Source organism: Lathyrus oleraceus, chromosome 4 (genome assembly GCF_024323335.1).
Source record: "Lathyrus oleraceus cultivar Zhongwan6 chromosome 4, CAAS_Psat_ZW6_1.0, whole genome shotgun sequence".
Lineage (NCBI taxonomy): Eukaryota > Viridiplantae > Streptophyta > Magnoliopsida > Fabales > Fabaceae > Lathyrus > Lathyrus oleraceus.
This window is the reverse complement of record NC_066582.1, coordinates 150877439-150949527: the sequence shown is the minus strand read 5'-3', so window position 1 is coordinate 150949527 and position 72089 is coordinate 150877439. Positions and strand designations below refer to the sequence as shown.

The following is a 72089-nucleotide window of genomic DNA, read 5'->3' as shown; positions in this document are numbered from 1 at the left end:
TTGTCTCACTCAGGTGAATAGGTCGTTAGAAGCGGTTATTTCGATTGGTATAAATAGGAAGTCTTAGTGTTGGGATAAGGGGTGTTCAAAATCGTACAAGTTCATCAAATTACCTAAAGTATTTGTGTGTAGAGAAAGTATAAATTGAGAAAATGTATGTTTGTTGTGGCACCATATTTATATTCAAAGGAATTTAATCAATCTTTTCTTTTCTTTTCAGAAATTTATCTTCTTAGCCATTTATTTTCTAGTACTTTCCTTGCTTTCCTTACGTTATTTTTCCTTCATATTCTTTAACAAGTCATTTAAGTATGAACCTTGTCGAAGTGTTTATCACTCATCAGGCTTCGCCCTAAAAACAATTAGCATATGTCCTAGGATCAATCTGATCGATCCTATAAGTAACCAAAATACTTTTAATTTGGAAGATCAGCGATTGTTTACCAATTTTCACGGTAAACACATGTGTCAACAACTATTTATAAGGTTTTTTCTACTTTTTTTAGGGTGACGAATTCTTGGAGAGAAAGTGACAACCATGAGCTTTTATGGGTGATTTTGGAGAGTATTGGAGCCATTGGAGAGCTTATTTCCAATGATTTTGATTAATACTTCTTATCAACTCATGGTAATTTATAATTTCACTAAGAGTAGCTAACTTATTTTAGATTAAGTCTTTTGAGATGAACCTAACTGTATTCGTTTGGATCATATGAATGTTTAAGATTATTTGAATGCTTCTATGTTATTATCATTATTTAATTTTTCTTGTTCTAAATGCCTTTTATGTGTTGACGAGCGCACAAATTGATATTAGATGAGTATGGGTTACTGACGCTAAGTCTACCGATCTGAATTAGGGCAATTATTCAACTTAGAAATTAACTAGGAATAAGTAAGTATAAGTTGTGGATTTTGAATTAAGGAACATAGAACGACTTGTTGGAACGATTAGTCTTCAAGCTTCTAAACAAACTTTACAAGATTTTTTCATGAATTGAGCTCACGAACCTTAAAACCTTGGTTTTATCACGAGAAAACCAATAACCTTATAGATTTTAATATTGGGTTAATCTCGAACCTCATCCAAGCTCTTAATACTTGGTTAAGCTTTAACCTAACATTGGTTTTACCACGGGCTAACCAACAACTTGATGAAAGCTTGTATACAGGCTAAACTTTCAAACCTAAATGAAGACTGAATCACACAATCCCCAAACAAAAGCTTTTTACGGGTTTAGCTTCTAACCCACAAATGATCCCTAAATTGGTAATATTCAACCAAGGTGAAAATAAAAATTCCCTTGGTGAATTTTACAATTCCACCCTTCTAGAATTACAACTTATCCTAACTGACAAAAGAACTTCTCAAAGAAGCGTTTCAGCTAAAATATTATTGAGAGAAAGTAAAAGAAAAGTTTAGAGAGAGCGTGAGTGAGAGTGAGAAGTATTATAACATAATTCTAGATGATTTGAAATAGGGGAAGGGACCTATATTTATAGGCTAAACTTTTGCTCAAAAAGCAAATTGACTTCAATGCTTTTTAAGACTTCCTAATCTATTAGCACTTAATGGCAATCAATTACATGCCCTAAATTTAATTGATTATAAGTTTAAAATAGGAAATAAAAGATATCTAGTCGTTGCACATCATTAAGGTGTTGTCCTAAAGACTTAGAGCTTAATTTTGAATTGAGCCAATCGATTAGATCAAGGTGTCAACTGATTAAAAAAGGCAAAACTTTGCCCAGAGCTATTTTGATAGCTCTAGTTCATTTGACACAACTTCAAGACATTTTTGGAGAAATTTTATTGAGATAAATAGTTTGAAAAGATATTTTAGTGTGTGTGATTTAGCCATACACTTTTACGAGAATGCCCTTATGCTTTACAAAGTATTAACTCAAACTAATTAAGGTAGAACTTTGTTACACTTAAAATATTAGTCATATACTTACTTTTGTAGACATTTGCTTGATTTCACTTGAGATGAGGTTTGAGTTTGAATTCCATTTTGTCATACCCCAAAATTTGCACGTTATTTTTATGATACTTTCAACAGGTTCCAATGAGGTCTATTCATTTTTCAAAGCATGAATCTCAAAGGAACAAAGATCCAGCGCACAGGTTACCAAATCCAGAAGATGACCTGAACTGTCATGCTCGCTAGGCGAGCAAACACTTCGCTAGGCGAAGCCCACGCTTCATCCTTCGCTCCAGCGAGCCTTGTTGATTTTTCTACTGGAATGCTCGCTAGCTGCTCGTCTAGCGAGTAAGTACTAGCTATGCTTTTATCCAAGTCTGGGAGTATTCGCTGGAACACTCGCTGAGTGTTCGCCTAGCGAAGCTTGCGGATATACAAAAATTCTGGGCCTGAATTGCCTTCAGTCTGAGCCCACCAAGACACAAAAAATCAGCTATAAATTCCAAGACTTCATTTGAAAAAAGGGACAGGGCAGAAGGACGGAGGAGAAAACCCTGGGGATCAGAAAAACAACGGGGAAAACCCTAGAAGCTAATTCAGAGAACTCATCGGTATAAAGGTTACCTCCGCCAACCCTATCAGGCATAAACCCTAAGATTGCTCTGCAAACCCAACGGTGTAACTCAACTTCGTTCGATCCTTCCAATCAGGTTTGCCCTATTCCCACTACTCTATGCTCCCAATTTGAAATTTCTAAATATATGAGGCATTATGGTTGAATTTGGAAAGGCGAATATCGTTAGGTTTTGCATGTGGGTTTAGATGTGAATAAATGTGTAAAACAATACTTTGAATATTCGATCATGTAATTTCCGTAATGGATGCCATAGGGTTTGGGGTTTCTGAAATCGCACCAGTATCAAAGAAGAACCCAGAACCCGCAGCCGTTCGCTAGCACCTCGCTAAGCGAACCTGTAGCGAGGGTTCGCCAGGCCCTCGCTAGGCGAGGCAGTAACGAACATGACAGTAGTTGATTTTTTTTCTGTTTGCATTTTGATCTGTTTTGTATTTATTTGACATGTTTTCTATTGCGTTTACACGCTATTTGCCTGACACTATTATTGCTATGATTCTTTTGTTCGGTGCAACTCTTGATTGCACCCCATCCCGTTATTCTAACATGTTCGCTGAGTTTTTGTAAGGGATCCCATGATTCTTGAAGAGATAGCTCGGCATTCCACTTTATTTGTAGGATATCATCGTGGAGATTTATTCTGATTAATTGACTAATTACATTGCCTTCGAATATGTGATCTTATCCCTCTCTTTGTTGCCTTACGATATTACGGTCATGTCCTGTGAATGTGGGGATACCCTTAGCAAAGACCCTTTCGATTAAATCATCATCATCCCTAAACAGATAAGTCATAGTCCCTTCGATCAAAAGGTCAATGTCCCTACGAGATAAACTCTGTCCCTCGAATGTTGCCTTCGAATATATGACTTTGTCCCTCGATGACCCTTCGTTGTAGCCTACGATTAAATGATGATCGTCCCTTCGAATGCTAAGGTATCCTTACAAATGTTGCCTTCAATGACCAATCGACGACCCCACGATGTCCCTTTACATCCAAAGGATAAGAATACTTACTCCTCAATAGTAAGGACAGTTTTACCCTCCTAAGGACAGGAAATACCTATAAAGACTTTGGTTAGGTATAACTCTTAAATGCTTGCTCACAGCTTAAAATACTTTTCACACCTCACACTTTTCAAAACATCTTTTAGAAGATCACCACTTGGTATACATTCGCACCAGAATCATCGCCGAGTTATATTTTTCTAAACATCTTTCAAAATCAAACGAGATAAACACTTTGTATACATTCGTACAAGAATCATTACAAAGTTAAATTCTCCTTTTAAAATATTTTCTAAACACACCACATTTCTCAAACACTTTCTCAAACAAGGAAAACATAAGTGAGTTAAGCAATTAAGAGCCCATGGATAACCATGGATACAAAGGGTGCTAACACCTTCCCTTTGTATAATGTACCTCCCGAACTCAAAATCTAATCAAGGTCTTTCCTGTTCTTTTCCGCCTTTCCTTATTGGATAAAAGAAAAATCGGTGGCGACTCTTGCTATCCGCAACATTGCTTTTCAAAGCAAAAACACAAAGTCAGTTCACTGTATCACAGAACTGGCGACTCTGCTGGGGACTCTTAAAAAGAGAGGTTACCTTAAAGATAAGATCACTTATGTTTTCGAATGGTTTCCTTGCCTGATTTACTTTTAAGGGATTGTTTGGGCATTCTATGCTTGAGTGAAAGATCCCACACCCGGATCTAGTGTATCTTAGGTAAGTAGCGAGAGATCATCGCGACTGTCCGGCGTATATTGGAATGGTTAAAATGATGGCTACGGTTAATGTGACACTTTGGATGTCCTGATGTTCCTCATGTTTACTTAAGGAAAATTTTGGCGTCTGCGTGGTGTCATTAAAGCATTAACCAGACCTTTAGAACCCTAATTGACCCATCCTAGCCATTAGAAAGTAGTGAGATAACTGACTTCGGTTCCGACTGGGGTTGGTTGATACTCGATACTACACTCTTTGAGATTGGACTTTAGGGAAATTTTGGTCAACCGCTTGGTGTTTCACTTAAGTGGACTTAAGGAAAGGTCAATGATTTGAGATCCTTCTAGAACCCGGTTACTATTCTAGGACAGGTTGAACCAACCAAACTTCAGTGGGGAGGGTACTTACCTATGGAACTCATGCAAGCCTTAAAACCTAGGAATAATTGCGGTGTGACGTGTTTGTGTTTGTTACTCACTTAACATCATAACATCATAACATCATAACATCATAACATCATAACATCATAATATCATGACATCATAACATCATAACATCATAACGTCACGACATCATGGCATTGTACTAACCGTTTCGAGTACTTAAGGATTTAACTTTGCTCTGTTTTGTAGCGCTATGGCTTCCAGGAAGACCATTCAGATTAATTTTGTAGCGACCTCTCCTCAACTCAAGGATTTAGTGTCAGAACTTTCTGATCATGCTCGGTTCATCCAGAAACATGGCCATCTCCTCAAATTGGTTACCACCGGGTTCAAGGAAGATATGATGAGAGTTTTATTCCAGTTCTTCGATCCTAAACATCATTGCTTCACCTTCCCAGATTATCAGTTGGTACCCACATTAGAAGAATTTTCCAAGTTGCTCGGGATACCTATCCTTGATCAAACACCTTTCAGTGGTTTAGAAAGGATTCCGAGGTCTGGAGAGGTTGTCGCGGCTTTACACATGACAAAGTCCAACGTTGAAACTAATTGGGTAACGAGAAGTGGAGTTAAGGGTTTACTTGCCAAATTTCTGATAAATAAGGCCCGAGAATTCCTAAAAGCTATGAATGTCCATGCTTTCGAAGATGTTCTAGCATTACTAATCTATGGTTTGGTGTTATTTCCTAATCCGGATCAATTCATAGACATGAATGTTGTTAAGATATTTCTCACTCATAACCCTGTGCCCACCTTGCTTGGAGACATTTTGCATTCCCTTCACACTCGTACTATGAAAAGGCAAGGGACTCTCATGTGTTGTGTACCTTTATTATCTAGGTGGTTTATTTCGCACCTTCCTCAATCAGTCTTGAAGAATGAGCAAATTTTGAAATGGTCTCAAAGGATAATGTCGCTCTCCCATTCAGACATCCATTGGTGTCCCCAACCCAAAGAAAATGTTAGCATCATTGACCGTTGTGGAGAATTCTCTAACGTACCACTCCTGGGAATAAGAGGAGGTATTACTTATAATCCTGCTTTAGCCCTACGTCAGTTTGGTTATGCTCGAAGAGATGGTCCACATGAAATAATTATCCAAGACACTGTGTTTGACTATGACAACGATTCTCAAGGACTCCGTCAAAGGTTTGTATGGGCTTGGGGCATGGTGAAGAGAAGTACTTTAGGACAGAAAAAGTCTATTCCTATGGAACCTTATCTCAGATGGGTACGCGCCAGAGCTCGTGAGCTTATCATGCCATATCTCGCAATCGAACCTCTGATTGTTGAACCAAAAGTTGAAGGAGGTACCCCTCAGATCATTCCTTATCCAGATATGCCTACCAATGTTGAAGAATTGAAGAAATCTTGGACCCAGTTGAGGGAGGAAAGGGATACTTTTGAAGCTCAGTTCTGTGCTGAAAGGAAGAAAGTATTAGAGCTCACCAGCCAGCTTAAGGAGGAATGTAGTCTCAATGCATATCTCCGCCCAAAAAGAAGCCGCCCCTGGGAGACTTGAGCTTTCATTTTTTTTTCTTCCCTTGTAATGAACATTGATTAAAGAAATTATTAATAAAAGTTCCCCTTTTTGGTGGTTTAAGCAAAGTTAAATTCCAAAAGTCCTTGAAAACATTTCATACATTGCATAGCATAACATAACATTGCATAACATGTACTCTAAAGGATCAATGTTCTCACGGTCTTCCTCTCAATCAGGAAAATGGCCCTCGAACAAACTGTCAAGGATCTCCAGGCTCAGAATGCTCAATTCCAGGAGATGATCTTGAACTTATCCAAAGGGCAGGAGGAGCTGAAGACTCTATTGCTCGAGAAGAAGAAGGACAAGAAGCCTGTGAGTTGCATTAACCCGGGAAGAAGGTTTAAAGGACAGGCTCCAAGAGTCAAGATTGGAATTCTAAAGGATAAAGAAGATGAGACAGAGAATGATTCGGAAGATGAGGATGCTGACCCCTTCAACCCTGAGGACAACTATGAAAATTATGAAAATGAACAGTACTCTCCAAAAGATGATAAGTATAAGTTGCTGGAAGAACGTATGCTAGCTATGGAGGGTCAGAAGGCGCCCAGTCTGGATTTCGAAAGCTTAGATCTGGTCTCTGATGTGGTCATTCCTCGCAAATTCAAGGTCCCCGCTTTCACGAAGTATGGTGGTGCGTCTTGTCCTCAGATGCATCTGAGAGCTTATGTGAGAAAGATCCAGCCGTATACCACTGATAGGAAGCTATGGATCCATTTCTTCCAAGAGAGTCTGTCTGGCACACAGTTAGAGTGGTATTATCAGCTCGAGAGCTCTAACATCCGCACCTGGACTGATTTAGCGACAGCTTTCTACAAGCACTACCAGTATAATTCTGAATTAGCGCCTACCCGGCTACAGCTGCAGAATATGACTATGGGCTCTAAAGAAAGCTTCAAAGAATATGCTCAAAAATAGAGAGACTTGGCTGGCAGAGTCAAACCCCCTATGACTGATCGAGAATTAGTGGACATGTTCATGGGTACACTGACTGCCCCATTCTACAGCCATCTATTGGGAAGTTCCTCATCAGGTTTCACTGAACTTATATTGACGGGTGAACATGTTGAAAGCGGCATTCGAAGTGGAAAGATACAGGCGGCTACCTCTGCAAGCACCAAAAAGTCCTATCAGGGGAAGAATGAATCAAATGTTGTCTACGGTCAAAGGGGTCATAACAAGAAAAATCGTGACCATACTGTTGGAGCAGTTACGATTGCAGCGCCGCCATCTCAAAACTTCCAACACATACAAGACAGGCCAAGAAGGCAGTTTACCAAGATCAATATGACTTTAGCACAAGCACTGCAGGGTATGCTAAAAGCAAATTTAATTACCCTCAGAGATCCTCCTGCAAATCCCAACACTACTTCTCCTCGTTATTATCCCAACGCCAGGTGTGCATATCACTCTGATAGCCTCGGGCATGATACAAACGATTGTTGGTTGTTGAAGAATAAGATTCAGGATATGATCGACGCTGGAGAGATTGATTTTGATCCTCCGGAGACTCCTAATGTCATCACTGCCCCTCTGCCTAATCATGACAAGACTGTTAATGCTGTAGAAGATGCTGATAGCGATTGCGACTTGGATAACTGGATTTTCCCAATGATTGGTGGCGGACTCAATAATTGGAAGGCTGAAGACACTATCCCGATTTCCTTTAGTCAGGAGTAATTGTTATTGCTATTTTAGTGTTTCAAATTTTGTAATGTTTTTTTAAAGCATTGTGTCTATACCCGGGGCACAATAGCTAATTTTTCAAGGGTTTTGTCATTTTCATAAGCATATTCATATTCAATAAATCAATGGATCTTTTTGCATTCAAATATTGCGCTCTTTTATCTTTCCTGTCATCTTTCAAATAAGCTATGTTTTCTTACACACACTCACATAACCGATTGCAGATCCATATCCACTCTGGATCTTGTTGATAATAATTATGTTACTGTTAATTATGGCTTTGAAAATCCGATCTACCAAGCCGAAGATGGAAGTGAGGAAGATTGCGAAGTACCTGGAGAGCTGGCCAGACTATTACTGCAAGAAGAAAAGACTATACAGTCGTATGAGGAATCAATCGAAATTGTAAATCTGGGTACTGAAGTAGACAAGAAAGAAGTCAGAGGTTTCTTGGGACGCTTGAATTACATTGCCCGATTTATCTCCCATTTGACTGCTACTTGCAAACCCATCTTCAAATTACTGAGAAAAAATCAAGAGATAATATGGAATGATGAATGACAAGAAGCTTTTGACAAAATCAAGAAGTGTCTCCAAGAACCTCCAATTCTGATGCCACCGGTTGAAGGAAGACCTCTAATCATGTATTTGACCGTGTTAGAAAATTCAATGGGGTGTGTGTTAGGGCAACATGACGAGTCTGGTCGAAAAGAGCATGCAATATACCACCTTAGCAAAAGTTTACCGACTGTGAAACAAAATACTCACTGCTTGAGAAAACTTGTTGTGCTTTGGCTTGGGCTGCTCGCCGACTAAGATAGTATATGTTGAATCATACCACTTTATTGATTTCTAAGATGGATCCTATCAAATATATATTTGAGAAACCTGCTCTCTCCCTGAAAGAGTCATCACTGATAATGGTACTAATTTGAACAACAAGATAATTACTGAACTCTGCACGCAATTCAAAATAAAACACCATAACTTTTCTCCGTACCGGCCAAAGATGAATGGCGCCGTAGAAGCTGCTAATAAGAATATTAAGAAGATTATACAAAAGATGACAGTAACATACAAAGATTGGGATGAGATGTTACCATTTGCTCTTCATGGTTATCGCACTTCGACAGGGGCAACTCCTTTCTCTTTAGTCTACGGAATGGAAGCCGTTTTACCAGTGGAAGTTCAGATTCCCTCTCTAAGAATTATGAAAGATGCAGGCTTAGATGAAGATGAATGGATTCAGACTCGACTCGATCAGATAAATTTGATTGATGAAAAGAGACTTGCGGCTGTTTGTCATGGGCAGATATATCAGAAGCGCATGAGCCAGGCATTTAATAAAAAAGTCAAGAGACAGGTGTATCAAATTGGCGACTTGGTGATAAAGCGTATCATTCTACCACAAGGTGACCCCAGAGGCAAATGGGCTCCCACATACGAAGGGCCATTTGTAGTTAAGAAGGTATTCTCTGGTGGAGCCATGATGCTTGTTACAATGGATGGCGAAGATTTCCCGCATCCCGTGAACGCGGACATAGTTAAAAAATACTACGCATAAAAGAGACCCGCTAGGTCGACGTATCTAGGCAAAAGTAAGGGCATCCCGGCGAACTAAAAGGGTTCGGGCAAAAATTAGGGATAAATATATAAAAATGTACACCCGGCAAGTCGAAAACCTGAAAAGGCGGCTTGGGCAAAAAGGGGTATCCTGGTGGACTGAAAACCTGAAAAGGCGGTCTAGGCAAAAATTAAGGATTAAAGCGTATGACTATGTCCCGTTCTCGATCAGCTTCACCAAAGTCAAAGGGACTGAGCAAGCCAATCACTTCTATCCGACAGCAAGGGATGAGATGCTTGAAGGCATAATAGCAGTAGCAGAATTTAAATCAATAGGATTTTTTCGCATAACTGTTTTTTTCTTTGCTTTCTTGACAATTTCCTCTTACTAGGATTTCTGTCTCCTTGTATTAAAATTGCCTGTTTATAGGCCCTTTTTCAAAATCAATACAATTTTATTTCCAAAAAGATACTTTTGTTTTACTTTCTCCGTTTTGTTTGCATAAACGTCCATTGATTTAATTCGAATTAATATATGCATTTGAATATGATTGATGTTTACCGAAAATACATGCATAAAATAGAAATAGCAATTACTAAAAGACTTTAGGAGCGAGGATAAGGTCTAACCATGCTTTCCAACAAGTCCAGTTGCAAATCCTGTTCCCTAGCAAAACCAGTTATTCCCAGAAGAAATTGGCACTACTAGACAGACTGGTCATCTCTTTTATCCCCAGTCAGGTTCTGTTGAATATTTCTACCATCAGACAGAAATCAAATATCCCCAGCTAAGAAAGGGTCATCAATACAAATATCTCCAACCAGAATATCGGGATTTATTTTCCCATGGCAAAAAATTTCAGACGCATAATTCATTCATACATCATTTCATAGCATATGCACGCATGCAATGTTCGCATTTATTTTTAAGAGCATAAAACATCTCATGCATCATGACATGGCATGAGGCTAACTCTTTTTTCAGGTTAATTATCCTCCTGATACAGTCAAATAAAGATTCATTCAGACGGATATCTTTATCAATTACAGATACATCTTTCAGATATAATCCATATGAATATTCATTCTGACAAGTATCCTGATATCCTCATAATGATGGCATCTTTAAGCCCATCCCAGACATTTATTGCAAATACAACATATACAAATATTATCAGATATAGCCTAACGTACGGCTCATTCTGATTCAGCCTAACGTATGGTTCCTCCAACTGTTCCAATACGGTCTAGCGTACGACCCATTTGGATATTCATCCCCTCAGATACTACCTAGCGTACGGTACATTCTGAAATGTAGTCTAGTGTATGACTACCCCTCTTTTTTCAGAAACAGCCTAACGGACGGCTTATTCTACTACTCAGATACGATCTAGCGTACGATCCATTCTGATCCTTGCTTCTCCAGATACAGCCTAGCGGACGACTCATTCTGCTACTCAGATACGATCTAACGTACGATCCATTCTGATCTTTATTTCTCCAGATACAGCCTAGTGGACGGCTCATTCTGCTACTCAGATACAATCTAGCGTACGATCCATTCTGATCTTTTTTCAGATACAGCCTAACGGAAGGCTCATTCTGCTACTCAGATACGATCTAGCGTACGATCTATTCTGATCTTTATTTCTCCAGATACAGCCTAACGGACGGCTCATTCTGCGACTCAGATACGGTCTAGCGTATGATCCATTCTGATCTTTCATCCCCAGTGAGGATACAGCCTAACAGACGGCTCATTCTGCTACTCAGATGCTACCTAGCGTACGGTACATTCTGAAATGTAGTCTAGCGTACGACTACTTTTTATCGTCGGATACAGCCTAACGGACGGCTCATTCTGCTACTCAGATACGATCTAGCGTACGATCTATTCTGATCTTTATTTCTCCAGATACAGCCTAACAGACAGCTCATTTTGCTACTCGGATACGGTCTAGCGTATGACCCATTCTGATCCTTATCTCATCAAGGTGTCAATTGATTAAAAAAGGCAAAACTTTGCCCAGAGCTATTTTGATAGCTCTAGTTCATTTGACACAACTTCAAGACATTTTTGGATAAATTTTATTGAGATAAATAGTTTGAAAAGATATTTTAGTGTGTGTGATTTAGCCATACACTTTTACGAGAATGCCCTTATGCTTTACAAAGTATTAACTCAAACTAATTAAGGTAGAACTTTGTTACACTTAAAATATTAGTCATATACTTACTTTTGTAGACATTTGCTTGATTTCACTTGAGATGAGGTTTGAGTTTGAATTCCATTTTGTCATACCCCAAAATTTGCCCGTTATTTTTATGATACTTTCAACAGGTTCCAATGAGGTCTATTCATTTTTCAAAGCATGAATCTCAAAGGAACAAAGATCCAATGCACAGGTTACCAAATCCAGAAGATGACATGAACTATCATGCTCGCTAGGCGAGCAAACACTTCGCTAGGCGAAGCCCACGCTTCATCCTTCGCTCCAGCGAACCTTGTTGATTTTTCTACTGGAATGCTCGCTAGCTGCTCGCTAGTTGCTCGCCTAGCGAGTAAGTACTAGCTATACTTTTATCCAAGTCTGGGAGTATTCGCTGGAACACTCGCTGAGTGTTCGCCTAGCGAACCCTTCGCTAGCGAAGCTTGCGGATATACAAAAATTCTGGGCCTGAATTGCCTTCAGTCTGAGCCCACCAAGACATAAAAAATCAGCTATAAATTCCAAGACTTCATTTGAAAAAAGGGACAGGGCAGAAGGACGGAGGAGAAAACCCTGGGGATCAGAAAAACAACGGGGAAAACCCTAGAAGCTAATTCAAAGAACTCATCGGTACAAAGGTTACCTCCGCCAACCCTATCAGGCATAAACCCTAAGATTGCTCTGCAAACCCAACGGTGTAACTCAACTTCGTTCGATCCTTCCAATCAGGTTTGCCCTATTCCCACTACTCTATGCTCCCAATTTGAAATTTCTAAATGCATGAGGCATTATGGTTGAATTTGGAAAGGCGAATATCGTTAGGTTTTGCATGTGGGTTTAGATGTGCATAAATGTGTAAAATAATACTTTGAATATTCGATCATGTAATTTATGTAATGGATGCCATAGGGTTTGGGGTTTCTGAAATCGCACCAGTATCAAAGAAGAACCCAGAACCCGCAGCCTTTCGCTAGCACCTCGCTAAGCGAACCTGTAGCGAGGGTTCGCCAGGCCCTCGCTAGGCGAGGCAATAACGAACATGACAGTAGTTGTTTTTTTTCTGTTTGCATTCTGATCTGTTTTGTATTTATTTGACATGTTTTCTATTGCGTTTACACACTGTTTGCCTGACACTATTATTGCTATGATTCTTTTGTTCGGTGCAACTCTTGATTGCACCCCATCCCGTTATTCTAACATGTTCGCTGAGTTTTTGTAAGGGATCCCATGATTCTTGAAGAGATAGCTCGGCATTCCACTTTATTTGTGGGACATCATCGTGGAGATTTATTCTGATTAATTGACTAATTACATTGCCTTCGAATATGTGATCTTATCCCTCTCTTTGTTGCTTTACGATATTACGGTCATGTCCTGCGAATATGGGGATACCCTTAGCAAAGACCCTTTCGATTAAATCATCATCATCCCTAAACAGATAAGTCATAGTCCCTTCGATCAAAAGGTCAATGTCCCTACGAGATAAACCCTGTCCCTCGAATGTTGCCTTCGAATATATGACTTTGTCCCTCGATGACCCTTCGTTGTAGCCTACGATTAAATGATGATCGTCCCTTCGAATGCTAAGGTATCCTTACAAATGTTGCCTTCAATGACCAATCGACGACCCCACGATGTCCCTTTACATCCAAAGGATAAGACTACTTACTCCTCAATAGTAAGGACAGTTTTACCCTCCTAAGGATAGGAAATACCTATAAAGACTTTGGTTAGGTATAACTCTTAAATGCTTGCTCACAGCTTAAAATACTTTTCACACCTCACACTTTTCAAAACATCTTTTAGAAGATCACCACTTGGTATACATTCGCACCAGAATCATCGCCGAGTTATATTTTTCTAAACATCTTTCAAAATCAAACGAGATAAACACTTTGTATACATTCGTACAAGAATCATTACAAAGTTAAATTCTCCTTTCAAAATATTTTCTAAACACACCACATTTCTCAAACACTTTCTCAAACAAGGAAAACATAAGTGAGTTAAGCAATTAAGAGCCCATGGATAACCATGGATACAAAGGGTGCTAACACCTTCTGTCATACGGTGAACTGACTTTAGGTGTTTTTGCTTTGGAAAGCAAATGTCGCGGTTAGCAAGAGTCGCCACCGACTTTTCTTTTATCCAATAAGGAAAGGTGGAAAAGAACAGGAAAGACCTTAATTAGATTTTGGGTTCGGGAGGTACATTATATAAAGGGAAGGTGTTAGCACCCTTTGTATCCATGGTTATCCATGGGCTCTTAATTGCTTGATCACTTATGTTTGTCTGGAAAAAGTGGTTGTGAATTGTTTAGAAAATGTTTTGAAAAGAGAATTTAACTTTGTAATGATTCTTGTATGAATGTATACAAAGTGGTTATCTCGTTTAGTTTTGAAAGTTGTTTAGAAAAATATAACTCGGCAATGATTCTAGTATGAATGTATACCAAGTGGTGATTTTCTAAAAGATGTTTTGAAAGGTGTGGGGTGTGAAAAATATTTTAGGTTGTGAATCAGCAATTAAGGGTCATACCTACCCAAGGCCTTTATGGGCATTTCCTATCCTTATGAGGGTAAAACTGTCCTTACTATTAAGAAGTAAGTAGTTTTATCCTTTGGATGTAAAAGGGTCATCGTAGGGTCATTGATTGGTCATTAAAGGCAACATTTGTAAGGATACCTTAGCATTCGAGGGGACGATCATCATTTAACCGTAGGCTACAACGAAGGGTCATCGAGGGGCAAAATCATATATTCGCAGGCAACATCCGAGGGACTATGATTTATTTTATAGGGACATGATGATTTAACCGAAGGGTCTTTGCTAAGTGTATCCCCACATTCGCGGGACATGACCATAATGCCGTAATATCCTAAGGCAACAAGAGAGGTCCAAGATCACATATTCAACGGTAATATTTTACGATCGATTAGGTAGTTGTAATCAATTAGGTAATTAGGTCCATATTAATTAAGTAATTAGGAGGAATCTCCACATTAAAATCAATTAAATAAATAGGATGAATCTCTACATTAAAATCAATTAAGTAAATAGGATGAATCTCCACAAGGGTATCCCACAAATAAAGTGGGATACCTAGCAAGCTACCCTCTTCGGGAGTATGTGAGTCCTTACAATATTCAGCAAACAGGTCAGAATACCAAATGGGGGTGCAATCGAGGATTACACTGCAAAAGAAACACAACAGTAGGAATGTCAGGCAAAATAACGCATGATTAAAATAGAACAGATCAGATAAGCATAGAACAGAACAGCCAAAATATTAGCGACTGTCAAGTTCGCCTCTGCCTCGCCTAGCGAAGGCTTAGCGAATGCTCGCTACATGCTCGTTTAGCGATGTGCTAGCGAGCGGCTGCGGGTTTTGAATTCCAGAACAGTACGATCTCAGCATGTTGCACGCCCTATGGCATTCAATTATAGAAATAACATGGTCAAACATTCAGGATATTCAGGCACATTTAAACTCACATGCAAACTCTAATTACATATCCAGAAATTCAATCATGATGCATTATGTATTCAGAGATTACAGATTGGAAGCATAAAACAGTAGTGATGCGCAAACCTGTTTGCAATCGAATTGCAACATTGAATTGGCAGGTCACTTTTGGTATCGGATTGAGTTGGGCGGAGGTAACCTTTTGGGCAGATGAGTTGCCTTCAGGGTTTCCTTCAGGGTTGCTCTGAATCCTCTTGGTTAGCCTCCAAGGTTTAATTGCTAGGGTTCCGGTTCGTCTCCTTCTCCCCTTCTCTTTCTGACTGAAATGCTGGTATTTATAATGGTTTGTTGTGACCTAATGGGCTCAGAATGAAGCCCAGAATTTTCTGGTATTCGCAAGCTTCGCTAGGCGAGTATTGTAGCGAAAGGTTCGCTAGGCGAAGGAGTTGCTCGCCTAGCGAGCATGCCAGTTTGGGCCATTTTCTGGATTTGGCCATCTGTGAGTTGGGTCTTTGTTCCTTTAAGGTCAGTGCCTTGGAAAATAAGTTGGGGTGCCTCAAAAAAGTCTTGCAAAATTAACGGGCGAATTTTGGGGTATGACAGCTGCCCCTGTTCAATATTCTTGGACCGAAAGAGTTAGAATGGTGTGTACGCCATTCGTGGTCTGGAGGTGGAAGATTATTGAACACTAGAATGCCCCAAAAATTTGCACTTGTTAATTAAAAGTTTGTCTTGATGAAGATGGGCTTAAAGATGCCATCCAGGACGTTAGTCTTGATGAAGAGGGGCTTCAGAGTGCGTCGTACATTAGATGATATCTGAAGACATGGGTGTCATACCGGGTCATACGCTAGACCATATAGTGAGTCATCCATTAGGCTGTCGACTTCGCCGGGGAGTCAGAGTGTGTTATACGTTGCTGGGGATAAGAGATCAAAATGGATCATACGCTAGACCGTATCTGAATAGCAAAGTGAGTTGTTCATTAGGCGGATGACTTCGCCGGGGATGCAAGATCAGAATGGATCGTACGCTAGATCGTATCTGAGTTGCAGAATGAGTCGTACGTTAGGCTGTATCTGAAGAAGAAAGTAGTCGTACGCTAGACTACACCCCGGAATGTACCGTACGCTAGGCAGTATCTGAGGATTTGAAGGTCCAAATGGGTCGTACGCTAGACCGTATTGGAGTTGCAGAATGAGCCGTACGTTAGGCTGTATCTGAAGAAGAAAGTAGTCGTACGCTAGACTACACCCCGGAATGAACCGTACGCTAGGCAGTATCTGAGGATTTGAAGGTCCAAATGGGTCGTACGCTAGACCGTATTGGAGTTGCAGAATGAGCCGTACGTTAGGCTGTATCTGAAGAAGAAAGTAGTCGTACGCTAGACTACACCCCGGAATGTACCGTACACTAGGCAGTATCTGAGGATTTGAAGGTCCAAATGGGTCGTACGCTAGACCGTATTGGAGTTGCAGAATGAGCCGTACGTTAGGCTATGTCTGATAGTATTTGTATGTGTTGTATTTGCAATGAATATCTGGGATGGGTTTAAGATGCCACCATTAGGAGGATATCCGAGTGTTTGTAGAATGAATGTTCATATGGATTATATCTGAGAGATGTAGTTGAATCCTGAATGTAATTGATAAAGATGTCCGTCTGAATGGACCTTTGTTTTGACTGTATTAGGAGGATAATTAACCTGAAAAACAAAGTTAGTCTCATGCCATGTCATGATGCATGAGATATTTTATGTTTATGAAAATAAATGCGAACAATGTATGCATGCGAATGCTGTGAAATGATGTAATGAATGAATTATGCGTCTGAAAAGTTTTTTTTCTGGCGACCCCCTGGGGAAAATAAATCCCCATCTTCTGGTTGGAGATACTTGTATTGACGACCCCTTCTCATCTAGGGATACTTGATTTCTGTCTGATGGTAGAAATATTTAACAGAAGCCTGGCTGGGGGGGGGGGGGGGAAGAGATGACCAATTTGTCTAGTAATGCCAATTGCTTCTGGGGAATAACTGGCTTTGCTGGGGAATAGAATTAGCAACGGATTCATTGGAACGCATGGTTAGACTTTCTCCTCGATCCCGAAGTCTCGTAGTGATTGCTATTTCTATTTTATGCATGCATTTTTGGTACACATCGATTATATTCAAATGCACATATCAATTCAAATAAAATCAATGGACGTTTATGCAAACAAAACAGAAAAAGTAAAACAAAAGCATCTTTTTGGAAATAAAATTATATTGATTTTGAAAGAGGGCCTATAAACAGGCAATTTGTGTACATGGAGACAGAAATCCTAGTAAGAGGAAATTGTCGAGAACATAAAGAAAAGCTATGAAGGAAAAGCCCTGTTGATTTTAATTCTACTACTGTCATTATGTCTTCAAGCGTCTCATCTCCTGCTGTCGGATAGAATTGATTGGCCTGTTGAGTCCCTTGAACTTGGATGAAGCTGTCTGAGAACGGGACATAGTCATACACTTTTAATCCCTAATTTTTGCCTGGACCGCCTTTTCAGGTTTTCAATCCACCAGGATACCCTTTTTTGCCCAAGCCGCCTTTTCAGGTTTTCGACTTGCCGGGTGTACATTTTTATATGTTTATCCCTAATTTTTGCCCGAACCCTTTTGGTTCGCCGGGATGCCCTTACTTTTGCCTAGGTACGTCGACCTAGCGGGTCTCTTTTATGCGTAGTATTTTTTGACTATGTCTACGTTCACGGGATGTGGGAAGTCTTCGCCGTCCATCGTAGCAAGTATCATGGCTCCACCAGAGAATACCTTCTTAACTACAAATGGCCCTTCGTATGTGGGAGTCCATTTGCCCCTGGGATCACCTTGTGGTAGAATGATACGCTTGATAACTAAGTCGCCGATTTGATACACCCGTCTCTTGACCTTTTTGTTGAATGCCTGGGTCATGCGCTTCTGATATATCTGCCCATGACAAACAGCCGCCAGTCTCTTTTCATCAATCAAATTTATCTGATCGAGTCGAGTCTGAATCCATTCATCCTCGTCTAAACCTGTCTCTTTCATGATTCTTAGAGAGGGAATCTGAACCTCTACCGGTAGGACGACTTCCATTCCATAGACTAAAGAGAAAGGAGTTGCCCCTGTCGAAGTGCGTACTGAAGTGCGATAACCATGAAGAGCAAATGGTAACATCTCATGCCAGTCTTTGTACGTTACTGTCATCTTTTGTATGATCTTCTTGATATTCTTATTAGCAGCCTCCACGGCGCCGTTCATCTTTGGTCGGTACGGAGAAGAGTTATGGTGTTTTATCTTGAATTGCGTGCAGAGTTCAGTAATCATCTTGTTGTTCAAATTAGTGCCATTATCAGTGATAACTCTTTCAGGGACGCCATATCGGCAAATAAGACTATTCTTGATGAACCGTGCCACCACATTCTTGGTAACAGAAGCAAATGAGGTTGCCTCTACCCACTTTGTAAAGTAATCAATCGCAACAAGAATGAAGCGATGTCCGTTAGAAGCAGTAGGTTTAATCTCTCCAATCATATCAATGCCCCACATTGCAAAAGGCCAAGGGGCTGTCAACACGTTTAAAGGAGCAGGAGGCACATGTACCTTATCCGCATAGATCTGGCACTTGTGACAAGTTCTGGAGTGATGGTGGCAATCAGCTTCCATGGTAGACCAATAATACCCTGATCTCAGAATCTTCTTGGCCATTGTATGTCCACTAGAGTGAGTCCCAAAAATACTGTCATGCATGTCTTCCATAATCTTTTCTGCTTCCTTTTTATCCATACAACGAAGCAAAGTCGAATCATGATTACGTTTGTATAATATTCCATTACTCAAAAATAATTTAGCGGAGAACTTCCTCAGGAATTTTCTGTCATTGATGGACGCCCCTTCAGGGTATTCCCGAGCTTCTAAATATCTTTTTACTTCGTGGAACCAAGCTTTCTCTTCTACTTCAGCAGTGTTAAGTTCATAACAATATGCTGGTTCATCTAGTCGTTCAATGGTAATCCTGGGAGCTTCATTGTCCCATCTGACTCTGAACATAGATGACATGGTGGCCAAGGCATCTGCCAACTGATTCTCCTCTCGTGGAATATGTTCGAATGTAATCTCTTCAAAGTATGGGATTAATGTCAACACCCGCTCTCGATAAGGGATGAGATTCGGATGTTTAGTGTCCCATTCTCCTTTGATCTGACTGATTACTAATGCTGAGTCCCCGTACACACTCAAAAACTTGATTCTCAGGTCTATAGCAGCTCTGAGTCCCAAAATACATGCTTCATACTCGGCCATATTGTTGGTACAATCGAAACATAGTCTAACAGTAAGAGGCGTATGGCAACCCTTGGGGGAAACGATTATAACACCAACACCATTGCCCAATGCATTAGACGATCCATCAAAAACCATAGTCCATCGGGATCCCAGTTCGGGTCCTTCATCCGGTCCAGGTTCTTCATAATCAGTAACAAGCATGACATCCTCATCTGGGAACTCAAAATTCATAGATTGGTAATCATCCACTGCTTGATGAGCCAAATGGTCGGCTAGCACGCTTCCTTTGATTGCTTTCTGGGTAGTATACTGGATATCATACTCTGTTAAAATCATCTGCCATCTCGCTATTCTTCCGGAGAGGGCAGGTTTCTCAAATATGTATTTGATGGGATCCATCTTAGAAATCAACAAAGTGGTATGATTCAACATATACTGTCTTAGTCGGCGAGCAGCCCAGGCCAAAGCACAACAAGTTCTCTCGAGCAGTGAGTATCTTGTTTCACAGTCGGTAAACTTTTTGCTAAGGTAGTATATGGCATGCTCTTTTCGACCAGACTCGTCATGTTGCCCCAACACACACCCCATTGAATTTTCTAACACGGTCAAATACATGATTAGAGGTCTTCCTTCAACTGGTGGCATCAGGATCGGAGGTTCCTGGAGATACTTCTTGATTTTGTCAAAAGATTCTTGACATTCATCATTCCATATCATCTCTTGATTCTTCCTCAGTAGTTTGAAGATGGGTTTGCAGGTAGCAGTTAAATGGGAGATAAACCGGGCGATGTAATTCAAACGTCCCAAGAAACCTCTGACTTCCTTATCTGTACGGGGCACTGGCATTTCCTGGATAGCTCTCACCTTAGCCGGGTCAACCTCAATTCCTTTACCACTGACAATAAATCCCAAGAGTTTATCGGATCTTACTCCAAAGGTGCATTTGTTCGGGTTCAATCTCAGCTTGTATTTCTTCAACCTCTCAAACAATTTGTACAAATGATCAAGATGTTCTTCTTCAGTATGAGATCTGGCTATCATGTCATCCACATATACTTCTATTTCATGATGAATCATATCATGGAACAAAACCACCATAGCACGCTGGTACGTTGCCCCGGCGTTCTTTAAACCGAATGGCATTACTTTGTAACAGAAAGTGCCCCATTGCGTCACAAACGTAGTTTTCTCCATGTCTTCAGGTGCCATCTTAATCTGGTTATAACCCGAGAATCCATCCATGAAGGAGAATACTTTGTGTTGAGCGGTATTGTCTACCAGAACATCAATGTGCGGGAGTGGAAAGTCATCTTTGGGACTCGCTTTATTCAAATCTCTGTAATCGACGCACATTCGCACCTTACCATCCTTCTTCGGTACCGGTACCACATTAGCAACCCATTGAGGATAAGAAGTAACAGCCAGAAAACCTGCATCAAATTGTTTCATAACCTCGGCTTTGATTTTCTCAGACATTTCAGGACGCATGCGGCGAACCTTTTGCTTAACAGGACGACAATCTTCCTTCGTTGGCAAACGATGCACTACTATATCAGTATCCAATCCTGGCATGTCTTCATAAGACCAAGCAAAAATCTCTACATAGTCATGTAACATCTGAATCAATCTTTCTTTAATACTGTTTTCCAAGCCTGCTCCTATTTTGACTTCTTTCTTGTCCACTTCAGTACCCAGGTTTACAATTTCGATTGACTCTTCATGCGGTTGTATAGTCTTCTCTTCTTGCAGTACCAGTCTGGCAAGTTCTCTAGGTACTTCACAATCTTCCTCACTTCCATCCTCGGCTTGGTAGATCGGATTTTCAAAGTCATAATGAACAGTAGTAGAACTATTATCAACAGGATCCAGAGTGGGTATGGATCTGCAATTCGTTACGTGAGTGTGTGTAAGAAAACATAGCTTTTTCGGAAGATGACAGGAAAGATAGAGAGCGCAATATTTGAATGCAAAAAGTCCATTGATTTATTGAATGTGAATATGCTTATGAAAATGACAAAACCCTTAACAATTTAGCTATTGTGCCTCGGGCATAGACACAATGCTTTAAGAAGTTCAATTGTAAAACTAAAAATTTTGCAACAATAAAACAGACAATAACAATTACTCCTGACTAAAGGAAATCGGGATAGTGTCTTCAGCCTTCCAATTATTGAGTCCGTCACCAATTGTTGGGAAAATCCAGCTATCTAGGTCGCAATCGCTATCAGCATCTACTACAACATTAATCTGATCTTTGACCACCCTTTCAGAGTTAAATCCCAGACCAGACTTGTCAGACTTGTATGGTACGTTGATCAGTTGACCCCAACCAGTACGACCACCGTTTTCAACCACGGCTTGAGCATCTTTCAGAGAAATCATGGCAGGAGGAGCACGAATAACCTTGGGCACCAGGGGAGTTGGCTTAAGGACAGGGCTGGTCGGAGGAACTACTTCAAATGACTGAGAAGGAGTCTCAAAGAATTCACCATCCATCTCGACGTATCTGAAGGCCTGCACATTACTGACAATATATTCTTCTTCTCCACACACAGTGACAATCTTACCCTCTATTGGATACCTCAGCTTTTGATGGAGAGATGAAGCTACAGCACTTGCCCCATGAATCCAAGGGCGTCCCAGCAAGCAGGAATAGGCAGGACGAATGTTCATTACGTGAAAGATAGTGTTGAAGACTTGAGGTCCTATCTTGATAGGGAGAACCACTTCACCATGGACAACACTCTTCGCACCATCGTAAGCACGCACCACAATGTCACTAGGCTTCAGTTCAATGCTTTTACAGTCAAGTTTATCGAGCACGGCTTTCGATAGTACATTCAAAGAAGAGCCATTATCGATCAACACATGAGACAAAGTGATCCCCTTAAACTCAATGGAGATATGCAGAGCTTTATTGTGATTCTTTCCTGCTGGTGTCAGGTCAGCATCAGAAAAGCCTAGGCCATTGTCAACAGCCAGGTGAGCAACATAGTTTTCGAACTGATCGACGGATGTCTCCTGAGGTACATGAGCAGTCTTCAGGAATTTTATCAATGCATTGGCATGAGATTCAGAAGATAATAACAAGGATAACATCGAGATCTTAGACGGAGTATGCCCCAGCTGTTCTACCACATCAAAATCACTCTTGCGGATGATTTTCAGCATTTCTTCCATTTCTTGTTTGGCAACATCTTTAGTAGTAACTTCGACGGGTGTCCCTGACTGAGAAGGGTTAACTGGTTCCTTTCCTCGGGTTTCAGGGGCGGGATGCGAGATTTCTGGAGAGAAGATCTTTCCACTTCGAGTAACTTTACTAGTCCCAACAATGTCATTAGGATTAGCAGAATTACCAACTTGCTTCACACCATGGATGTAAATATCACCTCCATAATTCCACGGAATGGCTTTGCTTGAGGAATACGGTACTGGGCCAGGTGCAATAATGATTAGGGGAGCTACCTTGGGCTCAGCAGTAATCTTCACAGGTACTCTAGTAGCGGTAATCTTCACTGGACCTTTGGACCTGGCAATCACAGATATTTCTTCCACAGGGTTTTCCACCTTAGGAATCTTTTCGAAGAGAATTGTACGATCGTCCATCAGCCGTTGAATACTATTCCTCAACTTCAAGCACTCGTTGGGTCGAAGTACACAAAGATCGCAACTTTCAGCACAACCTGGAAATAAACCAGCTTGCAATAAATTCTTCTTGATGATCAGGAGAGGAGATGTTAAGTCCGCCACATTAGCAATGTGAGAATTGTCATTCACAGAATTAACAGTCTTGTCATGGTTAGGCATAGGAGCAGTGATGACATTAGGAGTCTCCGGAGGATCAAATTCAATTTCTCCTGCGTCGATCATATCCTGAATTTTATTCTTCAACAACCAACAATCGTTTGTATCATGCCCGGGGCTATCGGAGTGATATGCACACTTGGCATTGGGATTATAACGAGGAGAAGTAGTGTTGACATTCGCAGGAGGGCCTCTGAGGGTAATTAAATTCGCCTTCAGCATACCCTGCAGTGTTTGTGCTAAAGTCATATTGATCTTGGTAAACTGCCTTCTTGGCCTGTCTTGTCTGTGCTGGAAGTTTTGAGCTGGCGGGGCTGCAATTGTAACTGCTCCGATGGTATGGTCACGGCTTTTCTTGTTATGACCCCTTTCACCATACACAGCATTTGACCCATTCTTTCCCTGATGGGTCTTTCTGGTGCTTGCGGAGGTAGCTGCCTGTATCTTTCCACTTCGAATACCACTTTCAACACGTTCACCCGTCAATATAAGGTCAGTGAAACCTGATGAAGAACTTCCCAGTAAATGGCTGTAGAATGGACCAGTCAGTGTACCCATGAACATGTCCACTAATTCTCGATCAGTCATAGGGGGTTTGACTCTGCCAGCCAAATCTCTCCATTTTTGAGCATATTCTTTGAAGCTTTCTTTAGATCCCATAGTCATATTCTGCAACTGTAGCCGAGTAGGCGCCAATTCAGAATTGTACTGGTAGTGCTTGTAGAAAGTTGTCGCTAAATCAGTCCAGGTGTGGATGTTAGAGCTCTCGAGCTGATAATACCACTCCAACTGCGTGCCAGACAGGCTCTCCTGGAAGAAATGGATCCATAGTTTCCTATCAGTGGTATACGGCTGAATCTTTCTCACATAAGCTCTCAGATGCATCTGAGGACAAGACGCACCATCATACTTAGTGAAAGTGGGGATCTTGAATTTGCGAGGAATGACCACATCAAAGACCAGTCCCAAGCTTTCGAAATCCAGACCGGGCGCCTTTTGACCCTCCATAGCTAGCATACGTTCTTCCAGCAACTTATACTTATCCTCTTTTGGAGAGTACTGTTCATCTTCATAATCTTCCTCGTCGCCCTCCTGGTTGAGAGGATCAGCATTCTCATCTTTCGAATCATTTTCTGTCTCCTCTTCTTGATCCTTCGGAAGTCTAATCTTGACTCCCGCAGCCTTTCCTTTACGCCTTCTTCCCGGGTTAATGTAACTCACAGGTTTCTGGTCTTTCTTCTTCTCGAGCAAGAGAGCCTTCAGTTCCTCCTGCCCCTTGGATAAGCTCAGCATCATCTCCTGGAATTGAGCATTCTGAGCCTGGAGATCTTTGACAGTTTTTTCGAGAGCCATTTTTCTGTTTGCAAGGAAGATCGTGAGAATATTGATCTTTTGGGATACCTGTTATGCAATGTTATGTCATGCTATGCAATGTATGAAATGTTTTCAAGGACTACTGGAATTTAGCTTTGCGTAAACCACCACAAGAGAAGAGGGAAACTTTTATTAATAATTTCTTTAATCAATGTTCATTACAAAAAGGAAATAATAAAAATACAATGAAAGCTCAAGTCTCCCAGGGACGGCTTCTTTTTGGGCGAAGATATGTATTGAGTCTTCGTTCCTCATTAAGCTGGCTGGTGAGCTCTAATACTTTCTTCCTTTCTGCAACGAACTGAGTCTCAAAAGTATCCCTTTCCTCTCTCAACTGGATCCAGGATCTCTTTAACTCTTCAACATCGGTAGGCATATCTGGATAAGGAATGATCTGAGGAGTACCTCCGTCAACTTCTGGTTCAACAATCAGCGGTCCGACTGCAAGGTATGGCATGACAAGTTCACGAGCTCTGGCGCGTACCCATCTGAGATAAGGTTCCATGGGAATAGATTTTTCTGTCCTAAAGTACTTCTTTTTACCATGCCCCAGGCTCGTACAAATCTCTGACGGAGACCTTGGGAATCGGTGTCATAATCAAACACAGTGCCTTGAATAATTCTTTCATGTGGACCCTCTCTTCGAGCATAACCAAACTGACGTAGGGCTAAAGCTGGGTTATAAGTAATACCTCCTCTTATCCCCAGGAGTGGTACATTAGAGAATTCTCCACAACGGTCAATGATGATAACATTTTCTTTGAGATGAGGACACCAACGGATGTCTGAATGGGAGAGCGACATTATCCTTTGAGACCATTTCAGATTTTGCTCATTCTTCAAGACTGATTGAGGAAGGTGCGAAATAAACCACCTAGACAATAAAGGTATGCAGCACATGAGAGTCCCTTGTCTTTTCATAGTACGGGTGTGAAGGGAATGCAGAATGTCTCCAAGCAAGGTAGGCACAGGGTTATGACTGAGAAATATCTTAATAGCATTCATATCTATGAATTGGTCTGGGTTAGGAAATAACACCAAACCATAGATTAGTAACGCTAAAACATCTTCGAAAGCATGGACATTCATAATTTTTAGGAATTCTCGGGCCTTATTTATCAGAAATTTGGCAAGTAAACCCTTAATTCCACTTCTTGCTACCCAGTTGGTTTCAATGTCTGACTTTGTCATGTGCAAAGCCGCGGCAACTTCTTCAGACTTCGGAATCTTTTCTAAACCACTGAAAGGTGTTCGATCAAGGATAGGTATCCCAAGCATCCTGGAGAATTCTTCTAATGTGGGTACCAACTGATAATCTGGGAAGGTGAAGCAATGATGTTTGGGATCGAAGAACTGGAATAGGACTCTCATCATATCTTCTTTGAAACCAGTGGTAACCAAATTGAGGAGAGAACCATGTTTCTTGAGGAACTGAGCCTGATCGGGAAGTTCTGACACTAAATCCTTGAGTTGAGGAGAGACGGCTACCAAATTGATCCGGATGGTCTTCTTGGAAGCCATAACCTGTTTAACAGAGCAAAGCTAAATCCCTAAGTCCTTGAAATGGTTAGTACAATGTTATGATGCTATGATGTTATGATGTTATGAATAACAAGCACAAACAAGTCATACAACAATCATCCTTAGGTTTTAAGGCTTGCATGAGCTCTATAGGTAAATACCCTCCCTACTAAAGTTTGGTTGGTTCAACCTGTCCTAGAATAGTAACCGGGTTCTAGAAGGATCTCAAATCATTGACCTTCCTTTAAGTCCACCTCAGTGCAACACCAAGTGGTTGACCGAAGCTTCCCTAAAGTCCAATCTCAAAGAGTGTAGTATCGAGTCTCAACCAACCCCAGTCGGAACCGAAGTCAGTTATCTCACTACTTTCTAATGGCTAGGATGAGTCAATTAGGGTTCTAAAGGTCTGGTTAACGCTTTGATGACACCGCGCGGGAGCCAAATTTTTCCTCAAGTAAACATGAGGAACATCAGGACATCCAAAGTGTCACATTAACCGTAGCCATCATTTTGACCATTCCAGTATACGCCGGATAGTCGCGATGATCTATTGCTACTTACCTAAGGTACACTAGATCCGGGTGTAGGATCTTTCACTCAAGCATAAAATACCCAAGCAATCCCTTAAAAGTAAATCAGACAATTTGAATAAGTGATCTTGTTTTTAAGGTAACCTCTCCTTTTAAGACTCCCCAGCAGAGTCGCCAGTTCTGTCATACGGTGAACTGACTTTAGGTGTTTTTGCTTTGGAAAGCAAATGTCGCGGTTAGCAAGAGTCGCCACCGACTTTTCTTTTATCCAATAAGTAAAGGTGGAAAAGAACAGGAAAGACCTTAATTAGATTTTGGGTTCGGGAGGTACATTATACAAAGGGAAGGTGTTAGCACCCTTTGTATCCATGGTTATCCATGGGCTCTTAATTGCTTGATCACTTATGTTTGTCTGGAAAAAGTGGTTGTGAATTGTTTAGAAAATGTTTTGAAAAGAGAATTTAACTTTGTAATGATTCTTGTATGAATGTATACAAAGTGGTTATCTCGTTTAGTTTTGAAAGTTGTTTAGAAAAATATAACTCGGTAATGATTCTAGTATGAATGTATACCAAGTGGTGATTTTCTAAAAGATGTTTTGAAAGGTGTGGGGTGTGAAACATATTTTAGGTTGTGAATCAGCAATTAAGGGTCATACCTACCCAAGGCCTTTATGGGCATTTCCTATCCTTATGAGGGTAAAACTGTCCTTACTATTAAGAAGTAAGTAGTTTTATCCTTTGGATGTAAAAGGGTCATCGTAGGGTCATTGATTGGTCATTAAAGGCAACATTTGTAAGGATACCTTAGCATTCGAGGGGACGATCATCATTTAACCGTAGGCTACAACGAAGGGTCATCGAGGGGCAAAATCATATATTCGCAGGCAACATCCGAGGGACTATGATTTATTTTATAGGGACATGATGATTTAACCGAAGGGTCTTTGCTAAGTGTATCCCCACATTCGCGGGACATGACCATAATGCCGTAATATCCTAAGGCAACAAGAGAGGTCCAAGATCACATATTCAACGACAATATTTTACGATCGATTAGGTAGTTGTAATCAATTAGGTAATTAGGTCCATATTAATTAAGTAATTAGGAGGAATCTCCACATTAAAATCAATTAAATAAATAGGATGAATCTCTACATTAAAATCAATTAAGTAAATAGGATGAATCTCCACAAGGGTATCCCACAAATAAAGTGGGATACCTAGCAAGCTACCCTCTTCGGGAGTATGTGAGTCCTTACAATATTCAGCAAACAGGTCAGAATACCAAATGGGGGTGCAATCGAGGATTACACCGCAAAAGAAACACAGCAGTAGGAATGTCAGGCAAAATAACACATGATTAAAATAGAACAGATCAGATAAGCATAGAACAGAACAGCCAAAATATTAGCGACTGTCACGTTCGCCTCTGCCTCGCCTAGCGAAGGCTTAGCGAATGCTCGCTACATGCTCGCTTAGCGATGTGCTAGCGAGCGGCTGCGGGTTTTGAATTCCAGAACAGTATGATCTCAGCATGCTGCACGCCCTATGGCATTCAATTATAGAAATAACATGGTCAAACATTCAGGATATTCAGGCACATTTAAACTCACATGCAAACTCTAATTACATATCCAGAAATTCAATCATGATGCATTATGTATTCAGAGATTACAGATTGGAAGCATAAAACAGTAGTGATGCGCAAACCTGTTTGCAATCGAATTGCAACGTTGAATTGGCAGGTCACTTTTGGTATCAGATTGAGTTGGGCGGAGGTAACCTTTTGGGCAGATGAGTTGCCTTCAGGGTTTCCTTCAGGGTTGCTCTGAATCCTCTTGGTTAGCCTCCAAGGTTTAATTGCTAGGGTTCCGGTTCGTCTCCTTCTCCCCTTCTCTTTCTGACTGAAATGCTGGTATTTATAATGGTTTGTTGTGACCTAATGGGCTCAGAATGAAGCCCAGAATTTTCTGGTATTCGCAAGCTTCGCTAGGCGAGTATTGTAGCGAAAGGTTCGCTAGGCGAAGGAGTTGCTCGCCTAGCGAGCATGCCAGTTTGGGCCATTTTCTGGATTTGGCCATCTGTGAGCTGGGTCTTTGTTCCTTTAAGGTCAGTACCTTGGAAAAATAAGTTGGGGTGCCTCAAAAAAGTCTTGCAAAATTAACGGGCAAATTTTGGGGTATGACACCTTCCCTTTGTATAATGTACCTCCCGAACTTAAAATCTAATCAAGGTCTTTCCTGTTCTTTTCCGCCTTTCCTTATTGGATAAAAGAAAAGTCGGTGGCGACTCTTGCTATCCGCAACATTGCTCTTCAAAGCAAAAACACAAAGTCAGTTCACCGTATCACACATTTGATTGACATCATCGGTCATAAGATATTAGTTGTCATCATCAAAAGTTGTTGTCTTTGTTAAAAGTATATCACCTGCAAAACAAGATTCCATATGCCTAGTTTAACTTTGAATTGGCCTAAGGAATTAAGGAATTATTGTGTAAATTAGTAAGTTATACACTGATGATAATCTGTCATTGCATGAATTCAGTTGAAGAAACGGATCAAAACAAGGCAGAGTGGATCAAAGATGAAGAAGAAAGACCAAAGAATGAGGAAAAAAATAGCTAAGTGTAAAGAAATTGAACTTAGTGAAAAAACAGGTGAAAAAGGGAGAAAAGGCATGCAGCCAATGGAATAACCGCACGCAGTATGGTGCGCGATGCAAGTCATCATGCGCGTGTTGGCTCCTTTTCCTGTGGTTTTCTGACGCGTCCTGGTCCATTCTAAAGGCTATTAAAGGGTGTTTTTTTGCACTTTCTCAAGAGTGATAAAATTGGCATCAGAAGTACGATTTTTACAGCATCAAAGATGATTTTGAAAGCATTTGAAGCCATTGGAGGTCAATCCTTCAAGGAGTCTCATATGCAGTTCTTAATTGTTTTTGGTATTGTATTTTGAATTATGAGTAGCTAAACACCTCTAGGTTAGGTTGTGTTTTGATGAACCTGTTTCAATATTGTTAGGCAATATTTTGATTTGACTTTGCATGAATTCTTTGATTTATAATTCTATTCTATTTTTTCTTGTTCGTAATGCTTTTTATGTGAGGTACTCTTTTAATATGGTTTTGGACACATGGGGAATACTGATCATTAGTCTATATGTTGGCCCTAGGGCAATTGTCATTCTTACATTGGTTAACTAGGGATAGGAAACCCCGAGTAGTGGCTAGTGAATTAATGCTTTGTTGTATTGCTTAGTCCTGCTTACGCTAGTGAACTCGGGATAAGAAGCTTCGAGTAGTGATTAGTGAGTTAAATCACAAGGCATTGGTTATAACGGTTTTGTTAATTCACCGTGGGATTATAGTGATGAGGTTATTCATGTAAGGAATCAAACATCAACAATAGAGAAATATGGGATTCTATATATAACCTGACCGCTTTCATAATTCTGTTTGAACTCTTTGTTTATTTTCACTTTGAAATCTAAACCCCCCCCCCCTTTACTATTTTCTACACATTGCACATTTTTTGTCTTATTAAAAAGCGGTCCTTATGGATTTGATATTTTATTACTACAACACTATCGATACACTTGCCAAGAAGTCATCATACACCAAGGAATTGGGTACAGTGGTCTTGTTAATTTGCTATAAGATTATAACATAATTGTAATTCATTTAATACACATTTTATCAACAAGTATAATTAGGGAATTCAAAATAAAATAGCTAATCACTTTTTTCTATTAAACTTTACTCCGAAAGTTTTCTTGTATTTGTTTTCATACTAAATCATAATTGAAAACCTCATTTTATTACTTTAATTCGCATTATCATTACCTTGTTTAAATTTGCAATCCATGTGAAGACGGATTATTTTATTACTTCGACAAGACTACTAGACTTGATAGTTTAGTCAGCATATCCTTATGCCATAACTTAACAAAAGCAGACAACAAGGAAGTGTCAAGCATGGTGAGCGAATAATCCACCAATGGCAATAGACCATTATTAACAACAATCGCTCGGACCTGATTAAGTATATGTACTCTTGACAATTTCTCTAACTTCAACCCATGAGTGGGGACCTTCATTAGAGTGTGGTCTTGCAATCAATAAAGCATAAATTATCAGCTACATTCAATTAACCAGTAATAAATGAAAATAACTTAAATCAAAATATTTATACCTCTCTCTACCATAATCTAAATGTCATATGACTGACATATATAGTGGTCGAGGCAAAGTAAGAGGGCCCTCTAGGGAACCCTAAATTTGTGTCATCATAAACAGCCGCATTTGTATTAGCCTGAGTCGGTACCTTCGTATCAACCAAAACAAGAACCTTTGTATCAGTCTAAGCATAAACCTTTGTATCATCCTAAACTATCACCTTTTCCTCAACATCATCAGTAAAGGCATCATATGGCTCAACATCATGATCATTGGCCCATCAACCTCTACCTCATCTATAGTGTAGAGTATGTGGTATGTGATACAGCTCAATCTTCCTATGGTGATAACTGGTAAGGACTACTCTACCCGCTCTAGTCTCTAGATGATTGTCTTTGTTATCTTTGTTGCCTCCATCAGAGCTCTATGCAACTACTCTCGCTCAATTTAAGAATGATATTGTAATATCACATATCCTCTTAAATGCTTTATACCTTGTCAGTTGAGACAAATTAAGTTCCTAAATGCTCTATTATTTGTCAGTTGGGACAAATAGAGTAATTAGTGAACTCAAATGAGTCTAATTCTTATTCAATCCCATTGACCTTTATTAATTTGTGAAAGAAAGTACATTTTTGTAACATTAATGAATGGTCATTTGCTCACTAGAAGAAATATCTCAATTTAAGATATTTTCTCTTCTCTCTCTTACCAACCACTTGCCATTTATCGGTAAAAGGAAAGAAGAGAACGAGAGAAAGAAGATGAGAAAAGAGAAAGAGAATAGGAAAATAGGAAAACTTGGAAGAAGAAGAAAACTTACATCAACAAGAATTTCAACTCAATATCATCATCTTTTTTATTCAACCATGATGCTATGTGTACTTGATTAATGGTTGCTTCTCACTCTGTTACATTTTTTACTGGCTCTATTTTGGAATTCTTGCTAGGTGAGGGAATAACTTGCTAAGCGAGCGTATCCGTTCCAATGTAGAAGTTGTTTTACAATTCTCGTTAGGAGGGATAGGTCTCACTAAGCGTGACAAAGGATTTTGAAGGAAAATGAAATTTGGGTTCCTCTCGCTTAAGCCTCGCTTGGAACTCGCTAGGTGAGAGATCGCTTGGACGCCTCGCTTGAACTCACTAAGTGGGGAAGAGGAAATATGTAGCTTTAAGATTTCTGCCTTGCCTCGCCTGGAGATCACTAAGAGAGGGTTCTAATATTTTAAAAAATACTTTGTTTCCTTGTTTCCACCATAAAACGGTAATCGTAGCTCCGATTGATGTGGGGTCGAATGCATTGGAAAACTAGTTTAGGGCTCTACCTTTTGGTAAAGAGAAACCATGTATATGTTCCAAATATTAATTGGATAATGGTAATGAACTTTATGTATGTTTCATGAATCATGTTATGATGTGTATGAATTAAATGATTAATGTATGAAGCAAGTTCCATGATGATGAATGAGACTAAACCTAGAGTTATAGCTAGGTGAATGGAATTAGAAAGATGACCTAGGTTATGGTAAATAACTTATATTATGATACTCGAATGTAAGAGGTGCCTCAGTATGCATTCGTGAACAAGTAGTCGCTAGAGTTGAGTCGTCCCATCTACGAGAATGCCAAAGGAATGATATCATATATTCAACTAGCTTGTATGGAAACACATTGTAATGTTGTGGTTGTGATAGAATCACATGGTATTTATGATATAAACCCATGGTTACTGTGTTAGGATTACATGGTGTTTGATGAGATTAATCATGTGGTGATTAATGAATCAATTGTGTATTCAAGAATAACCCATATCTGTGTATATCATGAGTTTGAGACTCGTATAGAGTAGTAACCAGGAAGACGGATGATTATTTAATGGATATTGTGACCCGTGTACATAGTCTGTGGATTTGGATTGACCAAGGAGAAGTATTCCATGCTATGGGAAATTTTGTGACCCGTGACCATAATTCATGGATTCAGATCAGTCGGGGAGACAATCCTTATTGTACGAACAATCGTGTATGTGTCCATAGTCTGTAGATTCGGATCGACCAGGGAGAAATTGTTTGAGGAAGCAGAGATTTGTGACCCTTATCCATAGTCCTAGACGTAGTATCGGTCAGTAAAAGATAATTTGTTGTGAATTCTTGAATAAAGATTCATTGAGTTATGTAAACTCATGTTGTCTGTTATCCATACAAAGCATAAATTCCCTTATATGCTTAAGTCCTTGTTTTACCGTGTAAGTGTGCACAAGTAGGACAAAGTGGAATGAATTAAGTTAAGAATTGATAAGATATCCCTTTAGATCCTAGTGGACTCATAAGATAGGGGAACTCACTGAGATTATTGTCTCACCCCACTATTATTATTGTTGTTTTTAGGTAGTCATGCACGCGGTAAATGCAAGGATAAGCTTGCTTGATGATGTTTTGGCGATCAGACTTTTTAGATTGTGATCTTCTGCTATGGATCACGTTGACTCTATCATGTGCCATTTATGTATATTATTTGTTTTGGACATGTATATATAATGTTGTCTATAGGCTCTTATGTGTATCAGTATCAATTACGCTATGTATAATGTATTTTCTATATGTATATTATATGTGGGTGTTACAATTGGTATCAGAGCATGTCAATTCTCGATGCGACCATGAAACATCATAAGTGAATACAATTTTGCCTCATATGTGTAATTGTCGTTGTTTTCCTAAATGCCATATGTTATAGTATTGAGCCTGATTAACTTAATTCTATATGTATGAAGTTTAGGAGAATGACTGGCAGATGCAGAGGTCCTGGAAAGCCTAGAACTTAGAATGAAGAATCAATACCAATGGTTGAAGATAATGGGAATCAGTGGCCACCTCAATTCTTACAGTTTATGCAGCAAGTGTGAAACAAACGAATGGTGGTGTTCAACCACAAGCCGCTCCGCAAGTTGCTGCGATTGGTAGTTTTCGAGATTTATTTCGGATGAAACCTCCTGGGTTCCAGGGTATACTAGATCCAAGGTGATTCTGATTGTGCCTTGTAGTGAATAGAACAAGTTGATTTTTGCTTTGCTGATGATGAAAGGTTTTGCCGTAAGATGGTGGGAAAATGCTTTAATTCTCGTGACTAATCAAGGAGTTCTAAAGGATTGGGAGCACTTTAAGACTACTTTTCTGGATAAGTATTTTCCAAGTAGCTTGGGAAATCAGAAAGAATTTAAATTCCATCAACTCACACAGGGTAACATGTTAGTGATTGTGTATGCCAAGAAGTTTTAGAACATGGTTGTCTACTCCAGGCAAGTCGTGTATGCTCCAGATGAAAAGTGGAAGGTGGACCAGTTTATATTTAGGTTAAGAGATGATATTGCTCAAAGTATCTCTCAAAGAGAGTTCACTACTTATGATGAATTGTTAAAGCAATGTTATACTGCTGAAGACAATTTAAAAGGGATTCTAGAAGAAGGAGATCAATATAAGTTTGGTCAGAAGGACCAGGAGAGGCAAAGCCATAAATTTAAGCCTAAACCCCTAATACTTCAAGGGAAAGCAAGGACGAATGCAATATATGTTCAACCTACTTAGTGTCAAGTGTGTAAGAAGTTTCATTTTGGGAGGTATGTGGTCGGAGGGATTCATTGTTATCAGTGTCAATGAGAGGGTCACATTGCTCGTGATTATTCTCAGAAGAAGGTTTAGGTTCAAGGAAAGAGTAATGGGTGATTCTATTCCTTGGATGCTAAGAAAACCAAGGTTGATAATGATTTGATTGTTGGCACGTGTCATTTGAATAACCACCATTGATTTGTATTATTTGATTGTTGAGCCTCACACTCTTTTGTATCAACTCAATATGTGAAACGTCTAGGATTAGAAGTAATTTTGTTTTCTCTTCCAATGGTGGTTTCTACTACTACATATAATAGTGTTAAGATGCAGTGGCATTGTGAAAACTATTCACTATCTGTGAATGGCAAAGTCTTCCAAATTGATCTTATATGCTTTCCGCTTAAGAAGATTGATGTGGTGTTGGGTATGGATTGGATTTCTGCTTGTGTAATTGGTTACAAGGAAAAGGTAATCTTTATTCCAACCAATGAAGCCACTCCAAATGATGTGATAACCACTCTATTAGGGGGTACGATTAGCATAGTCAATTTATTATTCGAGCGCGAAAAGTCTACTCTCTTAATTCTCACCAAGGAATCAAGCGAGGATATGAATGTTATGCAAGTTATTATAGTATATAATTTTCCAGAAGTTTTTCCTGAGAATGTCACTTCTCTTCCTCCAGGAAGGGAATTGGAATTCTCTATTGATCATGTACCAGGAACTGCCACAATCACTGTCGCCCCTTGTCGTATGTCACTAGTTAAACTTAGAGAAATGAAGAACCAATTAAAAGAATTGTTGGATAAGAATTTTGTTCGTCCGAGTGTACCAGGTGAATACGAAGGATGGTTGGATTTCTTATGTATTGACTGTCGTCAGTTGAAAAAGGTTACCATCAAGAATAAATATCCCTTACCTTGAATAGATGATCTATTAGATCAATTGAAATGAGCATGTGTGTTCTCGAAGATTGATTTGTAATCAGGCTATCATCAAATCCAAGTTAAAAGTTAGGACACACTGAAGACTACATTTAGAACCTGATATGGTCATTACGAATCCTTGTGATGCCTTTTGGAGTGAAGAATGCACCTGCTGTTTTTATGGATTATATGAACCGAATATTCCAACCTTATCTGGATCAGTTACTAGTGATATTCACCGATGCTATCCTTATCTACTCTAGTACTCAACAAGAACATGAGGAACATTCAAGAACTGCCTTATCTGTACTGCAAGAAAAGCAACTTTTCGTAAAGCTCAGCAAGTGTGGATTTTGGATGACCAAGGTGAAGTTTCTTGGTCATGTCATCTCGCAAGGAGAAGTTGTTGTGGATCCATCTAAAATTGAAGCAGTTGTCAATTGGGAAAGACCAAAGAATGCCTATGAAGTCGGAAGTTTATTAGGATTGATGGGTTGTTATAGGAAGTTTATCCAATGTTTCTTACAGATTGCCTTGTCGATGACCTATCTCACTCTGAAGGAAATTCTTTAGACAAGATTTAGATTGTGAACAAAGTTTCTCCAAGTTAAAGGAAAAGTTAACAACCACACCTATGTTGATAATTCCAAATCATGGTAAACCATATGAAGTGTTTTGTGATGCCTCAAAGAAAGGGTTAGGTAGAGTTCTTACGCAAAACGACCAAGTGGTGGCGTATGTATCCCGACAACCGAAAACTCATGAAGAGAACTATCTAACGCGTTATCTTGAGTTAGAAGCTATTGTGTTTATTGTAACATCTGAGGCCGTAGAGGACGGAGAGTGGTTACATGTTACACCCGAGAGCAAGGGAGTGGTTGTCGGTGCACGAGGCATGACAATGAGACACTCCTAGCAGCTTCTAGGGAAAAAACGAATTCACATCGGAATGAGAGAGATCATAAGGCTCTGCAGGTATGAGACTGCATGGTTGAATGAAGGCTTATAAAGATTAATTGGTACTACCTATACCAATAAGATGCATCTTCTTTTCGGTAGCCTAACAGATAAGAACTCCATAGTTAAACGTGCTTGACTTGGAGTAGTATTTGGATGGGTGACCTTCTGGGAAGTTTTTCGGAAAACGTGTGAGTGAGGACAAAGCATGTTGAAAAGACATGTGTTGGTTTGTGGGGTCAGTCGATGATCCTAAAAGCACTGAGGCGTTACAAATGGTATCAGAGTCAAACCTTTCCTAGTATGATGTGGTTCAGGGATGACCCAAGCGGAAGCTGGTGGGCATGTAACGCCTCAGACTGCTTTCAGGATTACCGACTGACCCCATAAACCAACACATGTCTTTTTAGCATGCTTTGTCCTCACTCACGCGCTTTTCAGAAAACTTCCGAGAAGGTCACCCATCCAATTACTACTCCAAGTCAAGCACGCTTAACTATAAAGTTCTTATTTGTTAGACTACTGAAAAAAGATGCATCTTGTTGGTATAGGTAGTACTAATTAATCCTTATAACCCTTTCTTGAACCATGCAGTCTCATACCTACAGAGCCTCAGGATCTCTCTCATTCCGATGTGAATTCGTTTTTTCCCTAGAAGCGGCTAGGAATGTCTCATTGTTATGCCTCGTGCACCGACAACCACTTCCTCGCTCTCGGGTGTAACATGTAACCATTCTCCGCCCTCTCCGGCCTCTGGTGTTACATGCCCACCAACTTCCGCTTGGTTCGTCCCCGAACCACATCGGACTGGGAGAGGTATGGCTCTGATACCATTTGTAACGCCCCAGACTGCTTTCAGGATTATCGACTGACCCCCCAAACCAACACAGGTCTTTTCAACATGCTTTATCCCCACTCACATGATTTCTGGGAAACTTCCTAGAAGGTCACCCATCCAAATACTACTCCAAGTCAAGCACACTTAACTATGAAGTTCTTATATGTTAGGCTACCGAAATGAAGATGCATCTTGTTTGTATAGGTAGTACCAATTAATCCTATTCAGCATTCCTTTCACCATACAGTCTCATTCCTACACAACCTTGGGATCCCTCTCATTTCGATGTCAATTCAGTTTTTCCCCAGAAGCTGCTAGGAGTGTCTCATTGTCATGCCTCGTGCACCGACAACCACTCCCTCTCCCTCGGGTGTTACATGTAACCACTCTTCGGCCTCGGGTGTTACATTTACCTTGAAGGTGTGGTGTCATCATTTATACGGAGTACATTTGGAAATGTTCAGTGATCACAAGAGCTTAAAGTACCTGTTTGATTAGAAATAGTTGAACATGCGGCGGAGAAGATGGATGGAATAATTGAAGGACTTTGATTTTGAATTGAAGTACCATCCAGCTAAAGCGAATAAGGTGACAGATACATTAAGTCGGAAATAAATGCATAAATATGAATTAATGATATTGGAGTATGATTTGTTAAAAAAGTTTCATAATCTTAACCTTCAAATTGCATGGACTCGGAATGGTGTGATGATGAGAAATTTGAATGCTACTTCTGATTTGAGGGAAAGGATTCATCAAAGTCAATTGTTAGTTGCAGAGTTGCAAGAAATGTTGACTCAACCATGTTTTACTTAGACCATAAATCGGGTTCTTTTGTTTAACCAAAGAGTATTTGTTCCAAAAGATATAGAGTATAAAATGATGGTCTTAGAAGCGACACATAAAAGTGTGTTTACCATTCATCCATGTTCAGCTAAAATGTATCAAGACCTGAAAAAGGATTATTGGCGGCCTAGTATGAAAAAGAGTATCGCCGAGTATGTAGCTGGATACGTAGTATATCAATAAGTGAAATTGAGCACCAAAGACCAGGTGGATTGTTGCAACCATTAGAAGTTCCAAAGTGGAAATGGGATAGTATTTCCATGGACTTTGTTGTACGGTTACCGCGTACCCAAGGTGGTTACAACTCAATTTGGGTAATTGTGGATAGATTTACTAAGTAAGCTCACTTCCTAGTTGTGAAAATGGCGTACAAAGCTATTCATCTTGCAAGATTGTTTATTACGAAAATTGTGAGGTTGTATGGTATTCCCTCTAGTATCATATTAGATAGAGACCTGAAGTTTACTTCAATATTTTGGGGAGCATTCTAACATGATATGGGTTCGAAGTTATGTTTTCAAATCATCCTCAATGGACGGTCAGATCGAGAGGACGATTCAAACTTTGGAAGATATGCTAAGAGCACACGTGCTTGAGAATGGAGGAAATTGGAAAGATCTTTTACCGTTAATTGAATTCGCATAAAATAATAGTTATCATGCTAGCATTGGTATGGCCCCGTATGAAGCTCTTTATGGAAGGAGATGTTGAATACCTCTTTGTTGGGCGGAGGTTGATGATAAAGGAATTTTAGGACTAGAAATCATCCAAGAGACCACTAAATAGATAAAGATGATACAAGAGAAAATGAAGAAGGCATAAGATCGGCAAAAGAGTTATGCAGACAATAGAAAGAGATCGTTGGAATTCATAGAAGGTAATCATGTATTTTTGAAAGTTACTCCAAGATTGAGATTGAAAGGACATTTCAAGTCACAAAAGTTGAGTCCAAGATATGTTGGACAATATCATATCATTGGAAGCATTAGTGAAGTAGTGTACCATTTGGCCTTACCACCCTCACTCTCCGATTTGAATGATGTATTCCATGTATCTCAACTTAGGAGATTCATTCCCGATTCTCTTCAGCTTGTTCTTATAGATACCGTTGAGGTAGAAACAAATATTTCGTTCAAACCTCAACCCATTCAGATTATGGATCATGCATCTAAGATATTAAAGAACAAATAGATTCTTCTTGTTAAGGTTCTTTAGGAAGTATCGCATCCGGGAGAAGCTACTTGAGAGCTAGAGTCCGAGATGCGAGAAGCTTACCCTTATCTATTCCAAATAAATCTTTAAAATTCAAGGACAATTTTCATTTAAGGGGGGGAAATGTAACATCCCATATCATCTTAAATGCTTTATACCTTGTCATTTTAAATAAATTGAGTTCCTAAATGCTTTATTCTTTGTTAGTGCGACAAATATGATAATTAGTGAACTCAGATGAGTATAATTATTATTGAGTTCCATTGACCTTTATTAATTTATGAAAGAAAGGACATTTTGGTAAAACTAATGAATGATCAATTGCTCACTAGAAGAAATATCTCAATTTAAGATATTTTCTCTTCTCTCTCTTACAAACCACTTGCCATTTGTTAGAAAAGGAAAGATGAGAAAGAAGAGAAGAAAAGAGAAAGAGAAGAGTAAAACTTGGAAGAAGAAGAAACCTGACATCAACAAGAATTTCAACTCAATCTCATCATCTTCTTGATTTAACGTGGGTTCCTAATTAGACATAGCTTTGGTGGGGAAAATCCACGAAAAGGGAATTATGGTTTGTTTGTTTTGTTATGAGCATGAAATTAGTGTTGATGCATGAGATTATTGTGTTTTGCATGCTTGCTTATGAAAACCCATGATGATTGGTATTAAATTGTGTATAATGATGCCGTGTGTTATTGATTGATGCTTGTTGCTCACTCTGTTACATTTTCTTATTGGCTATGTTTTGGCGTTCTTGCTAAAGTGATGGAACAACTAGCTAAGCGAGCGTATCAATTCCAATGCAGAAGTTGTTATGCAATTATCACTAGGCGAGGATAGGTATCTCTCTAAGAGAGATAGACGATTTTGAAGGAAAATAACATTTTGGTTCCTCTCGTTTGAGACTCGCTAGGCGAGAGCTCGCTTAGGCGCATCACTTGAGCTATCTAAGCGAGGAAGAGGAAATCTGCCTCGCCTTGTCCGGAGCTCGCTAAGCGAGGTTTATGATGTTTTAAAAAATACTTTGGTCATCAATCGTAGCTTCGATTGATGTGAGGTCATATGCATTAAAAAACTAGTCTAATGCTCTACCTTTTAGTAAAGAGAAATCATGTTTGTGTTCCAAATATTAATTGGATAGTGGTAATGAACTTTATGTATGTTTCATGAATCATGTTATGATGTGTATGAATTGAATGATTAATGTATAAAATAAGTTATATGATGATGAGTGTGAGTAAACCTAGAGTTATAGCTAGGTGAATGGAATTAGAAAGATAACTTAGGTTATGGTAAATAACTTAGGTTGTGATACTCAAACGTAAGAGGTGTCTCAGTGTGCATCTGTGAATGAGTAGTCGCTAGAGGTGAGTCGTCTCATCTATGAGAATTCCGAAGGCATGAATGGAGAATGATATCATAGTTGTGATTAAACTAGTTTGTATAGAAACACAGTGTAATATTATGATTGTGATAGAATGACATGGTATTTATGATATCAATCTGTGGTGATTGTGATATGATTACATGGTGTTTAATGAGATTAATAACGTGGTAATTAATGAACTAATAATATATTTGGGAATAATCCCTATTCGTGTGTACCTCGACTTTGAGACTCATATAGAGTAGTACCCGGGAAGACAAATGATTATTTAGTGGATACTATGACCTGTGTCCATAGTCTGTGGATTCAGATCGGTCGGGGAGAAGTATTCCATGCTATGGGAAAAACCGTAACCCGTGAACCATAATCTGTGGATTCGAATCGACTGGGGAGATAATCCTTGTTGTTCAAACAAGCGTGACCCGTGTTCATAATCCGTGGATTCAGATCAGTCGAGGAAAGATACATTGGTGTGCATTCCCGAATAATGATTAATTGAGTTATGTGAACACATGGTTTTTGTTTTCCATATGAAGCGTAAATTCCCTTAGATGCTTATGTCCTTATTCTATTGTGTAAGTGTGCACAAGTACGACGAAGTGGAATGGCTTAAGTTAAGAATTGATAAGAGATCCCTTTACATCCGAGTGGACCCATAAGATAGGGGAACTAACTGAGATTATCATCTCACTCGACTATTATTGTTGCTGTTGTTTTCAGGTAGTTTTGTGCAGGCTAAAGGCAAGGTAAGCTTGCTTGATGATATTTTGGCGATCAAACTTTTTGGATTGTGGTCTTCTATTGTGGATCATGTGGACTCTGTTATAGATCCGAGTTTTGTTTAGGCACATCTGTATATCATGTGTCATTTATGTATATATTTATTTTGGACATGTATATATAACATTGTCGATAGACTCTTATGTGTATCATTACCAATTATACTATGTATAATGTATTTTCTAAATGTATATTATATGTGGGTATTAGAGATCTTGATGTGTCTTCCTCTTCTTTTTACTAAACACAAAAAGGCCCAATAAAAATTAAAAAAAATGGACCTACCACATTTATTGAAATATCCAATCATACCCTTACATATATAGATAATTTTGAAATATTCGATATAAATGTATGTGCTTTTACTGAAACTGGAAATATCCCGTACATACATATGCCTTTTTGTTGGCTATTTCAAATTTGTCGATAAAAACACATCATATTCATACTGAATTTTGAGAACGAAATCAGTAAAAATGAAACCAAAATATGGAATTGTAGTGAGTATTTCTATATTACCTGTATAAACCATGAATTTGGTACCAACAATTTTACAAACAAGTAAAAATGCATGTTTTCCCCTAAATATCTAGCAGTCTATCAATTGTTTTTGATAAAAATGCATACATTTAATAAAAAATGTCACTTTTCCAAAATATCCTATATTTCCAACAAATCTTCGGGAGAAAACTAAGATTTTTGCGAAAACCAAAAATATATGTTTTTTAATATATATATATATATATATATATATATATATATATATAATATATATATATATATATATATATATATATATATATATATATATAGTTTTGGAGTATTATGGTCAAATAAAGAGTTACGTGGGGTCTCAAGTCCAACTTAAGGCGTCAAGTAGATTCTTCCTAATATTGATCACTAGCCTAATAAAAAAATTACATTTTTTAATATACTAAATTATCTTTTCATAAATTTATTCGACTAAATTAATTGAATTTTTAATTATTTTAAAGAACATAAATTTGATGGTTTAAACATGGATTGGCATCCTCTCTCTCTATATATATATATATATATATATATATATATATATATATATATATATATATATATATATATATATATATATATATATATATATATATATTTTGGAACAAGTGGAAAAAGCAAAAAAGAAAGTAAAAAATTATCTAGAAAGGAAAGACCCATTAATATCAGATATTAGGAGAGTGATGATTCCAATAGGATGCTCCATATAAGACCATTACACTGCATCATTATCAGCCCCATATTTTGCTAGATAGTCAACACAAGGATTCATCTTCCTAAGAGAATGAAATAGTTGAACTTGCCATTCTCTAGAGATAGACTCTTTAATGTTGTGAATAATCGCGCATAGTGATTTCAAATATTAACAAACTCTAAGATAAACTTGATAGAAGAGTTATAGTCAGAATAGCACATCAGGTCTTTGATGCCAAATTCCCAGACCATCCGCAATCCATGATATAACAACATTAGCTCAACATGAAGGATATTGGAATAACCAATATTACTCACAAAATCGTAAACCCAAGCACCATCAGCATTCAAATCAATCCGCTAAAACCCGAGACGTCAGAATTACTACTACCCTTAACATTCAAAATTATATTACTACTTTTGTATGCATTTCACATAATCGTTCTTGTTGGATAGATAAATTATGCTTGGGAAAAACTTTAGCTAATAGATTAACATAATTCATTGTAATGAGTTTCAAAGTATATGAAGATACCACTTCATTTGCAAGACACAATTTATTCTTAGTGCGCCAAAACCACCAACAAGCAGCCACAAAGATAAAGCCACCATCAATGTCGCTTCATATTGTACGTTGCACTAGTGCCCATTAACATTTGTCTTTCCGACAACTGAAAAGGTCAGATCAATCTCCACACAAATTCTCGCAAACATCCCTTATCTACATTCACGGTGTTAGTATCTACCTTAGTAGGAGTACCCGCAATAGATGCCAAACCAAGAAAGACACTTTCAACATAATACAATAAGTTAAACCTTAGAAATCGAATCCAAACTAGAGTCTTCTCCACTTTTGCGAGAGGAGATGCAAAGTCTAAAGTCCATCAAACCACTGCCAAATGATGGTCAAATAACATCTACGGGCCTTCTGACACAATTTTCTCCCTATCTGCGAGCAATTCACATTTGACCATAAAGAAACCATTATCAACGTACTTGATCTCAAAATCTCTTGTAAGTTTCCACATCTTCTTCAACTTATCCTTCATCAAATGATAACCCACATTCTTCCCAACGAGTTTAATGACTAGCACCTCCTTCCTAAAATTGCACAGTTCCTAAAAAAGTTTCTCATCCAGCGTGACCTTTGGTAACAATCAACTTTTTTCTTCGAGAGAAACTTTCATCAATCACTTTTTAATTAGATTTCCTCTCTCCTTCAAAGTAGTGACTCCTTGACCTTTAATGAAAATATCACATAACGACAAAGCTTAGATGCACGATAATATAGAATCGATGAAAACAAAGGACTAATGCGAAAAACCTTGACACATTATATATTTTTGCTTAATCTTTGTAAAAATATATATTTTAAGTAAATAAATAAATAAATATATATTTAATCCATAAACTAAAATCAAAATTCTATATATTTATTCCAAAGTTGATTTATTTATTCTGCCATATAAATATAGTATGAATTCACCGCTACAAATTTCTGCATTCCACTTGTTACCCAAAGAACATGCGAGATGAATCTCATAGGACGGCCAATTTTCGGTGCCGGAGATGGACCAACCACAAGAACCGACGGTAAACACAACCAAACGCTGTATATTCTCATCTTCAATATTCAAATTCCTCTCTCCTTATATCTCTGTTTCTTCTCAATTCCTACATCGCTCGTTTTCTGTTTTAGGTAATACTAATATTCTAACTTCGCCCTTGTTTACACTTTTAAATCGATTAAAACTGCTTTAAATTTCAATTATTTTCTTAAAAGGAAACATCAATGTAAACTAGTGGATATCAATTTTAACAAGGGTACCGAGATTTTGATTTCCAGAAATTATCAAATGCATTTAGGGTTAGCTCTAAAGTTGACCGGAATGAAAATCCAATGCTTGGTTTTTCTTTTGTGAAATCTGTTTATGTTAATTTCATTTTAATGATGGTGTATTTAGTGAAATTAAGCTTGAAATTTGATTTGTTTGTGTGTTGCTATTTGTTTGATTTCATTATGTATCATTATTACTGATTCTGATTTGATTTATTTTCAGTAATTGAAAGATGATCATTGTGGATGATCGCTGTAGAGAAGCTATTTGATTCTTCACAATGAAAGGCGCACTCTAAAGTAAGGTTAGAAATATAACTGCAAAGTTCTTTATCTTGTAGTTATTAGCTTTACCTGTATTCTAATGTATGCAAAGAGGATTGAATTGGGTAGCTTTAAGCAAACAAAATTCTTAACAGCGAAATTTACTTTAGAATAATAATAAAAGTATAGGGGCACTCCAACTCATATATAAAGGGAATGATTTACAAAGCATCAAAACAGCAGAACCAAAAACCTCATGATATATACAAGACTCAACCTTAGACTTATCCAACAACCATTTCCATAAAGTCACCTTAATATGTTTTATTACGGACAAAATAGCAGGAGCTAAGTAGGGAAAATATACGCATGCAAAAACTCCTAAATAGTCTATACTACAGAATGTTAAATAACAATAAAACATTTCCTTGATGATATAGTAGGTAACTTGAATGTATTGCCTACGAGCACCATATGATGCTCTTCACAGCAGCGTTATTGTTTGGTTTGGAACTGCGCGGTGTCAATATTTGGAAGGAAGGAATTATTCTTTATCACGGTTTTCATCCTCCGGGTAAGTCAAAAGTAACTCCTAAGATCGGATATATGTGAATGTTTTGAGTTTTTTTTCATGAACAAATTAAGAAAATGTCTTTAACAAACACAGTTCAATGTAATAATAGTTCAAAACTGATTCAACATGATAAACACAGTCTCAAATGAATAACACCCTAAGATGTTTTTATATGAAACCGAAACAACAAATTGAGAAGTTAAACACTTCAAATGTCTACAAAAAAAGAAAAACATATAGAAACAGTTCAGCCACACATTCAACCTAAACCTTAAACCCACCTAAGAAGTTTTTATTTGAAACAAACAATAAACTGAGAAGTTAAACACTTCAAATGTCTAATAAAAAGAAAAGCATATAGAAACAGTTCAGCCACACATTCACCAATTGTACTAACGATCCCTTGCATTTCTAATACTCATCTTCCTCTTTCGGCATCAAATTCAAGTCTGGAATTAGGCTCTCCCTTGGTGGCTCATGGTCAATCTGAACATCGCATTGAACAGCGCTCCCCTCTGCAACATTATCCTCACCTGAGTTGTTGTTTATTGCTGCAGGTGGGCATGATGTTGAATTTCCACTTGGCATGTTACTTTTTCCTAGTCCTGCATCCAAATTTGTATTAAATTCCACCATTTCAGTCTTGATTGTTTTTTCAGCTCCTGCAGTTGAGCTCTCAGCAGTAGAATTTGCTTTTGAGCTCTCAGCAGCTGAATTTGCTTTTGAGCTCTCAGCAGCTGAATTTGCTTTTGAGCTCTGCAAACTTGTTGAGTCTACCTGCTTATTATCATTTTCTCTTTCATCGTCAAAACTCATCTGCAATTCAATTTCATAATCGCTTAATTCTGCATAGCTTACTCTTTGACCGCGAGCCCTCAGATTGTAGGCAGTCTTCTTGGCAGCCGGCACTGAAAATTTTAGTCAAACAATGTCAATTTAATTTGTCGAAATATTTGTGACAAGTTATTTTCATTTTGAAAGGAGTTGTGACAGAATCATTATAAATATAGTTTAAGAAATCATGATTATATAAGAACGTTTGCACAAACAATCATTACTTCATTACCATTTTGAAATTAGAACCAGATCCTCTGAAGGAACAGTGTGATAGAGTTATCAATATCAACGGCCTGATTTTAACCAGTGTGGTAGAGATTATTTAAAATTGATTTTGCGAATGTATAACCTGAACCGTTTGATCTCAAAACAACATCCTAAAATATTTAGTGTGTGATGCTTTTATAACAACAAATCTGAATCCATTGAAATTAGAGTTAAAATGCAACAAAATTTGTTGATGTAGTTACTAAGAAGCATCAACTTGCCTCCGTTTGTTAAAACTTCAACATTTACTTCTTGATTTTTGTTGAGTTTCTATTCAAATATTTAAGAGTTCACAAAATGATACTATATGAATATGCAGTTATTTGTAGTACAACCATGTCTATAAATTAATTTTGCACATATATGACTATGCATATATATGTTTGACCTTCTAACATTTTAATATCTCCTGGGATACCCATGTTGATCAATAAAATTAATTTATCATAGTCAAGGATGTAAGATTATTTCAAAAAATTAGTTTATATTCTTCAAAAACTTAAATAAATCTATAACTATATCAACAAATAAAACTTACATCTACAAGATTCTTCACAAAAATTGGTTGTGGCAATCAACAAACATTGATAAACATTTGTTTTTTCTTCAAGCGACTTAATAATTTATTTGAAGAGTAAAAACACTATGAATTGATGAAACAAAATTGATCAATGGGGAAATAAATTAACAAAAAGAAAGAGAATTCAATCAATTAAGTATCAATTACATACATAAACAATCCATTTTAATGAATTATAAGTTGTAAAATTTCATAATCAAATAGGTTAATGACACATAATAATAGAACGAATCTTAAATTGATGAAAGAAAATTGATCAATGGGGAAACAAATTAACCAAAAGAAAATCTAAGCAATTAAATAACAAATACATGCATAAACAATCCATTTTATTGACGTATACGTCTCAAAATTTCAAAATCGAATAGGTTTATGACGACATAATCGACAATATACTAAATCTTAAATTATGTACATTAATCGAGCAAAACAAATAATGAAGCTTCCAAATACATAAATGAGGTTGTCATATAGACAACCCTTGAAGAGATCTATAATTATGTTGCATAGTAAAATTCTAATCATTACCCGAATTTTTGAAAAGGAGAAAACTTACCATCAATTTTGGAACTAGATCTTCGCTTTCCGTTTTTCATTTGTAGATCTTTTGGATTCCTTTAAAGTTTGAGTAGTGACCACTGAAAAAGTGTGAATGATTAATAAATCTATGAAATGGTTGCATGTATTGACGAAAAAGTTTTAAAAATTATGTAGCAACTAATCTAATGAAAGAGTCGATATTGTATATCCTAATAAGAACGAAAAATCCATACCAGAGAAGATTAAGTAATTTGACGAAATGAATTCGATATCTTATGTTGTCGAGCAAGAGCAAGTCAACGGACAACACATTTATATTCGAGCAATCCCCCTATTGAAATTGGTCAGAAATTGCAAACCCTAAGGCAATTGGCCAACACAGTGGTAGGGCCAATGTATTTATATTGAAGAAAGCTATTGTTTTAGGTTAATAAAATTTATCTTAAAATAATCCCAATTAAATCGGAACGAATTTATATTAAAAAATTATCATAAAAAACTAATAGTATCATAAATTAGAAAAAAAGATATGAATCTACCAAACTAACAACTACAACTACAACGAATCCACCATGTTTTTTTTTCTGGTTGAAACCATGTTTGTGGTTGAGTAGAAATGTTTCAATTATTTCTTTTCTAATTGATCATTGAGTAAAAAATGTTTTAATTGTTCTTTATTGTAAGCTTTCTTCCTTGTGTAAATACGCCATTAACCATTTTTAACATTCATGTAAATAAAAACTTTTAAACTTTTATATCAAAATAATATGATTTGATTCTCACATATGTGTGATTTGATTCAAGCAATCAGGAGACTTCATGGGTGATATATATATATATATATATATATATATATATATATATATATATATATATATATATATATATATATATATATATATATATATATATATATATAATATATATATATATATATATATATATATATATATATATATATATATATATATATATATATATATATGAGACATTGATAAGTGCGTAAGTTATCTAATTGTCATTATTATATTCACTTACTTATTAGCTTACTTTGAAGTGAAGCAATACCTAGAATCATTGGTATATGATTAATAAAAAAATGTTTTGATAATTTTGCGATCATCTTGTTTTGTATCTATTTTAATCATTTTATGTTGAAAGATGAAAAAAAAGGATCATTTGTCAAGTTAGATATAATATCTAACACAGGACTTAGAAGCCAAAGTCATATCGAATTTGTTGGTGAATTTAGAATCGATCATTGAAAGTGAAATAAAAAGCATGGATGAAACTCAAGTGAAACAAAAAGCATGGATGAAACTCAAGTAAAACTCGCTTGGGGAATTTAAGTTCAACCAGTGAATCTGGGGCAGAATGGAAATGGTTAGAAAAAGGGGAAATTTGATGGGTGAATATTCATCTCCCAAGAGAATTTATGGCGAATATCCAAAGAAGTTTGAAAAGATTTTAGCGTGAAACAACCCTATATCAATATTTACTGGACAAATTATAGCTCAGCCAACTGTTGAAAAGTATATTTTCGGCAAATATTTTTATATCGTATCCACAAAGATTGAGTGATATTACCGCCGTTCTATAATCTCAATTGTTGTAAGTTTGAAAAGTAACCAAGTTGTTTTTGAGTGGATTGTTATCTCTTAATTAAAATGATACTAAGACAATAAAATTAGTTTTAAATCAAATATAAAAGGCTTGACAAGATTAGAGTTCACTATCCCAATTTCTTATGTTTCCCTAGTGACTATATGGACTCAAAATTATTGATAATATTCAAGTATCCTCTCAATAATATTTATTTCTAAATGAGATTGTGATAATCACTATATTAATCTTTAGACGATTTCTCCATCTAACTATTAATATAACAATCTTTAATGTTTGATACAAAAGAAAAGTAGTGTATAAATCTATTTCCACAATTTATTCACTACTTGAAAGCATACTTTAAGTTAAGATTTGAACAACCTTTCTCAATAATAATTCAAATATGAATATTTAAAATAGGGTGAAAGTATCAATCCATACATCAATAATCAATTGTCACATACAAGAGTTAATATGAATACATAATCAATAAGGGATAGCTACTACCTCCAATATTGCCAAAATGGGGTTTAGCTCCTCATCACCATTGCTTAACATGGGGAGAAAAGGAGAGATTGTTTAACATGGGGAGAAAATGAGAGATGATGACAAGTTTTATAAAAGCAATCTAGAGGCCATTTTTGAATTCATTCCATTTTTATTGCTGTCAAACATGGTGATGAGGAGCTAAACCCCACTTTGGCAAGATTGGAGGTAGTAGCTACCCCTTATTGATTATGTATTCCTATTAACTCTTGTATGTGACAATTGATTATTGATGTATGAATTGATACTTTCACCATATTTTAAATATTCAGATTTGAGTTATTGTTGAGAAAGGTTGTTCAAATCTTGACTTAAAGTATGCTTTCAAGTAGTGAATAAATTGTAGCAATAGATTTATACACTACTTTTCTTTTGTATCAAACATTAAAGATTGTTATATTAATAGTTAGATGGAGAAATCGTCTAAAGATTAATATAGTGATTATCACAATCTCATTTAGAAATAAATATTATTGAGAGGATACTTGAATATTATCAATAATTTTGAGTCCATATAGTTGTCACTAGGGAAACATAAGAAATTGGGATAGTGAACTTCAATCTTGGCAAATCTTTTATATTTGATTTAAAACTAATTTCCTTGTCTTAGTGTCATTTTAATTAAGAGATAACAATCCACTCAAAAACAACTTGGTTACTTTTCAAACTTACAACAATTGAGATTATAGAACGGCGGTAATATCACCCAATCTCTGTGGATACGATATAAAAATATTTGCCGGAAATATACTTTTCAACAAATTTGGTGTCAACATGGGTCGCGGCGCGAACCGAAGGAAATGCAGTTTCTTTGCCTTGCAAGCTTCCTCAACACTTTTTCTTCCAAACTTTATTCTTCAAGTGTGCTTCCAAAATGCCCATCAAGCTCCTTCCAAATTTTGCTCATGCAATCCAATGCTCTCTTGTCCACAATTTCTACAAAACTAACAAATAAGTGAAATATCTACTCAAAACATAATTAAAATAAACTTAATTGTATATTTACTAAATTGTGAGAATAAAAGTGTGTAAATTCAATAAGAAAATGGTAAAAGGGACCAATAATAATATATGAAAAGTAGTGATAATTGGTCCCTAACACCAACAAACGAGACCAACTTCTAAAAGTCTATAAATAGGACCAAGGGATATCAGACTGTCCATGAAAGGTCACTATTACACCATGATTAGATTAAGGATTTTACTACGATTGATGGTTAGTCATAATGAAAGGTGATAGAAAGGGTGCTACTTTTTATCATGGACTATTGGAAGAGGTAAAATACTGGACAATATGTCACTTTTTACCACGGTTGGAATACCCAACCGTTGTGAAAAGTGGAAAGGTAATGGGTTTGATACTTAATAATACTATTTTGATGTTTTTAAAATGGTGTTTGTCACTACCTTTCCACCATTGCTGTTGCGTTTAACCAATGTGATAAATAGAGGTTTCCCCACGACTGAAAGAACTAACCGTGGTGAATTTTTTTTTAATATTATTTTTGATTTTACATAAATTTGGTCATAATCTGTATTGTTATGAATCAGAACAGATATATAAAAACACAATAATAGAACATTTGTGAACCAAAGCTCTATATTATTACATCAAAATCAAAATGATATCAAAATGACATACATTTTATACATCCTACAAAATTATTGTGCATTTGATTCATTATTCTAGAGGAAGTAAGATGCACAATGTGATCAGACGTCTTTTGGTGTATTGTCTCTAAACTACGGTCCAACAATTTGGTATCTTATGAAATCACTTCTTTTAGCAATTCAAGCAATTATGTGAAATTTTTATTCGTCCATTCACCTTTTTTCTGTAGATTAAAAAGTTTTAACACAACTGACAATCGTGTAAAATTTGTTCACCTCTTATATAACAATTTTTCCTTGTCACTATATAAAGTATAATGCATATGTTTTTTTAAAAAGAATCTTCTCAAATATCATAGATCATATCTTTTAGTCGATCATCCATATCTACATTAACTTCATGTTTATGTGACGTCGCAATTTGATTTTTATCCACTTCACCATACCACATACATATTTTGTAATGTTGACTAATTCTATCACAACATATGTGATTGAATATTACCTTTTTTTTACCTTTTTTTGTATTCCCGCATAAAACACAGATGATAAAAAATTCCATTGTTTTTAGGAAGCTTTCTTTTTGCGAATTTAAGAAATTCAATATAACTCATTTATCATAAACCTATTATCTTAGATTTTTGACACGATCATTAATTATAAAGATGTGATAAGTTTTATGTGAGAATGAGTTTATTGCCAAAAAATCGAACTGGTGAGTTATGACTATGAAGATCTCGACGAATTTGATTTGTCGAGAAGTAGTATTAATTTTAATCGAATTTTAATCAGTCAGAGACCAAGAAGTTTATCGGTTTTGGAATTTAGTGAAATTCAGAGTATCCAAAATATTATTTTTCAAGCAGTCGAATGAGGTTTAAGTGGATAAGATCAAATAATTACTTGAGAACATGTGGAATCTTGTCGAAAACGAATGCTGCATGAAGACGATGATGTGGCGTATTTTGCTTAGTCGACCGTTGTAGACGGTCAACTTAGGACTAGTATATAAGTAAACATTCACTTATGTTTTAAGTGTTCGCAATTGTATACAGGTTTTGTAAAATTTAAAGTATCTGTGTGTTGGTGAGAAAAGAGTAAAAAATGTATCTATATGCGTTCTATTTTTTATAAATTAAAGTCTTTATCTTTAGTTATTTATTGCATTGAACTTTATTTCAATTATATTTCGTTTTTTTTATATTTCGATTTTAGTATCAAAATATGTTTCAAACCATCGATTTTCACACAATATGTCTTCAGATCTTTTCAAGTTTAATCCCTTAAGTAAAATTAAACTTGTTTTTGTTTATCAAATTTCACAGTAAATAAATTGACACATCTGGTGGGATCTTTTTGTGTGAAAATTTATACTTTTTCTTTTAAAAAAATCATTTGCAAAGTTCATCATTTAAGAAACTTCTCATATTGTGAGTGTTCATGAGATTAAGGAGTAGTAAGATAATAAAAAAAGTAATTAGAAACCCAACTAGGAGATACATTACGAGAATGGTTACTCCCATAAAAAACAAAAATGTAGAACAATCATCTAATAGCACAGGGGCAAACACTTAAGTTCGACTAAATCAATCCCTTATATTGCTAGCACGACGACTATACCGTCAACCACAGGCATGCCGTCAACCATAACTATACTGCAATTGCACAAGAAGGGGTGGTATTTTCCCTCTCAATAACACAAAGTCACCCAATGACTCCTAGACCGACTATGACAACTGACTTTGGGTCTTTTACCACAAGTTTCACAATGCATATGGTTGGGCGTGAACAACTTTATGGTATGCCAATATCAATGATGTCAAACTTACATACTAACCCTTCGATATTTGTTGGCAATGCTAAGAATGGATATTCGCCACTATTGGCATCGAGATCGATTATAGGTAACCCTGGTTAGACCATACAACCCCAATTGGGGATGTGCTTCGGTTCTTAAGCGATGCCAACATTCACTTAGACGATTTTCCGGATTTTTTACGGTTTATTGATTTTTACTTTCTTGAGATGCTTATGTGATGAAAAGCGGTAAAGTGCAGAAAGTAAAGAACACCACGATGTATATTGGTTCCCCTCACAGATCGTGAGTACTCCACTCCCCTTTCAACACGAAAGAGAATTCACTATAATGTTAGATTCCTAGACAAGACACCTTAAGGCCTTTCTATCTAATTCTAACACACCAAGAACAATCCTCTTGGATTTACAATGTTTAAAGTCCAATCGAGACTCAAATTCTCACAAAAGGACCTCTTGCATCCACACACCGGATATCAAGGATAAAATCTTACAAACTTATTCTTAACAATCCTAAAAATAAGTTGTAATCAAGAGATACAATTCTGAATTTTTGTAGAAGATGAAATAGTTGAAAATTTGAAGTATATCAATTTATCAATTGATCTTCTCCTTTGTAACACTTAATTCTCACAATAATTATACAAGTGTTCTTTGTATGGAATGAAACTATGATGCTTAAAAAGAAGGTTTATGCAAGGTTTCACTCTTAAGAAAATTTGGAAGAACACTGAAAAAATGATGTATATATGTTGTCTAAACACCTCATTAAATGGATGCAATTACCCAAAGGATGTCATGGTTCATGGTAAAGAAAATAGAAAAGTTTCCATGAAGAGATGCACTGATTTTTGCCTCTGGTTCAATGGTAATCGAGTACCTTAATATGGGTAATCGGTTACTTGCCTCCAATGTGCGGAAATATTTGAATTTTTCACAGAGTAATCGATTACCTTAAAATGGATAATCGATTACTTCATCCCAGATTTGAAAAATAGCTTAAAAAATGAAGTGTTATGATTTCTTTGATGCATAAAATTACTTTCAATGATTATGGCATGAATGAGACATGTTTTGAACACCTGCATAATCATCTAGAGGTCAAGTGTTATGCCTATTCATTTGAAATACGAATCTTCATGAGTTTCATCGAGACTTGATCATTTAGTTGAAAACTTCCTTCATGAGCTTGAATCTTGATCAATCCTTTTTGTTAATCAATCTTAGACTTGTAGAGAAGTTTGTCGTCATCAAAACATTTGAGAAGTCATGTCTTCACAAACCTTTTCTTTTTAGTGTAGAAAAGTGATGCATTCAAAGCGTTCAAGAAGTATGCAAAGGCTATTCAAAATGAGAAATCATTAACAATTGCCTCCATAAGAAGTGATCATGGTGGAGAACTCAAGAATACTTCTTTTGGAGACTTTTGTGAAGATCAAGGAATATTTCACAACTTCTCGGCTCCAAGGACTCCTCAACAAAATGGAGTAGTTGAAAGAAAGAATAAGTCTTGCAAAAATTTCACCTCCTTGCAAAAATTTCAAATCAATTACTCATATTCTTTCAAACATTTTTTAAGTGTTCTTCCAAATTTTCTTAAGAGTGAAACCTTGCATAAACCTTCTTTTTAAGCATCATAGTTTCATTCCATACAAAGAACACTTGTATAATTATTGTGAGAATTAAGTGTTACAAAGGAGAAGATCAATTGATAAATTGATATACTTCAAAATTTCAACTATTTCATCTTCTACAAAAATTCAGAATTGTATCTCTTGATTACAACTTATTTTTAGGATTGTTAAGAATAAGTTTGTAAGGTTTTATCCTTGCTATCCGGTGTGTGGATGCAAGAGGTCCTTTTGTGAGAATTTGAGTCTCGATTGGACTTTAAACATTGTAAATCCAAGAGGATTGTTCTTGGTGTGTTAGAATTAGATAGAAAGGCCTTAAGGTGTCTTGTATAGGAATCTAACATTATAGTGAATTCTCTTTCGTGTTGAAAGGGGAGTGGAGTACTCACGATATGTGAGGGGAACCACTATACATCGTGGTGTCCTTTAATTTCCGCACTTTACCGCTTTTCATCACATAAGCATCTCAAGAAAGTAAAAATCAATAAACCGTAAAAAATCCAGAAAATCGTCTAAATGCCTCATTCACCCCCCTCTAAGGCATTCCTTAAACTATATTTAACCATTTGATTCAAAATACGAATCAGAGTTACCAACAATTGACAACTCAAATGAATCGAATCATTATTTTTTTGACGCCCCTCTTGCGCAAGTTCGACCTATTATACAACCTTAAATGGCTAGGCCGATTCGAAACGAGGGAATAATTCTTGGATAAAACACAGTAAATCAGGGACAACAATTTGTGCCCCACATAGGCGAACAAGAGAGGCCGATCGCCTGCTAATTTTAGTGGGTAATCAAAATCAAGACGCTGAACAAGTGGTCCATGAAGTCTGACAGGAGAAAATAACCTTGCAACCATGGTCGAAAGATAATGTCGCATAATGGTGTGAACATGGGTCCACAAAGATCAAATTATACATCTTCCTTGCCGAAATATGTGTTACAAACAGAACTCTCAAGGGGATGGAAAATCCTCAAGTTCACCAAATTCGTTGGTGATACTAACGAGTAAACAGTCGAACATATCGCTCAATATTTGAGTGAAGCGGGGGGCATAAGAAATAATGAGAACTTAAGGATGTGATATTTCCCTAGTTTTCTTACACAAAATGCTTTTATATGGTTTACAACCCTCCCTGTGCATTCCTTAAATGATTGCACTCGTTTAGAAAGGTTGTTCCATGAACAATTTTATATGGGACAATCGAAGATCAGTCTAAAAGAGTTGTCGAGTGTGAAACGTAAGTTCGCTGAATCGATCGACGACTACCTTAATAGGGTTCGATTGTTGAAAACAAGGTGCTTTACCCAAGTGTTGGAATACGAATTAGTCGAAATGGCCGCTCGGGGCTTAGATTATTCTATTAGAAAGAAGTTGGATACACAATATCTAAGGGATATAACCCAGTTGATGTATAGAGTTCGACGAACGACTGAAGGTTGAGAAGGCCAGAGTGAACAAAAGTAAGAAAGAATGGGTGGCTTACGTCGACATGGAAGACTATGATCTAGCGTCAGATATCGAATATAACCATGTCGAAGAAATGAGGTCGATTTGGCTAAATTGAAGCCATAACCCCATACATGTGTAAACTTCTTACACCAGCGAATGAGAAGAATCCTTCTGAACCTGAAAAGAGTGATACATTCCTCAAGAAAACCTATACTTTTGATGTGATCAAATGTGACGAAATCATTAATTTGTTGGTTGTAGATGGCCAAATTTTAGTGCCACAAGGTGCAGAAGTTCCACCATTAGAACAAAGATAGAAAAGAGGGTTTTGTAAATATCATAACTTTTTGGGGCATAAAATTTCACATGTTTTTTTCCAGGGATCTTGTGCAGAATGCTTTGAATGACGGGAGACTGAAGTTCACCAAGGGAAAATCGCATATGAAGATAGATTTCAATCCACTGCAAGTTAGGGAGCCCAACTACATTGAACCATTAGAGGTCAACATGGTCGATATCACAGAGGAATTGACATGGGAGCTAGAGATGAAGCTATCGAAGGCAGTGGGAATCATATAGAGGTTGTCTACCCAAAAGCCGAAGAGGATTTGCTCGAGTTCCTTCATCGCTGCAAAGCTAAGGGTTTAGAGGTAATGATGTGTCCCAGGTGCAATGCAATGTTTGACAAGAAGCCTGCTAGGAAGTTGGAAAGTGTTCGACATGCCCATCGGAAGGAGAATTGAGAGAAGAACAAACCTCAATACCATTTTAACAAAATGAGAGTTTCCTAAAGGAACCAGTTGTTTCTGACTCGTCAGAGGGGTAAGCCTGACTCCTATGTGCCATTATCGAATGCTCCATAAGGGAAATGGGTGAGGCATGCTGATAAGGAGAAATCAGACCCCAAAAAGTGGAGAAATTTTGAGATGGATAGGGGTTCTTCATTGATGTATCGAGAGAAGTTCCAAGTATCGGAGACACGCTTATACAGTCCCAACAACTACAAAGGGAAGAATCTGATGTCAAGAACCCATTGGAGGAGATTTTAGAGGAAAAAGAAAGCTAAGAAAGAGGATGCCGAATCAAGTAGTAGCAAATCATACTAAAATTAAGTGAGTGACCAAATTAAAAAACCATTTGGGAGGAAGTTGTTCTCTCCCGAACTAGTCAAATCAAAGGGAAAGACAAATGAGGGGGAACCACCTAAGGAAGATGAGTTGGTAACTAATAATTCTGATTCAGGATCAACTGATGATTTTGATGTGATATGGAATGTGGTGTCGATGCTTGTTAGCTAGAAATTCGATGCTAAGGAAATGTTTGAAATAAACTATAAAGACCAAGGGAAAATATTCTGAAAAGAATGCATAAAGTTGATTCTTTCGACATATGGATTTTTGTTCGAATGAACCCATTGCGTATAGGGAAATGCTGGTTTGAAACTTAGAAACAAATTGGGTTCAGACTGCAATTCGACAAGAGCATTTCGATTGGGGTGTCTTCGATGAGGCGTGAATTCAAATAAGGCTTGCAATTGTTTTTTGACCTTATCCAATTCTTTAAGAAAACACGTGGAAAGTTGTGGATGATGAAGTGCATGCAGACGAAACGTGTCATCTTCTGAAGAAGAGACCATTTGTTACAGTTATTTTGAGTTAGTATAAATAAGAGTCTTAGTGTTTAGGATTCGGGGTGTTCCATCGTGTACAAAATCTCAAATTCACTATAAGTATCTCTGTGTGTTGAGAAACGAGTTATTAATAATGTACGTGTGATCACCACACTGTTATATTTTTTTTATATAAAGTCATTTATATTGTCGAAGTCATTTATCTTTATTTCCAGTTTAATTCAAAACCTTCTTTATACCATTTCTTTACATTGTTGCCTTTTTTACTTTTAAAACTTTTGAATATTGTTCCCAAGTCAAGAACATTGTCGAAATGTTCATCCTTTATAAGACTTAAGATTAACAAGAATACATGTCCTAGGATCAATATAGTCGATCATGTGAGTAACCAAACTATTTTGTATTTTTTGGAAGACTAACGTTTGTTTATCAAATTCTACGGTAAACAAATTGGCATGCCCAATGAGACAGATGCTATTGTCAAAATCTTTTGAAATATTCAGGATTTCCTTTACCTTTATTGCATGAGATTAAGAAGTGGTAAATTAATCACTGATAACAAGGCGATTACGAGAAGGAAATACATGAGAGAAATGACGAATCCGCCAAGTAACAATGGAGAAATTACGACTGAAGTAATTGCATCTGAAGCAATTCCATCCACGACGAGTACAATGACCACAACATCGATAACTCACATTGGACCAATCTTATCTCCTGTAAGGATGCAGGGTCAACAAATGACCCCTCATCCAGTAGGATCTAGCACATTCAGGCCCTATGTGACATGATTTACGATGCCTTTAAATGGTCGAGAACAACCACATGACATGCTAATTTCGATGATGACAAATTTACATAATACGACTACAGCATTCGCTGACCTAGTGGTGAATACGTTCTGGCCTGTACAAGGGTCTGGATCTGCTGTTCATAATATGAGTCAAATTAACCTACCCTAAGGAATGGGGTTTTCAACCCAACAAATGCCCAATCTTACAACAAACTCGATAACGGTTTTAAGGCAACAAATGGATGAAAGTAACCATGAAATGGTTCATATGCTTGCCTAGCAAATGAGCACGATATTCAACCCCTTGATTCAAAACACCACCCAAGCTAACCAACAAATGACAGCGCAGATGACACACATTGCTGATATCTTTGGGGTCCTACAAGCCCATCGGCAACTCCGGAGAGAGCAGTTATTAGAAAACCAAGGAACAACCCTCGAAGAGAACCCCACCACTAACTAAACCCAACGAAATGCACACATGGTGGATGTGGAAAACCAGGGGGTTGGAGTCGAACCGCCCAGGGTCAAACAACCAATACCAATAGAGAGGGAGCCAAAAGTGTTGATGGTGAATAGGAATCAGGACGCCGACGAAGTCATACGTCAAGTTCGACGTAATGACATGGCAACAAATAACAATTTGGCAGCCATGGTCGAAAGGATTACGGTACGAAACAGGATAAACGTTGGCCTCAATAAGCCACACTATATGTCACCATTATTTGAGTATATTCTACAGTCAGAGTTACCCCTTAGATGGAAAGTGCCAAAGTTTACGAAATTCTCTGGGGACACTAGTGAATCTACTGTCGAACATGTGGCAAGGTACCTCATCGAGGCAGGGGATATCGCAAACAATGAGAATCTAAAAGTAAAGTACTTCCCTAGTTCCCTCACTAAGAATGCATTTACATGGTTCACGACGCTCCTAGCAAGTTTGATTCATGATTGGACTCACTTGGAAAGACTGTTCCATGAATAATTTTACATGGGGCAATCGAAGATTAGTCTGGAGGAATTGGCTAGCATTAAGCGTAAATTCACTAAGCCAATAGACAAATATCTTAATAGGTTTCGTTTGCTAAAGGCAAGATGTTTTACACAAGTGCCTGATCACGAGTTAGTCGAAATGGCCGTTGATGGCTTAGATTATTCCATCAGAAAGAAATTGGACATCCAATACTTGAGGGATATATCCCAATTGACTGATAGAGTTCGATAGGTAGAACGCCTGAAGGCTGAAAAAGCTAGGGCGAATAAGAATAATAGGAGAGAAAGAGTATTCTATGTCGAATTAGATGGAGATGATTAAGAGACACATAATGACTTTTTAAATTTAAACGAAAGCGAGATTTCTCGTCGAATTAAAATAAGGACCACCCTATTCCTGCAAGGTCCTTGCGTCGTCAAATAGGAAAAATCCTGTTGAACCCAGAAATAACGATAAGTTCCCCCAAGGAAACATATGCCTTCGACGTCACTAAATGTAACAATTTTTTGATTTATTAGTCAAAGATGGCCAAATGATAGTGCCTCTTGGCGCTAAGATACCTCCTTTAGAACAACAAAGGAATAAAGGTTTTTTTGCAAATATCATAATTTTTTGGGCCATAAGACCTCACAATGTTTTCTTTTCAGGGATCTTGTGCAAAACGCAATCAGGGACGAAAGGTTGAGGTTCGGGGACATGACGAAGTCACAAATGGAGATTGACTCAAACCCATTGTAGGTGGCAGATGCCCACTATGCTGAGCCATCTGTTGTCAACATGGTGGAAGTATTTGAAGTCCATGACAAAAATGTCATGATGTTTGAAACCACCGAGGGTTTCAAGCAGTAAACCACTGAGTGTTTCAAGCAAGAAACCACTAAGGGTTTCATGCAAGGAAATAGTATGATTGAGGCCACTGAGGGGCCTTAGAGCCAAATTGGAAAAAATTGGAGATCACTAATGGCGCCAGTTTGGAGGTCAACATGGTCGAGATAGGCCAATGAGCAGAAATGGAGGCCGACGAACAAAGCCTCAAGCAAGATGAAGAACATGTCAAAGTGGCTTACCCCAAAAATGATGAAAGCCTACTTGAATTTCTCCACCACTGCCAGCGGAAGAGATCTGATGTAATGTTGTGCCCCAGTTGCAGTTATGTCTTCGATAGAAAAGCGATAGAGAATATCGAAAGGGTTCGAATAGCGAGCAACAAGAGGAACTGAAAGGATACCCATAACCAATTTACCTTCGACAATAGGGGAATCCTTCGAAGGCAGGAGCAAGGAGGGCCATGTCTTCATGCCAACAGGCCAACCACTTTCAAGCCAACTGCAGATGCCTCAAGAGGGAAGTGGATAAAACCTGCGGAGAAAAGAGAACAAGGTCATAGGAAATGGCAGAACTTCGAGGTCGAAAGAGGCTCTTCGATAGCCTATCGTAAGAAGTTCCAAGCATTAAAATAACAAGCATACCATTCTAAGAACTACAAGAGTAAAAACCCTATGTCAAGGTCTTAAGGAGGAGGCAACAAAGAAGAAGGAAAGCGGAAAGCGAAGCCGCAAATAGGGAAAATGCAGAATCTAGCAGTAACATGCCTTTCAAGTAGGATAAAGACGACGAGAAGAAACCAGTGGGAAGGAAGCTTTTTTCCTCTAAAAGAGGGGAGTCTGAGAATAAGTCTGAATGGAAAAAGGTGGAAGATGACATGTTGACAAACAACTTCGACACAGACTCAGAACCCTTGTTAGACATAATTTGTAACGTGGTTTCAGTGTTACCGAGAGAATATGATCAGGTGATGGAAGTCGAAGAACTAGAGGACACCAGTGAAGCAAAAATGGCTAGGCACAAGCTAGTATGCTATTATGTAATGAACAATGGTTGCGTTGAAGAGCATAATGTCTTTCGAAAGGCCAGACGAAGCCATGAAAAACCATTTGAAACCCCTCTTTATTAGGGGTAAAGTGGAAAACATTGGAATAAATAAAATCCTAGTGGACGACAGAGCGACAATTAATTTGATGTCGCATTTCATGCTGAAGAAAATAGGAAAAGATGATACTGATGCCAAGCCCCACAACTTGGTACTGTCAAACTACGAAGGAAAGGTTGACATCACCATGGGAGTGATCCAAGTGGATCTCACATTTGGCACTATCACAAGGCCAAAAATGTTCATGGTGTCGCCACCGGGGTTTCGATAACGAGGAAACTGAACAAACTGAAGAAAAGAACTGCCTCCCCAAAGAGGAAAAGACAATATTAGAAGAGTCGCCACCAGATTTTATTTGTGTGCCCCTATCAGAGAGGCGAAGGGAAATAGTCGATAAAACCCTCGAGAAAGATAAGCGCACGGGAAGTGCTAAAAAAGGAATAAGGAATCGATATCGCAATCGAGATTAGGGTCCGGATGTTGATTACACAAAGGAAACGTATTAACACCCCTCACATCCAAGGTACTCCATGAGAACCATTTGGGTTGTTTACGTACGCGGGGATTTATCTCGTTATTATTTTTATTTTTCAAAAAAATGTGTGTGTGAAAGAGAGGGTTTTTGGGATTTTTATTATGGTGCTCGCCAAGGATTGTGGCCCTTGTGCCTACATATCACTCATCGGGGATGAGGAATCAGAGCTTCGTAGTTCGTAGTAGAAAAAGTTTGTGTGTTGGTTGATTTTACCTTTGAAAAAGGGGGTTTTCTGGTTGATGCCATAAGACACAAAAATTAGGTTTGATTGATTTTACCTTGAACAAGGGTTTATGAAAAGAGTTTGTGATTAGATTGCACTAAAGTCTAGGGGTGGAGGTGAATATTCTAGACAACAAGTCAAACGTCTTGCGTCCAAAATAAATAGAGTGAGGGTAGAAATGATTCATTCTCACTCATTCTCCACCACTTAAGGCTTGTGGCGCACAATACTAATCGTAGTTATTAAGTGTTTTGAATTTGATTAAGAAAAAACCACTTGACGTTGAATCAAGGGTTTGTTTATTTGATTAAGAAATTTGGCTTATGCAACATGAATGCAAAGTAACCAACAAGAAAATAAAAGATCTCATTGTAAGGTAGCCCAAGAGAAAACCTTGTGTGTGCGAGGAGTGACCTAAGCTAAACAAATGATAATGGTCTTACAAACATGTCCCCCTAAGGTGGTGCCATGATGTCATTCTTACAACAGGCATGTAAGTACAGATGGAACCCAAAGTTCACCAAGTATCACAAAGATAAGGAAAAGATCTCTAAGCAAAGGTCCTAAATGGGATCCTCTAAGTCCAAGTTGATTAAGTGAAATGTGGATTGTTTTTCATCTTTTAATTTTAACATGTTTTTGTTGTTTTCAAGTGTATGATGACAATAAAGTAAAGACAAGTAAATAAACATGCATGATGAAGTTTATACAATGATCGTAATGAGTACTTGAATGTAAATGACATAAAAGTAAATAACAATGAATGATAACAATGATAATAATAATAACAAAATGTTAGTAATGATCAAAGTTAATGAAGTCAAACTTAGGTTGAGATTATAAACAATGGACCAACACTTGATGATTATCTATCCTTAGGTTATTAGATTCAAAATATGGAGCATTAAAGGATAACTTATCATTGATACAAAGTATGGAAGATGATCAATGGATCAACTTACCATAGATTTGTAACAAAGAAAGTTATTCAACCTCAAGTCCATCTATCAATAGATTGACAAAAGGAAGATATAACTAAACTCAAGGTTGACAGATTAAAGATTGATTGAGCTATTAGGATAACAAGTTATATGAACAAGGCATAATAATAACATGTTACTAAAGGGTTAGTGTATGGTATAAACAAGTTAGTAAATGGTTAATGGGTTAATATAAACTAAATGAAGCAACAATGTATCAGATGAATTCAAGTTACAAGTAAGACTTCATCCACAAAACAAATGACCAAAGTATTTGAAGTAGGGGCAACCTATCCATGCCTCAAAGTACCATGGATGAACATTTGATCATCCAATTGTAGGTTTGAAGTATGGAAGGTTTTAACTTACCATAAACCAGACATGTTATGACTTAAGTAGATTTCATTAGTCCATAAGTTCAAGACTTCACAAGTGTCTCAAAAAATATCCAAATGAAATGAAACAAGTCACCAATAAAATCTAGAGACAAAAATAATGGGAGTTTATGTTCAACATATTTTCAGAATAATAAAAATGAAAAGGTTAAAAAATAAATCAAAGTGGAAACAAAGTAGAAAAATAAATGGATAAAAATAAAACAAGTTAAAAAAATAATGAAGATTTGCACACGCTGGGGATTAAACCCCTGACCTTGGGATCATGGGGGATCAACCCCCTCTCCCACAGGGCCACAAGCTCGGTGATGATAACCAAATGCATTGAAGCAATAAAATAAATAAACAATGCCTAAAAAGGATTTGCGTGCTCAACAACCAATCACAACAAGACACGTTTTTTATTCAAATTTGAAATACGCGCGAGGCAACTATTCGGGGTCATCTTCAACCTCGAGATTTTTGAAAATCAAAATTTGGAAATAAGCAACATAAACCAGATTTTTCAAGGAACCTCATTGTATAAACATAAATAAATCATTCTCCACACTCGTGAGCCATTGATTGGCTCTGAGTGTGGGGTTCTCTCTCAAGAATCAGAAAGATGAACTTAACCTAAAACAAAAATTAAATTCCAAATGTTAAGTAATCAAAGCTGGGAACTTAGGGGAAATGATCAGAATAACATTTCGAGCGAGGTGGTAACTTGTTTGGATGATGGAGGTGGAGAAATCTACCTAATCAAAAGTAGCTTAGGGAGGATTTTCGATGGTATGGCTCAGCTCAGGTGAGGCTTGGGGAAGGGGAGTTAGGTGTTTGGAAAGTTTAGAGGATGGTTGGTGAAGGTTTCTGGGCGATTGTTTGGAGTTGAAACTCACTGAAATTCAAAACACGATGTTTTGTTTTTGGAGCTCTAGGTGAAAAGTGCAGCAGAGGTTTGAGGGGCTTGAGAGTTTTTTTTCTGATGGAACACCTTCACCTATTTATATGGAAGGTGTGTGGATGGTTTTAGAGGGAGAATGAAGTGGTTTGGTTCAGATTGGTAGGTGGCTCGATGCATGCTCAAGGTGGGATCATGGGGAACAAAGGAGGATGAGTTATGAGCTTGTTTATACCACAAACAAGTTGGTTTTGCTCCCTTGCATTGATTTGGAACAACCAAGGGCATTAACAAGGTCTGCTACAAAATTTGCTTTTTGCCATTTTGGGCAAAACCTGATTTTTGCACATGGGATCGGTTTCTTTCACTTGTGAGGTTTTGGCTTGCAAGTTGACTTTCAAACATGTCACACCATGATATGCAATGTGTTAGAGGTCAAAAGGAATCAGATTGGAATGATTTGGGAGCTTGGTGCATTGATTTGCAAAATCTGACTTGGGCATGTCTGGTTTGTGCATCAAGGCAAGTCAGCAACTTTGGACCAAAGCCAAATAAAATTGGCTCGTTCATTTTATCTCAATTTTGAGCCATTTGTTCCTTGACATGATCTTGATTGAATGCAAAAAGAATCAGGTCAAAAGGGTTTGTGGTTTGGAAATGCCAATGTGTCAAAGTAGTGATCATGACATGATTTTAGGGCATGGTGGGCATGTTGGACCAATAGCAAAATTGAACCCCTTTCTAAATGAATTAGATCTTGGACCTTGAAACAAAGATGGAGAGGGAGTTATTTAGGACATTTTCCTCGAAGTGGAATTTAAAAAGCTTGAAAAATGAGAAAGTTATGGTCTTTGGAACTTCCCAAAGGCCATTCTTGCCAAAATGTGATTGGGGCTTTTGTGATTTCTTGATTTCCAAGGCACAATGATGGATGTTTTGAGTTCATATGATCATACCGTGATGGGAAATGAGGTTTGGACCTTTATGGAATGATTTTAGGTTAAATTCGTGCGAGGATCAAGTCATGGAAAGTTGAAAAATCATGAACAAACCAACTACTTGTAACATAGATTGAATGGATGTTTAAATGGTGGATTTTGATTGTAACATAAAATGATGTTGAATGAATGGTAGGGTGATTGGATGGTTTTGGATGAGCAAGATCAATGACCAAGGGATCCTCAAACTAGGGTTTCTTGAGCCACAAGTTTAATCAAGAACCAAAGCCAATATACATTAGGGTTTGAGATGTGAATGTCATACCCCAAAATTTGCCCATTAATATTTCAAGACATTTCAGGGCACTCCGACTCATTTTTATGACACTTAAAGGAACTAAGGCCCAGCTCGCGAATGACCCAAATTGGCCTACTCGCTACACGCTCACGTAGTGATAATATGAAAGTGGTTTATTTGGAAGCGGAGGAAAAGGGGTGCAAAAAGGAAAGAAAACGATCCAAACAGCAAAGCCCAACCCAAAGTACAAGAACACGGGTGTGGCATCTGTGACGAGCGTCACAGAGGCTGTGACGAGCGTCACGCCTCGCACACCCCTGTGACGGGCGTCACGCATGGTGTGACGAACGTCACACCATTCCCCTACTTTTTGGGCGCAGATAATGCTTCGGAGACTTGAAGATCCGTTGGGCCCTAGATCCACGCGCGCGTTGAAGACTTTTTGGGCAGCATGCATGACCTAATGACACCAATATAAATAGCCACCTTGAAAACCTAAAAGGGGGGCTTTTTCCGATATTCTTTTTCCTTTGCCGTTTTCGCCTTTGCATTTTTTCTTCTTTTCCAGCAGCTTAGGCATTGTGTTTTACAAGTGCCACACTATTTCTTTTGCAATTCCGGATTCCCTTTTGGTATTTAGTTAATTCTTTTCGCACAATAGTTTCTACAACGGAAACTATTGTGTGCCTTTTTACCGAATCTAATCTTACGGCGGCAGCAAGGTCACCTCCGCTCAATTCTATCCGATCGGCCAATTCAAGGTTGCGACTCAATTGCAAACAGGTTTGCGTTACTATTATCGCTTTATGTTCCTAATTCACATGTGATATCATAATTGAGATTCATAAATATATTTGAGGCTTTGCATGTAACTTAAGTATGCCTGGATACTTTGAATTGTTGTAATGGATGCCGCTGTTCTTCGTCCTATTTTGATCTTTGCCCATCTGACCTGTTTTATCATAACCATGCTTTGTTTACCTATTACTTTGGTGCAACTCTCGATTGCACCCTGATTTGGTATTCTAACCCGTTTGCTGAATTTTGCAAAGGTTCATATATCCCAGGAAAAGATTGCTGTTTAGGTCTCCCACTTTATTTGTGGGATACCCTTGTGGAGACTCACCCTAAGTGGCCTAATTAATTTTAATGTGTTCATTTTAATGTCTTAATTTTAATGTATTAATTTTACTGTATTAATTTTAATGCCTTGATTTTAGTATGGACTTAATTACTTAATTGACTTTAAAATATGACCTTTAAATAAGTGATCTTGGACCTCTCTTTGCTGCCTTACGGTATTACGGTATAATGGTCATGTCCCGCGAATGTGGGGATACACTTAGCAATGGCCCTTCGATTAAATCATCATAAAATAAATCATGGTCCCTCGGATGTTTCCTTCGAAAATACAATTTTGTCCCGCGATGACCCTTCGGTATAGCCTACGGTTAAATGATGATCGTCCCTTCGAATGCTAAGGTATCCTCACAACTGTTGCCTTCAATGACCTGTCAATGACCCTACGATGACCCTTCTACATCCCAGGGATAAAACTACTTACTTCTCAATAGTAAGGACAGTTTTACCCTCATAAGGATAGGAAATGCCCGGAAAGACCTCGGACAGGTATAACCTAATTTGCTCATTCACAACCAAAAAAATATACTTTTCACCTCACACCTTTCAAACATCTTTTTTTGGAAAATCACCACTTAGCATACATCCGCACTAGGATCATTGTCGAGTTATATTTTTCTAAACTATTTTCTAAATTAAAACGAGATAACCACTTTGTATACATTCATGCAAGAATCATTACAAAGTTAAATTCTCATTTTGCAAAACATTTTTCACACCTTTCTCAACCACCTTTTTCAAACTAGAAAACATAAATGATTGAGCAAATAAGAGCCCATGGATAACCATGGATACGAAGGGTGCCTAACACCTTCCCTTCGTATAAAGTACCTCCCGAACCTAAGAATTTAAAATTAAGGTCTTTCCTGTTCTTTTCCACCTTTCCTTATGGGATAAAAGAAAAGTCGGTGGCGACTCTTGCTAACCGCGACATTGCGATTACAAATCCGATAAAGTCCAGTTCACCGTATGACAGAACTGGCGACTCTGCTGGGGACTACAAAGAGAGGTCCATCTTAAAAAAAAAAAAAAAAAAAAAAAAAAAAAAAATCATTTATGTTTTATTATTCCTTCTTTTAAGGGGGCTTTGAGTGAAAGATCCTACACCCGGATCTAGTGTACCTTAGGTAAGTAGCAATAGATCATCGCGACTATCCGGCGTATACTGGAATGGTCAAAATGATAGCTACGGTTAATGTGACACTTTGGTTGTCCTGATGGTCCTCATGTTATTTGAGGAAAAATTTGGCTTCCGCGTGGTGTCATCAAAGCATTAACCAGACCTTTAGAACCCTAATTGACTCATCCTAGCCATTAGAAAGTAGTGAGATAACTGGCTTCGGTTCCGACTGAGGTTGGTTGATACTCGATACTACACTCTTTGAGATTGGACTTTAGGGAAGCTTCGGTCAACCACTTGGTGTTGCACTGAAGTGGACTTAAAGAAAGGTCGATGATTTGAGATCCTTCTAGAACCCGGTTACTATTTTAGGACAGGTTGAACCAACCAAACTTCAGTGGGGAGGGTACTTACCTATGGAACTCATGCAAGCCTTAAAGCCTAGGAATGATGGTTGTGTGACTTGCTTGTGCTTGTTATTTATTTAACCTCATAACATCATAACATCATAACATCATGACATCATAACATTGAACTAACCATTTCAAGGACTTAGGGATTTAACTTTGCTCTGTTTTGTATGAAAAAAAAACAAAAAAAAACAAAAAAAAAGTTTCCCTTTTCGGTAGTTTATGCAAAGTTAAATTCCAAAAGGCCTTGAAAACATTTCATGCATTGCATAGCATAACATAGCATAACAGGTACTCTAAAGGGATCAGTGTTCTCACGGTTTTCCTCCAAACAGAAAAATGGACCTCGAACAAACTGTCAAGGATCTCCATGCTCAGAATGCTCAACTCCAGGAGATGATCTTGAACTTATCCAGGGGGCAGGAGGAACTGAAAGCTCTCTTGCTCGAGAAAAAGAAAGACAAGAAAGCTGTGAGTTACATTAACCCGGGAAGAAGGCTTAAAGGACAGGCTGCGGGAATCAAAATCAGAATTCCGAAGGATCAAGAAGAGGAAACAGAGACAGATTCAGAAGATGAGAATATTGATCCTTTCAACCCTGAGGATGACGATGAAGATTACGAGAATGAACAATACTCTCCAAAAGATGGCAAGTACAAGTTGCTGGAAGAACGCATGCTAGCTATGGAAGGTCAGAAGGCGCCCGGTCTGGATTTTGAAAGTTTGGGTCTAGTCTCCGATGTGATCATTCCTCGCAAATTCAAGGTCCCCGCTTTCACTCAGTATGATGGGGCATCTTGTCCTCAGATGCATCTGAGAGCTTACGTGAGAAAGATTCAGCCGTATACCACTAATAAGAAGCTCTGGATCCATTTCTTCCAAGAGAGTCTGTCTGGCACACAATTGGAGTGGTATTATCAGCTCGAGAGCTCTGACATCCACACATGGACTGATTTAGCAACTGCTTTCTATAAACAGTACCAGTATAATTTTGAACTAGCGCCTACTCGGCTACAGTTGCACAATATGACTATGGGATCTAAAGAAAGTTTCAAAGAATATGCTCAAAAGTGGAGAGATTTGGCTGGCAGAGTCAAACCCCCTATGACTGATCGAGAATTAGTGGACATGTTCATGAGCACACTGACTGGCCCATTCTACAACCATCTATTGAGGAGTTCCTCATTGGGTTTCACTGAACTTATATTAACAGGTGAACATGTTGAAAGTGGCATTCGAAGTGGGAAGATACAGGCGACTATCTTTGATCCTCCGGAGACTCCTAATGGCATCACTGCCCCTCTGCCTAATCATGACGAGACTGTCAATGCTGTGGAAGATACTGATAACGATTATGACTTGGATAGCTGGATTTTCCCAACAATTGGTGACGGACCCAATAATTGGAAGGCTGAAGACACTATCCCGATTTCCTTTAGTCAGGAGTAATTGTTATTGCTATTTTTGTGTTTCAAAGCATTATGTCTATACCCGGGGCATAATAGCTAATTTTTCAAGGGTTTTGTCATTTCATAAGCATATTCATATTCAATAAATCAATGGACTTTTTGCATTCAAATATTGCGCTCTTTATCTTTCCTGTCTTCTTTTAAAACAAGCTATGTTTTCTTGCACACACTCACGTAACAATTTGCCGATCCATATCCACTCTGGATCCTGTTGGTAATGACTCTGCTACTGTTCGTTATGACTTTGAAAATCCGATCTACCAAGCCGAGGATGGAAGTGAGGAAGATTGTGAAGTCCCTAGAGAACTTGCCAGACTGGTACTACAAAAGACTATACAGCCGCATGAGGAATCAATTGAAATTGTAAATCTGGGTACTGAAATAAACAAGAGAGAAGTCAGAAGTTTCTTGGGGCACTCGAATTACATTGCCCGATTCATTCCACACTTGACTGCTACCTGCAAACCCATCTTCAAATTACTAAAAAAGAAAAATCAAGAGATGGTATGGAATGATGAATGACAAAATCAAGAAGTATCCCCAAGAACCTCCAGTTCCGATGCCACCAGTTGAAGGAAGACCTTTAATCACGTATTTGACCGTGTTAGAAAATTCAATAGGGTGTGCTGGGGCAACATGACGAGTCTGGTCGAAAAGAGCATGTCATACACTGCCTTAGCAAAAGGTACCGACTGTGAAACAAGATACTCACAGCTCGAGAAAGCTTGCTGCGCTTTGGCTTGGGCTGCTCGCCGACTAAGACAGTATATGTTGAATCATACCACTTTATTGATTTCTAAGATGGATCTTATCAAATATACATTCGAGAAACCTGTTGTCTCCTAAAAGAGTTATCACTGATAATGGTACTAAATTGAACTCGGCATGCAGTTCAAAATAAAACACCATAACTCTTCTCCATACCGGCCAAAGACGAACGACGCCGTGGAGGCTGCTAACAATATCAAGAATATAACAGTAACATACAAAGACTGGCATGAGATGTTACCTTTTGCTCTTCATGGTTACCGCACTTCGACAGGGGCAATCCCTTTCTCTTTAGTCTATGGAATGGAAGCCGTTTTACCAGTGGAAGTTCAGATTCCCTCTCTAAGAATTGCGAAAGATGCAGGCTTAGATGAGGATGAATGGATTCAAACTCGACTCGATCAGATAAATCTGATTGATGAAAAGAGACTTGCGGCTGTTTGTCATAGGCAGATATATCAGAAGCGCATGACCCAGGCATTTAACAAAAGAGTCAAGAGACAGGTGTATCAAATTGGCGACTTGGTGATCAAGCGTATCATTCTACCCCAAGGTGATCCCAGAGGCAAATGGACTCCCACATACGAAGGGCCATTTGTAGTTAAGAAGGTATTCTCTGGTGGAGCCATGATACTTGCTACAATGGATGGTGAAGACTTCCCACATCCCGTGAACGCGGACATAGTTAAAAAATACTACGCATAAAAAAGACCCGCTAGATCGACGTATCTAGGCAAAAGTAAGGGCATCCCGGCGAACCAAAAGGGTTCGGGCAAAAATTAGGGATATATAAAAAAAATGTACACCCGGCAAGTCGAAAACCTGAAAAGGCGGCTTGGGCAAAAAAGGGTATCCTGGTGGACTGAAAACCTGAAAAGGCGGTCCAGGCAAAAATTAGGGATTAAAGCGTATGACTATGTCCCGTTCTCAGTCAACTTTCATCCAAGTTCGAGGGACTGACCAAGCCAATCACTTCTATCCGACAGCAAGGGATGAGATGCTCGAAGACATAATGACAGTAGTAGGCTTAAAATCAATAGGACTTCTTCCACATAGCTTTCTCTTTGTTTTCGACAATTTCCTTACTAGGATTTCTGTCTCCTTGTACACAAATTGCCTGTTTATAGGCCTCCTTTCAAAATCAATACAACCTTCTTGCAAAAAAGATATTTTTGTTTTTTACTTTTTCCGTCTTGTTTGCGTAAACGTCCATTGATTTAATTTGAATTAATATGTGCATTTGAATATGATCAATGTTTATCAAAAATACGTACATAAATAGCAATAGCAGTTACTACAAGACTTTGGGATCGAGGATAAGGTCTAATCATGCTCCC

At 37.9% G+C, this 72089-nt stretch overlaps 2 protein-coding genes and 1 long non-coding RNA gene across 5 annotated transcripts; 2 read left to right on the top strand and 1 right to left on the bottom strand.

Moving 5' to 3' along the window:
• The first annotated feature begins 34798 nt into the window (after positions 1-34798).
• Positions 34799-35434, top strand: LOC127136460 (uncharacterized). The gene has a single exon (XM_051063013.1). It carries the CDS (start codon positions 34799-34801, stop codon positions 35432-35434), a length of 636 nt encoding a protein of 211 aa, XP_050918970.1.
• An 8705-nt stretch (positions 35435-44139) lies between these two features.
• Positions 44140-45376, top strand: LOC127074221 (uncharacterized). 3 transcript variants are annotated; one of them, XR_007785951.1, is made up of 3 exons: positions 44140-44273; positions 44741-44822; positions 45225-45376. It is a non-coding gene; the product is annotated as an uncharacterized LOC127074221 (long non-coding RNA). The 3 variants fall into 3 exon arrangements; XR_007785950.1 differs by having other exon boundaries at positions 44161-44379; XR_007785949.1 differs by having other exon boundaries at positions 44162-44379; positions 45222-45376.
• A 125-nt stretch (positions 45377-45501) lies between these two features.
• On the bottom strand, positions 45502-47939 carry LOC127074220 (uncharacterized). The gene is made up of 3 exons (XM_051015525.1): positions 47813-47939; positions 47596-47677; positions 45502-46263 (listed from the first exon to the last, which is right to left on the bottom strand). Exons 2-3 carry the CDS (start codon positions 47633-47635, stop codon positions 45767-45769), a joined length of 537 nt encoding a protein of 178 aa, XP_050871482.1. The 5' UTR covers positions 47636-47677; positions 47813-47939; the 3' UTR covers positions 45502-45766.
• Between the last annotated feature and the right edge of the window lie 24150 nt (positions 47940-72089).

Bases quoted from the DNA above. Each gene is read 5' to 3' on its own strand.
- LOC127136460 (XM_051063013.1), top strand. From the start codon at position 34,799: ATGGTGGTTTCTACTACTACATATAATAGTGTTAAGATGCAGTGGCAT.
- LOC127074220 (XM_051015525.1), bottom strand. From the start codon at position 47,635: ATGAAAAACGGAAAGCGAAGATCTAGTTCCAAAATTGATG. The intron at 46,264-47,595 runs GTAAGTTTTCTC...TAAAATTTTCAG, and splicing joins ATCTAGTTCCAAAATTGATG to TGCCGGCTGCCAAGAAGACT.